This window comes from Ursus americanus, chromosome X, assembly GCF_024610735.1.
Source record: "Ursus americanus isolate L20-20 chromosome X, mUrsAme1.1.p, whole genome shotgun sequence".
NCBI lineage: Eukaryota > Metazoa > Chordata > Mammalia > Carnivora > Ursidae > Ursus > Ursus americanus.
The window spans coordinates 77,289,012-77,361,100 of NC_142164.1; the positions used below are offsets into that span (position 1 = coordinate 77,289,012).

At 41.8% G+C, this 72,089-nt stretch overlaps 1 protein-coding gene across 4 annotated transcripts; it reads right to left on the reverse strand.

Annotated features, from left to right (window-relative positions):
- Nucleotides 1–22,590: 22,590 nt before the first annotated feature.
- On the reverse strand, nt 22,591–50,576 carry GNL3L (G protein nucleolar 3 like). Of its 4 annotated transcripts, none has more exons than XR_006779380.2 (16): nt 50,420–50,576; nt 48,173–48,238; nt 42,018–42,058; nt 40,984–41,091; nt 40,109–40,225; nt 39,253–39,336; nt 38,953–39,088; nt 37,922–38,025; nt 34,696–34,840; nt 32,512–32,599; nt 31,816–31,990; nt 31,587–31,729; nt 31,132–31,268; nt 29,128–29,255; nt 24,413–24,708; nt 22,591–22,928 (listed from the first exon to the last, which is right to left on the reverse strand). XR_006779380.2 is itself a non-coding variant. In XM_045796243.2 (16 exons), the coding sequence occupies exons 2-16, from the start codon at nt 48,189–48,191 to the stop codon at nt 22,846–22,848; spliced, it is 1,728 nt and encodes a 575-aa protein (XP_045652199.1). In that variant the 5' UTR covers nt 48,192–48,238; nt 50,420–50,576; the 3' UTR covers nt 22,591–22,845. The 4 variants fall into 4 exon arrangements, 3 of the variants coding, with proteins under 3 accessions (XP_045652199.1, XP_045652200.1, XP_045652201.1); XM_045796243.2 differs by having other exon boundaries at nt 24,489–24,708; XM_045796244.2 differs by having other exon boundaries at nt 24,489–24,708; nt 48,173–48,310; nt 50,420–50,557.
- Nucleotides 50,577–72,089: the final 21,513 nt, after the last annotated feature.

The following is a 72,089-nucleotide window of genomic DNA, read 5'->3' on the forward strand; positions in this document are numbered from 1 at the left end:
ATAAGATCAATAAGCCACTGGCAAGACTTATTCAAAAGAATAGAGAAAGGACCCAAATTAATAAAACTATGAATGAAAGGGGAGACATCATGACCAACACCAATGAAATAGGAAGGATCATTAGAAACTTTTATCAACAACTATATGACAATAAATTAAACAATCTGGGAGAAATGGATGCCTTCCTGGAAACGTATAAACTACCAAGACTGAAACAGGAAGAAATTGATTATATAAACAGATTAATTATGAAGAGATTGAAGCAGTGATCAAAAACCTCCCCAAAAACAAGTGTCCAGGGCCTGACAGTTTTCCCGGGGAATTCTACCAAACAGTCAGAGAAGAAATAATACCTATTCTCCTGAAGCTGTTTCAAAAAAGAAACAGAAGGAAAAATACCAAACTAAAACTATGAGGCCAGTATTATCTTGATCCCCAAATAAGGCAAAGACCCCATCAAAAAGGAGAATTATAGATCCATATCCCTGATGAATATGGATGCCAAAATTCTCAATAACATCCTGACTAATAGGATCCAACAGTACATTAAGAGGATAATCCATTGGAGGGAGGAGTTAAGATGGCAGAGGAGTAGGGGTCCCCTTTTTCAGCTGGTCCCCTGAGTCAAGCTGGATATGTACCAGACCATCCTGAACACCCATGGAATCAGCCTGAGACACAGGAAGATACATCTGGACCTCTACAAACAAACATTTCCAGTGCAGACTATTGAGGTAAGAAGTGGGGAGCCGTGTATCTGCACACATATATCCGAAAATAAATGGAAGCAGGAGGGAGCTGCCACGCTTGGGCGCTGGGAAGCCATAACCACCTGCACTGGGGAGCGGGCCGGACTCATGGACCGGCACTGGCGAGAGAGCAGACTGAGACCGTGAGCTGGGAACGCGCATGCGACCAGACTGAAAACCGGAGCTCTGGAGCACTCCATGGAACCAGACTGATGCTGGGAGCTCGGGAGCGTACGCACGACCAGACTGAAAGCCGGTGCTCTGTAGTGCACGTTAACCAAACTGAAACAGAGAGCTCGGGAGCACGGGGGAACAGGTGGCGACTGGCGGTGTTAGGAACACAAAGGACAGAGACGTGCTGGCCCTGGAAGTGAGCGCTAGGACACCGGCTGCAGGGTGCACAACCCAGGACGCTGCAGGGATTTTTGCAGCACCAACAGAAACAGAGTTAAAGAGGCCAAGAGAGCTCAGTGAAGAGCGGACTGCGATCTCTCTGTTCTGGGACAGAGGCTAGGATTCGTCCACTGCTGCTCTGACTCTCAGAACAGCCACAGAGGGGCGCCTGGGTGGCTCAGTTGTTCAGCGTCTGCCTTCAGGCTCAGGGCATGATCCCGGCATTCTGGGATCAAGCCCCACGTCAGGCTCCCCTGCTGGGAGCCTGCTTCTTCCTCTCCCACTCCCCCTGCTTGTGTTCCCTCTCTCACTGGCTGTCTCTCTCTGTGTCAAATAAATAAATAAAATCTTAAAAAAAAAAAAAAGGAATAGACACAGAAAACTGCCAGGAAAAGCTGCCAGAGAACAAAAGCCCAGAAATACCAGCTCACAATGCGCCAATCCCCATCCCCCCTTGCAAGGGACAGGGAGACTCTACCCAAACAGGGTTGTATGAATATCAGTGCGGCAGACCCTCCCCCAGAAGGCAGGCTGAAAAATCAAGAAGCCCACATCCCTAATATCCCTATAAAACAAGTGTACACTCCCTGGGTCCTGGTCAATAATTTGGGCTCAGGCAACCCCGCAACCTCTCCTCATCAGAAGGAGGACAAGGACATATCCCCCCCAGTGAAGAAAAGATAATGAGTCTCTGGCCTCTGCCACAGAACTGATGGATATGGATATAACCAAATTATCAGAAATGGAGTTCAGAGTAACAATGGTCAAGATGATGTGTAGACCTGAAAAAAGTATTAACGAAAATATTGACAAGAATATAGAATATTGAAGGGCGGAAATGAGAGCAAATCTGGCAGAAATTAAAAATGCTATGAATTAAAAGTAGTCAAAACTAGATGCTCTGACAGCCAGGGTAAATGAGGCAGAAGAACAAATTAGTGAATTGGAGGATGGGATGGTAGAAGAGAAAGTTAAAACAGAAATTTGGCTCAAAAAAAACCAAACTCAAGAATGTAAGTTACGGGAGATTACTGACTCAACGACACGTTCCAATGTCAGAATCATCAGCATCCCCGAGGGGGTGGAGAAAAACAGAGGTCTAGAAGAGATATTTGAACAAATTGTAGCTGAAAACTTCCCTAATCTAGCAAAGGAAACAAGCATTCCTGTCCAAGAGGCAGAGAGGACCCCTCCCAAGTTCAACCACAACAAACCTACTCCAAGTCACATCATAGTGCATTTCGCAAATATTAGATCCAAGGATACAATATTGAAAGCAGCCAGCGCAAGGAAATTTCTCACGTATGGAGGTAAAAATATCAGAACTATGTCAGACCTGACTACACAGACCTGGAAAGAGAGAAAGGGCTGGTGGGACATTTTTAAAGCTCTATCTGAGAAAAACATGCAGCCAAGGATCCTTTACCCAGCAAGGCTGTCATTCAGAATTGATGGAGAGATAAGGATCTTCCAAGATTGCCAGACAGAGACCAATTTCGTAACCACAAAACCAGCCCTACAGGAGATATTAAGGGGGGTTCTATAAAAGTAAAAAGGCCCCAAGAGTGATAGAGAACAAAAAGTCACAATCTATAGAAACAATGACTTTACAGGCAACATGACATCATTAAAATCAAATCTCTTAATAATCACTCTCGATGTGAATGGCCTAAATGCTCCCATAAACGCCACAGGGTTGCAGTTTGGATAAAAAGACATGAACCATCCATTTGCTATCTACAAGAGACTCACCTTGAACCTAAGACACAGCCAGACTGAAAGTGAAGGGATGGAAAACCATTTTTCATGCCAATGTACCTCAAAAGAAAGCTGGGGTAGCAATTCTCATATAAGACAGATTGGATTTTAAACTAAGGAGTATAGTTAGAGATACAGAGGGGCACTATATTATTCTTAAAGGATGTATCCAACAAGTGGATATGACAATTATAAATATATATGCCCCCAACAGGGGAGCAGCAAGATACACAAGCCAATTCTTAAGCAGAATAAAGAGACATATAGTTAAAATTCATTAGTAGTAGGTGACCTCAACACTCCACTATCAGCAATAGAAAGAGCACCTAAATAGAAAATCAACAAAGAAGCAAGAGCTTTGAATGCCATACTCGACGAGTTGGATCTCATAGATATATATAGAACACTACACCCCAGAACCAAAGAATACTCATTCTATTCTAATGCCCATGGAACATTCTCAAGAACAGACTATGTTCTGGGTCACAAAACAGGTCTCAACTGATACCAAAAGACTTAAATTATTCCCTGCATATTCTCAGACCACAATGCTTTGAAATTGGAACTCAACCACAAGGAAAAATTTGGAAGAAACTCAAACACTTGAGGACTAAGAACCATCCTGCTCAAGAATGATTCGATAAACCAGGAAAAAATAAATCAATTTAAACAATTTATGGAGACCAACAAGAATGAAAACACAACGGTCCAAAACCTATGGGATACTGCAAAGGCAGTCCTAAGGGGAAAATACATAGCCATCCAAGCCTCACACAAAAGAATAGAAAAATCTAAAATGCAGTTCTTATATTCTCACCTCAAGAAGCTGGAACAGCAACAGAGGAGCAGGCCTAATCCACACACAAGAAAGCAGTTGATCAAGAGTAGAGCATAGATCAATGAATTAGAAACCAGGAGCACAGTACAGCAGATCAACAGAACTAGAAGCTGTTTCTTTGAAAGAATGAATAAAATTGACAAACCACTGGCAATACTTATCCAAAAGAATGGAGAAAGGACCCAAATTAATAAAATTATGAATGAAAATGGAGAGGTCACAACCAACACCAATGAAATTGGAAGGATTATTAGAAACTTTTATCAACAGCTTTATGACAAAAAATTAAGCAATCTGGAAGAGATGGAGGAATTCCTGGAAACCTATAAACTATCAAGACTGAAACAGGAAGAAATTGATTTTTTATACAGACAGAGTAATTATGAAGAGATTGAAGCAGTGATCAAAAACCTTCCAATAAAAAAATGCCAGTACCAGATGGTTTCCCCAGGGAATTCTACCAAACATTCAAAGAAGAACTAATACCTATTCTCCTAAAGCTATTTCAAAAAATAGAAACAAGGGAAAGCTACCAAACTCATTCTATGAGGCCAATATTACCTTGATCCCCAAACCAGGCAAAGACCCCATCAAAAAGGAGAATTACAGACCGATTTCCCTAATGAATATGGATGCCAAAATTCTCAACAATATCCTTGCTAATAGAATCCAACAGTACATTAAAAGGATTATCCATCATGACCAAGTGGGATTCATCCCTGGGATGCAAGGGTGGTTCAACATTCACAAATCTATCAGTGTCATAGATTTTATCAACAAGAAAAATGTCAAAAGTCATATGATTCTCTCAATAGATGGAGAAAAAGCATTTGACAAAATACAGCATCCTCCCCTGATTAAAACCCTTCAGAGTGTAGGGATAGAGCATACATTCCTCAATCTCATAAAAACCATCTATGAAGCCTACAGCAAATATCATTCTCAATCGGGAAAAGCTGGAAGCCTTTCCTTTAAGATCAGGAACATGACAAGGATGCCCACTCTCGACACTATTATTCAACATAATACTAGAAGTCCGTGCAACAGCAATCAGACAACAAAAAGGGATAAGAGGTATCCAAATCGGCAAATAAGAAGTCAAACTGTCTCTCTTCGCAGATGACATGATACTCTATATGGAAAACCCAAAAGAATCCACACCCAAACTACTAGAAGTTATAGAGCAATTCAGTAATGTGGCGGAATACAAAATCAATGCTCAGAAATCAGTTGCATTTCTATACACGAACAATGAGACTGAAGAAAGAGAAATTAGGGAATCCATTCCATTTAAAATAGCAGCAAAAATCATATGTTATCTCATTATTAACCAGAGATGTAAAGGATCTATATTCTAGAAACTACAAATCACTCTTGAAAGACATTGAAGAAGACACAAAAAGATAGAAAAATATTCCATGCTCATTGATCGGAAGAATTAACATAGTTAAAATGTCTATGCTACCCAGAAAAATCTAAACTTTCAATGCTATCTTGATCAAAATACCAATGACATTTTTCAAAGAACTGGAACAAATAGCCCTTAAATTGGTGTGGAACCAGAAAAGGCCCCGTATCGCTAAGGAATTGTTGAAAAGGAAAACCAAAGCTGGGGGCATCACGTCGCCAGATTTCAAGTTGTACTACAAAGCTGTGATCACAAAGACAGCATGGTACTGGCACAAAAACAGACACATAGACCAATGGAACAGAATAGAGAACCCAGAAATGGACCCTCGGCTCTTTGGGCAACTAATCTTTGATAAAGCAGGAAAAAACATCCAGTGGAAAAAAGACAGTCTCTTCAATAAATGGTGCTGGGAAAATTGGACAGCTACATGCAAAAGAATGAAACTTGATCACTCTCTCACACCATACACAAAGATAAACTCCAAATGGATGAAAGACCTCGATGTGAGACAGGAATCCATCAAAATCCTAGAGGAGGGCATAGGCAGCAACCTCTACAACATGGCCACAGCAACTTTTTTCATGACACATCTCCAAAGGAAAGAGAAACAAAGGAAAAAATGAACTTGTGGGACTTCATCAAGATTAAAAGCTTCTGCACAGCCAAGGAAACAGTCAAAAAACTAAGAGGCAGCCCATGGAATGGGAGAAGATATTTGCAAATGACACTACATTAAAAGACTGGTATCTAAGATCTACAAAGAACTTCTCAAACTCAATACACACACAAAAAATAAACAAATCATAAAATGGGCAGAAGATATGAACAGACACTTTTCCAATGAAGACATACAAATGGCTAACAGACACATGAAAACATGTTCAACATCATTAGCCATCAGGAAAATTCAAATCAAAAACACCTTGAGATACTACCTTACACCAGTTAGAATGGCAAAAATTAACAAGGCAGGAAACAACAAATGTTGGAGAGGACGTGGAGAAAGGGGAACCCTCCTACATTGTTGGTGGGAATGCAAGTTGTTACAGCCACTTTGGAAAACAGTGTTGGAGGTCCCTTAAAAAGTTAAAAATTGAGCTACCCTATTATCCAGCAATTGCACCCTGGGTATTTACCCCTACGATACAGACGTAGTGAAGAAAAGGGCCTTATGCACCCCAATGTTCATAGCAGCATTGTCCACAATAGGTTAATTGTGGAAGGAGTCGAGATGCCCTTCAACAGGTGACTGGATTAAGAACATGTGGTCCATATATACAAGGGAATGTTACTCAGCCATCAGAGAGAATGATTATCCAACATTTGCAGCAACATGGACAGGACTGGAAGAGATAATGCTAAGTGAAATAAGTCAAGCAGAGAAAGACAATTATCATATGGTTTCACTCATTTATGGAACATAAGAAATAGCAGGAAGATGGATAGGAGAAGGAAGGGAAGAATGAAGGGAGGGTAAAAAGAAGGTGGAATGAACCATGAGACTACGGACTCTGGGAAACAACCTGAGGGCTTCAGAGGGGAGGGGGTGGGGGAATGAGATAGGCTGGTGATATGTATTAAGGAGGGCACGTATTGCATGGTGCACTGGGTGTTATACGCAAACAATGAATCATGGAACACTACATCAAAAACTAAGGATGTACTGTATGGTGACTAACATAACATATTAAAAAATTATTATAAAAAAAAAAAAAGAAATGCTCGGTCACAGTCTAGGTGAGCACGGAGTGCAGCTGGAGACCAGGGATACAAGAGGGATTGACTGCGTTTCTCTGAGTGCTCACTGAAGAGTGAGTCCCTGAGCTTTTGGCTTTCAGGCCAAAGATTGGGAGGCCGCCATTTTCATTCTCATCTTCTAAACCTGCACAGAAAGCCTTCAACGAACAAAAGCCGTGTAGAGCAAACCAGCGCAAATTATTTAGCCTGGTCCCCTGGCAAGGGAAGTACACTCCTGCTTGGGGCAAAGTACTTGAAATCAGTGCAACAGGCCCCTTCCCTAGAAGACAAGCAACAACATCCAGCCAAGACAAGTTTACCAATCAATGAGAACTACAAAACTCCAGCACTGGGGGAATATATCACATAGAACTTTATTTTCCATGATTCCTTCGATTTTCAACTGTAATTTTATAAATTTTCTTTAATTTTTTCCTTTTTTAATTTTTATTATAATATATTTTTTTAATTTTCTATTATGTTATGTCAGTCACCATACAGTACATCCTTAGTTTTTGATGTAGTGTTCCATGATTCATTGTTTGCATATAACACCCAGTGCTCCGTGCAATATGTGCCCTCCTTAATATCCATCGCCGGCCTATGCTGATCCCCCACTCCCCTCCACTCTGAAGCCCTCAGTTTGTTTCCCAGACTCCATAGTGATTATGGACTCAGGCATCAGCATTTGTTAAAGTTTTTCTGTAATTCCAAGGTTGAGAACCACTGCCATAGGAGGTGGTTTATCTTAACCTTTGATTACTGCCCATACTAGTCAAATGGAGATAATGTGTATATGTAAGTGTCTCGATTTAACTTGGGTAAAGAACAGGTATTTTTATGTATTTATTCTGTGCTTGGCATAATGCAAGCATTACTGCATATGTAAGGCAATTAGTCTCCCCTTTTTTGCAAACTAGGAAATTGAGGTTCCAAAATAATTTATATAAACAGAAAATGTGTTACAAAAATGACAGTATATCATAATAGACATTAATGATAATAAAAGAAGCTAACATTTATATAATGTTTACTTATCATAAACAAGGCCCTGGGCTATATCTTATATGTATATTGCTTCATTTAATATAACAATGTTATATTGTTTTAAGGTGTTAGCACTATTGTAATTCCCATTATACAGTTGAGTAAAAAGAAGCTTAGGAAAGTTAATTATGTTCTGTAAACTTACAAGTGCTAGAGCTGGAATTTGAACTAGGTGGTATAACCCTAGAGCCCACATTCTCCCCCCCCCACCCGCCGCCTAGAGCCAACATTCTTTTTTTTAATGTTTTTTTATTATATTGTGTTAGTCACCATACAGTACATCCATGGGCTTTGATGTAAAGTTTGATGATTCATTAGTTTCGTATAAAACCCAGTGCACCATGCAATACGTGCCCTCCTTACTACCCATCACCAGCCTATCCCATTCCCCCATCCCCCTCCCCTCTGAAGCCCTCAGTTTGTTTCTCAGATTCCTTAGTCTCTCATGCTTCATTCCCCCTTCTGATTACCCCCCTGTCTTTATCGCTTTCTTCTCCTACCGATCTTCCTAGTCTTATGCTCCATAGATGAGAGAAACCATATAATTGTCTTTCTCTGCTTGACTTATTTCATTCGGCATTATCTCCTCCAGTGCTGTCCATGTTGCAGCCAATGTTGAGAAATCGTTCTTTTTGATAGCTGAGTAATATTCCATTGTATATATGGACCACATCTTCTTGATCCAGTCCTTCTGCTGGATCATAGGGTAGCTCAATTTTTAACTTTTTAAGGGACCTCCACACTGTTTTCCAGAGTGGCTGTACCAACTTGCATTCCCACAAACAATGTAAGAGGGATCCCCTTTCTCCACATCTTCTCCAACATTTGTTGTTTCCTGCCTTGTTAATTTTTGCCATTCTAACTGGCGTAAGGTGGTATCTCAGTGTGGTTTTGATTTGAATTTCCCTGATGGCTAATGATGTTGAACATGTTTTCATGTGTCTGTTAGCCATTTGTATGTCTTCATTGGAAAAGTGTCTATTCATATCTTCTGCCCATTTTATGATTTGTTTATTTGTTTCTTGTGTATTGAGTTTCCTTTTTTAACCAATTTCTGATTTTATCAACTACTTTTTAAAGTCTTCTTTAAATTTCATTTTAAAGTTATGTCTCATCCCGTCATTGCATTTAATCATATTTTTGTACATAAGTTTTTCTTTCTTTAAAATTTTCAGATGCAGTTTCTTCTAACAGACCAAAATACACCAAAACCTTTTGTATGCCTCTGTTCTAATTACCCATCTGCTTATATTCTTTTTTTTCTATTTTCTTAAAGGCTTTTTTTAATTTTTTATGTTATGTTAGTCACCATACAGTACATTCTAAGTTTTTGATGTACTGTTCCATGCTTCATTGTTTGCATATAACACCCAGTGCACCAAGCAATACATGCCCTCCTTAATACCCATCGCCAGCCTATCCCAATCCCCCACCCCCCTCCCTTCTGAAGACCTCAGTTTGTTTCCCAGTGTCCACAGTCTCTCATGGTTCATTCCGCCTTCCGTTTACCCCCCCTTTCTTCTTCCCTTTCTTCTCCTACTGATCTTCCTACTTCTTATTTTTCATAAATGAGTGAAACCATATGATAATTGTCTTTCTCTGCTTGACTTACTTCGCTTAGCATTATCTTCTCCAGTCCTGTTCATGTTGCAGCAAATGTTGAGAAATCGTTCTTTTTGATGGCTGAGTAATATTCCATTGTATATATGGACCTCATCTTCTTAATCCAGTCATCTGTTGAAGGGCATCGCGGCTCCTTCAGGCTTACCGATCTTACTTATTCTTTCAAAGAATCAGCTTCTAGTTCTGTTGATCTGCTCTACTGTACTCCTGGTTTCTTTATTTTATTTTATTTTATTGCACTTTTTAAATTTTTTTTAATTTTATTTTTTTAAAATAATTTTTTGTTATGTTCAGTTAGTCACCATATAGTATATCCTTAGTTTTTGATGTAATGTTCCATGATTCATTATTTGGTATAATACTCAGTGTACCATGCAATAACTCCCCACCTTAATACCCATCATTGGCCTATCCAATCCCCACCTCCCTCCCCTCTGAAACCCTCAGTTTGTTTCCCAGAGTCCATAGTCTCTCGTGGTTTATTCCCCCTTCTGATTACCCCCCCTTTCTTCTTCCCTTTCTTCTCCTACCAATCTTCCTAGTTCTTATGTTCCAAGAATGAGTGAAACCATATGATAATTGTCTTTCTCTGCTTGACTTATTTCACTTAGCATAATCTCCTCCAGTCCCATCCACGTTGCTGTAAATGTTGGGTATTCGTTCTTTCTGATGGCTGAGTAATATTCCATTGTATATATGGATTTCCAAGGTGGCTGTACCAACTTGCATTCCCACCAAGTGTATAAGAGGGATCCCCTTTCTCCTATTCCTCTCCAACATTTGTTGTTTCCTGACTTGTCAACTTTTGTCATTCTAACTGGCATAAGGTGGTATCTCAATGTGCTTTTGATTTGAATTTCCCCGATGGCTAATGATGTTAAACCTTTATTCATGTGTCTGTTAGCCATTTGTAGGTCTTCGTTGGAAAAGTGTCTTTTTTATATTCTACCCATTTTTTTATTTTAATGTTTTTGTATTACAATATGTTAGTCACCATACAGTACATCCCCGGTTTCCGATGTAAGGCTCGATGATTCATTAGTTGTGTATAACACCCAGTGCACCATGCAATACGTGCCCTCCTTACTACCCATCACCGGTCTATCCCATTCCCCCACCCCCCTCCCCTCTGAAGTCCTCAGTTTGTTTCTCAGTCCATAGAATTTTTGCCATTCTAACTGGCATAAGGTGGTATCTTAGTGTGGTTTTGATTTGAATTTCCCTGACGGCTAGTGATTTTGAACATTTTTTCATGTGTCTGTTAGCCATTTGTATGTCTTCATTGGAAAAGTGTCTGTTCATATCTTCTCATTTTATGATTTGTTTCTTTCTCGCATATTGAGTTTGAGAAGTTTTTTTTTTTTAAAGATTTTATTTATTTATTCGACAGAGATAGAGACAGCCAGCGAGAGAGGGAACACAAGCAGGGGGAGTGGGAGAGGAAGAAGCAGGCTCATAGTGGAGGAGCCTGATGTGGGGCTCGATCCCGGAACGCCGGGATCACGCCCTGAGCCGAAGGCAGACGCTTAACCGCTGTGCCACCCAGGCGCCCCTGAGTTTGAGAAGTTCTTTGTAGATCTTGGATACCAGTCTTTTATCTGTAGCATCATTTGCAATGATGCTATTTGCATATATTCTCCCATTCCGTGGGCTGCCTCTTAGTTTTTTTGACTGTTTCCTTGGCTGTGCAGAAGCTTTTTATCTTTTTTTAAAAAAGATTTAGTTATTATTTTGACAGAGAGAGGCAGCGAGAGAGGGAACACAAGCAGGGGGAGTGGGAGAGGAAGAAGCAGGCTCGCCGCGGAGAAGGCTGATGTGGGGCTCAATCCCAGAACACTGGGATCACGCACTGAGCCGAAGGCAGACGCTTAACGACTGAGCCACCCAGGTGCCCCAGAAGATTTTTATCTTGATGAAGTCCCACAAGTTCATTTAATCTTTCGTTTCTCTTGCCTTTGAAGATGTGTCATGAAAAACGTTGCTGTGGCCGATGTCAAAGCGGTTGCAGCCTATGTTCTCCTCTAGGATTTTGATGGATTCCTGTCTCACATCAAGGTCTTTCATCCATTTGGAATTTATCTTTCTGTATGGTGTGAGAGAGTGGTCAAGTTTCATTCTTTTGCATGTAGCTGTCCAATTTTCCCAGCACCATTTATTGAAGAGACTGTCTTTTTTCCACCAGATGTTTTTTCCTGCTTTATCAAAGATTAGTTGCCCAAAGAGCCTAGGGTCCATTTCTGGGTTCTCTATTCTGTTCCATTGGTCTATGTGTCTGTTTTGTGCCAGTACCATGCTGTCTTGGTGAGCACAGCTTTGTAGTACAACTTGAAATCTGGCAACATGATGCCCTCAGGTTTGTTTTTCCTTTTTAACACTCCTTGGCGGTTCAGGGCCTTTTCTGGTTCCACACCAATTTAAGGGCTGTTTGTTCCTGTTCTTTGAAAAATGTCATTGGTATTTTGATCGGGATGGCATTGAACATGTAGATTGCTCTGGGTAGCATAGGCATTTTAATTATGTTTATTCTTCTGATCCATGAGCATGAAATATTTTTCCATCTTTTTGTGTCTTCTTCAATGTCTTTCAAGAGTGATTTGTAGTTTCTAGAATATAGCTCCTTTATGTCTTTGGTTAAGTTAATTCTATGATAATGTATGATTTTTAGTGCTGTTGTACATGGAATGGATTCCCTAATTTCTCTTTCTTCAGTCTCATTGTTCGTGTATAGAAATGCACCTGATTTCTGAGCATTGATTTTGTATCCCGCCACATTACTGAATTGCTCCATAAGTTCTAGTAGTTTGGGTGTGGATTCTTGTGGGTTTTCCATATAGAGTATCATGTCATCTGTGAAGAGAGACAGTTTGACTTCTTCTTTGCTGATTTGGATAACGTTTATCCCTTTTTGTTGTCTGATTGCTGTTGCAAGGACTTCTAGTACTGTTGAATAATAATGGTGAGAATGGGCATCCTTGTCGTCTTCCTGATCTTAAGGATAAGGCTTTCAGCATTTGCCCATTGGGAATGATATTTGTCATAGGCTTTTCATAGATGGTTTTTATGAAATTGAGGAATGTACCCTCTAATCCTACACTCTGAAGGGTTTAAATCAGGAAAGGATGCTATATTGTGTCAAATGCTTTTTCTGCATGAATTGAGAGGATCATATGGTTCTTGACTCCTTGTTTGTTGATATGACCTCTCACATTGATCGATTTGCGAATGTTGAACCACCCTTGCATCCCAGGGATGAATTCCACTTGGTCATGATAGATAATCCTTTTAATGTACTGTTGGATCCTATTAGCTAGGATCTTGTTGAGAAGCTTAGCGTCCATATTCATCAGGGATATCGGTCTGTAATTCTCATTTTTGATGGGGTCTTTGCCTGGTTTGGGGATCAAGGTAATACCTCATAGAATGAGTTTGGTAGTTTTCCTTCTGTTTCTACTTTTTGAAACAGCTTCAGGAGAATAGGTATTATTTCTTCTTTGTATGTTTGATAGAATTCCCCGGGGTATCTGTCAGGCCCTGGACTCTTTATTTTTGGGGAGATTTTTGATCACTGCTTCAATCTGTTCATAATTAATCGATCTGTGTAAATAATCAATTTCTTCCTGTTTCACTCCTGGTAGCTTAGAGGTTTCCAGGAAGGCATCCATTTCTTCCAGTTTGTTTAATTTATTGGCATAAACTGTTGATAAAAGTTTCTAATGATCCTTACTATTTCATTGGTGTTGGTTGTGATCTGTCCCCTTTCATTCATAATTTTATTAATTTGGGTCCTTTCTATATTCTTTTGAATAAGTCTTGCCAGTGGCTTATCGGTCTTATTTATTCTTTCAAAGAAACAGCTTCTAGTTCTGTTGATCTGCTCTACTGTGTTCCTGGTTTCTAATTCATTGATCTCTGCTCTAATCTTGATCAACTACCTTCTTGTGCATGGGTTAGGCCTGTTCTTCTGTTCCAGCTCCAGCTTCTTGAAGTGAGAATATAAAAACTGCATTTTAGATTTTTCTATTCTTTTGAGTGAGTCTTGGATGGCTATGTATTTTCCCCTTAGGACTGCCTTTGCAGTGTCCCATAGGTTTTGGACCATTGTGTTTTCATTCTCGTTGGTCTCCATAGATTGTTTAAACTGATTCTTAATTTCCTGGTTTACCCAATCATTCTTGAGCAGGATGGTTCTTAGTTTCCAAGTGTTTGAGCTTCTTCCAAATTTTTCCTTGTGATTGAGTTCCAGTTTCAAAACATTGTGGTCCTAGAATATGCAGGGAATAATCTCAGTCTTTTGGTATCGGTTAAGACCTGTTTTGTGACCCAGTATATGGTCTATTCTGGAGAAAGTTCCATGCGCATTCGGAAAGAAAGATTATTCTGTTTTTCTGTGGTATATTGTTCTGATATATCTATGAGGTCCATCTGGGACTGTGTGTCGTTCAAAGCTCTACTTTCTTTGTTGATTTTCTGCTTAGGTGATCTATCTATTGCTGATAGTGGAGTTTTTTCTTTAGTTTATAATCTACGCTGTCTGCTATGAGAATTGCTACCCTAGCTTTCTTTTGAGGTCCATTGGCATGAAAAATGGTTTCCTATCCCTTCACTTTCAGTCTGGATGTACCTTTAGGTTCAAGAGGAGTCTCTTGTAGACAGCAAATGGATGGGTCATGTCTTTTATCCAATCTGCAACGCTGTTACATTTATGGGAGCATTTAGGCCATATACATTGAGAGTGATTACTGAGAGATATGATTTTAATGATGTCATGTTGCCTGTGAAGTCTTTGTTTCTATAGATTGTAAATTTCTGTTCTGTATCACTCTTCGGGCCTTTTTACTTTTATAGAACCCCCCCTTAATATCTCATGTAGGGCTGTTTTGGTGGTTACTAATTCGGTCATTTTCTGCTGATCCTGAAAGGTTCTTGTCTCTCCATCATTTCTGAATGACAGCCTTGCTGGATAAAGGATCCTTGACTGCATGTTCTTCTCATATAGAGCTTTGAAAATACCCTTCCAACCCTTCCTGCCCTGCCAGGTCTCTGTAGACAGGTCTGACATTGTTCTGATATTTTTACCTCTGTACGTAAGGATTTCCTTCCCCCTGGCCACTTTCAATACTTTATCCTTGGATCTAATATTTGCAAATTGCACTATGACGTGACGTGGTGTAGATCTGTGGTCATTGACCTTGGAAGGGGTCCTCTCTGCCTCTTGGACATGAAAACTTGTTTCTTTGCCAGATTAGGGAAGTTCTCAGCTAAATTTGTTCAAATACCTCTTCTAGAACTTGCTCTTTCTTCACCCCCTCAGGGATGCCAATGATTCTGACATTGGAACGTTTCATTGAGTCAGTAATCTCCCATAACCTACATTCTTGAGATTGGATTTTTTAAAAATATTTTTTATTATATTATGTTAGTCACCATACAGTACATCCCTGGTTTTTGACATAAAGTTCGATGATTCATTAGTTGCGTATAACACCCTGTGCACCAATGCAATACGTGCCCTCCCTACCACCCATCACCAGCCTATCCCATTCCCCCACCCCCTCCCCTCTGAAGCCCTCAGGTTGTTTCTCAGAGTCCATAGTCTCTCGTGCTTCATTCCCCCTTCTGATTACCCCCCCTTTCTTTATCCCTTTCGAGCCAAGTTTCTGTTTTAACTTTCTCTTCTACCATCCCATCCTCTAATTCACTAATTCATTCTTCTGCCTCATTTACCCTGGCCGTCAGAGCATCTAGTTTAGACTGCAATTGATTCATAGCATTTTTAATTTCTTCCAGATTCACTCTCATTTCCACCCTTAGAGATTCTATATTCTTGTTAATATTTTCGTTAATATTTTTTCCATCTTGACCATTGTTACTCTGAACTCCATTTCTGACAATTTGGTTATATCCATATCCATCACTTCTGTGGCAGAGGCCACAGTCTCTGTCTCCTTTCTTTGCTGAGGGTTTCTCCTCCTCATCATTCTGATGAGGAGAGGTTGCGGGGATCCCCAGAGCCCAAATTATTGACCAGGACCCAGGCAGTGTGCACTTGTTTTATAGGGACCTTTGGGTTGTTGGCTTCTTCATTTTTTGCCTGCCTTCTGGGGGAAAGGCCTGCTGCGCTGCTACTCAGGCAACACTGTTTGGGTAGAGTTGCCCAGTCCCCTGCGAGAGGGGATGGGGATGGGCACAATGCGAGTTGGTATTTCTGGGCTTTTGTTCCGTGGAGGCTTTCCCTGGCGGTTTTCTGTGAGTCTTCTGAGTGTCAGAGCAGCAGTGGCCGTATCCTAGCCTCTGTCTCAGAACAGAGAGATCACAGGCCACTCTCCACTGAGCTCTCTTGGCCACTTTAACTCTGTTTCTGTCAGTGCTACTAAAACCCCTGCAGTGTCCCGGGTTGTGTGCCCCACAGCCACTCTCCCAGCCCTCACTTCCAGGGCCAGCAGTTCTCTGTCCTTTGTGCTTCTAACACCGCCAGCCACCCCCGGTTCCTGTGCGCGCTCCCGTGCTCCCTGTTTCAGTGTGGTTCATGTGTGCTCCGGAGTGCTGGTTTTCATTCTGGTCTAGTGCACGCTCCCAAGATCCCGGTATCAGTTCAGTTCCAGTGAGCATTTTGGAGCTCCGGTTTTCAGTCAGGTCCGCACGCCCCTGAGACCCCAGTTTCAGTCTAGTTTGAGTGTGCACTCCGGAGCTCCGGTTTTCAGTTTGGTCCCACGGGCATTCCCAGGCTCATGGTCTAAGTCTGCTTTCTCGCAGGTGTTGGTCTGGGAGTACAGCTGCCTCTTCAGTGCAGGTGGCTACTGCTTCCCAGCTCCTGATCGCAGTGGCTCCCTCCTCCTTCCTTTTATCTTCCGATATCTGTGTGCGGATTCACGACTCCCCGCTTTGTACCTCAATACTCAGATGTATCTTACTGTGTCTCAGGCTGATTCCATGGGTGTTCAGGATGGTCTGATAGATATCTAGCTCAACTCAGGGGACCAGGTGAGAAAGGGGTCCCCTACTCCTCCACCATCTCTTCTCTCTCTCCAAGAAGGTAGACACAGCACTGTCAAAGATTCCTTTCCCACTGATGGGAAGAGCCGCACCTGAGGGGCCACATGGCCAAGGTGTCAGAAAGAAAGGGCCAGGAGAGAGCCTCTGCCAACGTGCTGTCCTCCACAAGGTGCGACCCACGTTCCTGCCACCACCACCGCTGAACTCTCCTGGCCTGCAGGCGGGTGCAGCCAAGGAGGGGGACGAGGGCTGCAGTCTCCAGTGCTTGGACGAGGAAGGATGGCAGCGCCTGAGGGGGCCGGCTCCCGCTCTCGAGCCTCGCCTCACGGGGGCCCTGCTTCTCCACACAGGCTCGTGTTCTGCTGACTAATGGCCCCAGCGCGAGGCTCTGGAACAGCCGCCACTGTTGGCTACTCTTGGGCCTCATGTCCTGCGTGGCAGTGGCCACAGCCGCCGCTGCCACCACCTCCCTTTCTGGCACTGCAGACACAACCTAGACCGAGCCAGGTCTTTCTTCTCTTTAATCCTCCTTTCTTTGCTCCTCCTCAGCCTGCCTCCGCAGGGCTAGCTCTGGTGGCGGGAGGAAGGCTGGAAAGGACCGGAGGGGGTGAGCAGAATCCTAGCTAAAGCAGGAGCTGATCACTCGGAAGAAATAGAAAACTTGAACAGACCCATAATCAGCAAGGAAACTAAAGCAGTCATCAAAAATCTCCCAACAAACAGGAGTCCAGGGCTGGATGTCTTCCCAGGTAAATTTTAATAGACATTTAAAGAAGAATTAATACCTATTCTTCTGAAACTGTTTCAAAAAAATAGAAATAGAAGGAAAACTTCTAAACTCATTGTATGAGGCCAGGATCACCTTAATCCCAAAACCGGACAAAGTCCCCTCTAAAAAGGAGAATTACACACGAATATCCCTGCTGAACATGGATGCAAAAATTCTCACAAAGATACTAGCTAATGGGATCCAACATACATTAAAAGGATTATTCACCATGACCAAGTGGGATTTATTCCTGAGCTGCAAGGGTGGTTAAACAACAGCAATCAATATGATACACCACATTAATAAAAGAAAGGACAAGAACCATATGATCCTCTCAATAGATGCAGTAAAAGCATTTGACAAAGTACAGCATCCATTCTTGATAAAAATTCTCTGCCATGTAGTGATAGATGCAACAGACCTTAATAGCATTAAAACCATATGCAAAAGACCCAAAGCAAATATCCTCAACAGGGAAAAACTGAGAGCTTTTCTCCTAAGGTCAGGAACATGACAGGGATATCCTGTATCACCACTGTTGTTCAACACAGTACTGGAAGTCTTAACCTCAGCAATCAGACAACAAGAAGAAATAAAAGATATCCATACCAGCAAAGAAGTCAAACTTTCACTCTTCGCAGATGACATGTTACTCTACGTAGAAAACCCAAAAGACTCCACCCAAAAATTTCTAGAACTCATACAGGAATTCAGAAAAGTGGCAAGATATAAAATCAATCCACAGAAGTCAGCTGCATTTCTATACACTAACAATGAGGCAGAAGGAAGAGAAATCAAGGAATCGATCCCATTTACAACTGCACCAAAAACCATAAGATACCTAGGAATAAGCCTAACCAAAGAGGTAAAAGATCTGTACTCTGAAAATTATAGAACACTTCTAAAAGAAATTGAAGAAGACACAAAGCAATGGAAAAACATTCCATGCTCATGTATTCGAATAACAAATATTGTTAAGATGTCTACACTACCCAAAGCAATCTATACATTCAATGCACTCAATCAGAATAACATCAGCATTTTTCACAGAGCTGGAACAAACAATCCTAAAATTTGTATGGAACCAGAAAAGCTCCTGAATAGTCAAAGGAATGTGAAAAGAAAACTAAATCTGGAGGCCTCACAATTCCAGACTTCAAGCTCTATTACAAAGCTGTAGTCATCAAGACAGTAAGGTAGTGGTACAAAAACAGACACATAGATCAATGGAACACAATAGAGAACCCAGAAATGGACCCTCAACTCTATGGTCAACTTATCTTCATCAAAGCAGGAAAGAATTTCCAATGGAGAAAAGACAGTCTCTTCAACAAACAGTGTTGGGACAACTGGACAGTAGCATGCACGAGTATGAAATGATCAATTTCTTTTTTTTTTAAAGATTTTATTTATTTATTTATTTATTTATTTATTTATTTATTTATGTGACAGAGCAACAGCCAGCGAGAAAGGGAACACAGCAGGGGAGTGGGAGAGGAAGAAGCAGGCTCCCAGGAGAGGAGCCCGATGTGGGACTCGATCCCGGAATGCCGGGATCACACCCTGAGCCGAAGGCAGACGCTTAATGACTGCGCTACCCAGGCTCCCTGAAACGATCACTTTCTTACACCATACACAAAAATAGACTCAAAATGGATGGAAGACCTAAATGTGAGACAGGAACCCATCAATATCCTAGAGGAGAACACAGGCAGCAACCTCTGTGACCTCGGCCGCAACAACTTCTTGCTAGACATATCTCCAGAGGCAAGGGAAACAAAAGAAAAAATGAACTATTGGGACTTCATCAAGATAAAAAGCTTTTGCACAGCAAAGGAAACAGCAAAACTAAGAGGCAGCCCGTGGAATGGGAGTAGATATTTGCAAATGACATTACAGATAAAGGGCTGGTATCCAAGATCTATAAAGAACTTCTCAAACTCAACACCCAAAGAAAAAATAATCCAGTCAAGAAATGGGCAGAAGACATGAACAGGTATTACCCCCAAAAAAGACATACAAATAGCCAACTGACACATGAAAAAAATGCTCACCATCACTCGGCATCAGGAAAATACAAATCAAAACTACAATGAGATACCACCTCACACCAGTCAGAATGGCTAAAATTAACAAGTCAGGAAACAACAAATGTTGGTGAGGATGCAGAGAAAAGAGAATCCTCTTACAATTTTGGTGGGAATGCAAGCTGGTGCAGCCACTCTGGAAAACAGTATGGCAGTTCCTCAAAAAGTTGAAAATAGAGCTACCCTATGATCCAGGAATTAAACTATAGGTATTTACCCCAAAGATACAAATGTAGTGATCTGAAGGGGCACCTGTACCCCAATGTTCATAGCAGCAGTGTCCACAATAGCCAAAATTTGGAAGGAGCCCAGACATCCATCAACAGATGAATGGATGAAGAAGATGTGGTATATATATACAATGGAATACTACTCAGCCATCAGAAAAATGAAATCTTGCCATTTGCAATGACATGGATGGAACTAATGGGTAATATGCTAAGCGAAATAAGTCAGTCAGAGAAAGACAAATACCATATGGTTTTACTCATACGTGGAATTTAAGAAATCAAACAAATCAACATAGAGGAAGGGAAGGAAAAATAAAATTAAAAAAAAAAAAACAGAGAGGGAGGCAAACCATAAGAGACTCTTAACTATAGGAAACAAACAGGGTTGATGGAGGGGAGGTTGGTGGGGGGATGGGGTAATTGGGTGATGGGCATTAAAGAGGGCCTTTGAAGTAATAACTGGGTGTTATATGCAACTGGTGAATCATTAAATTCTACCTCTGAAACTAACCATATGGTATATGTTTATTAAATTGAATTTAAATCTTTAAAAATATTTTAAATGAGGGTGTGGCTCCTGGGTGGCACTGTATTTTGATTGTCCAACTCTTGGTTTCAGGTCGGGTCAAGATCTCTCAATCTCATGACCTTGAGATCAAGACCCATGTTGGGCTCTGTGCTCAGCGTGAATTCTGCTTAAGATTCTCTCTCCCCCTCCCTCTGCCCTCCCTCCCCCAATTCATGTGCTCTCTCCCTCTGAAATAAATCTCTTTTAAACATGAGCAGAAAGACTCAAGAAACACCTTTTTTAAAAAGTTGTGGTGGGGCACCTGAGTGGCTCAGTCAGGTGCCTGACTCTTGGTTTCGGCTTGGGTTATGATCTTGGAATCATGAGATGGAGCACCACGTCAGGTGTCAACGCTTATTGGCGAGTTTGCTTAACATTCTCTCCCCCTCCCTCTCCCCCCTCCAGCTCTATATAAAATAAATAAATCTTTTTAAAAAATAATTAAAATGTTGTGGTACATTGTAGAGAATTTGGAGTCTCACATTCTTATCCTGACATGACTACTTTAGTTCTTCTGTTTAAGCCAAATTGTGTTCCCATGTTTTCTTTTAAGTAATCTCCATGTCCGATATGGGGCTTGAATTCACCAGGAGAGCAAGTTGCATACTCTACTGACTGAGCCAGACAGACACCCTCCCATGCTCTTTCTTACTCAAGATACCTCTTACGCCTAGTAGTTAACCAGTATCTCTTAGGAGCACTGGAAAACATTTTAAATGTTCGACTATGAAATGCCATGTAAGTTGTAAAATGGACTTACCTTTCTTAGTATCCAATTTTTCATTATAACATCATTTACCTACCATGAGAGTTTGATAAGATAGTGTGAAATAAGTTGGACCCCATCCAAAGGGACTTGAAGTGGAATTTTAGCAAAACCGTAGTTTTTTAAAAAACTGAAAAAATAATGTATTTAAAGGGCTTGATAATAGAGGCTGGCACACAGGAGGTGCTTAATCAATGTTAAGGAGACAATACAATACAGAGGAAAGAACGTGCACACAGCTTTTATCACACCTGGGTTCCAATCCTGGTACCAACACTTAATATGTTTTGGGTATGTCGTAACAGCTTCCTGAGCCTGTTTATCTTTCATATGGGGAGACTAATCCCTTACTGGCAGAGCTGTATTGAGGGTTAAAGTAGCTAACAGGTTTTCAGGGTTTGGTGCAATTTTCTCTTCTTTGGCTGCCCCAGAATGCAGGAGTGGGCTGCACATCCCACCAATCAGCCTGCAGCCCAGTACTCCAGTGCATCATGTGGTTCTGCTCTTAGAATTTGCATAGGTAAATTAGGGGGTGACAGCATGAGGCAAGACTAAGATGTAGCTACGAGTCCAAAGACGATGTGGAAGTTTGGGGTAAGGGGAAAAGACAAGTGATCGAACAGCCACTCCCTTCAAGTATGTTCCATTTCAGGCAGATTGCTGGGACAGAGGTCATGTGCACAACCCAAACAAACACTGGTAAAGTAAGAAGATTGTGTTCCTGCTGCCATCTACTCCAGTCCCTTCATAAGGGTCCCTTGACACTATCTTTGTCTGATGGCATAGGCCCCCCCGAGGTAGCTAACTATATTTAAGGGAGTATAATGACTTCAGCCAGTGCACCCCCAATACAGCAGCTCCCTTGAGGCAGGCTGTGAATAAATGGTACCAGAACCCTTTTGAATCATGGAATTCAAACACTGGTGCTGGATGAGTAGTAGTCATGGAAGGGTGGGACCCAGCCAGAATGCCTCAGTCCAAGGGATTCCTCCAACCCAGTGAGCCCAGAAATGCCCCCAAGGGGGCGCCTGGGTGGCTCAGTTGGTTAAGCAACTGCGTTTGGTTCAGGTCATGATCCTGGAGTCCCAGGATGGAGTCCTGCATTGAGCTCCCTGCTCAGCAGGGAGTCTGCTTCTCCCTCTGCCCCTCCTTCTCATGCTTTCTAATAATTTAAAAAAAAAAAAAGGAAAAAAAAATGCCCCAAGGTATGGTTTGCCCCAAACACATCTAGCCACCCTACCAACAGGCACCTTGTTTTCCCTACATGCAAACAAGGTGGTGCTTACCACACTTCAGCAACCAGCCAGGCCTATGTTCTTTTCTTCCCTCTATCCCAGCCCCAGACCCTTCTAGAGACAAGGCTCATTACTGTTTCCCCTTATCATCACTGCCATCCAGGTGAGGATCTGTAGACTTGGTGGAAGATGCACAGCCCATCACAGGAATGTCTTGCCACTGAGATCTGTTGCAGACTGATAAAGAAATCATCGCCCTCCCAGGGACCCCCAGGTCTACCAGCAGTCTCGCCACTAGTTGTACATTTAGCTGTTCAAGACGGTTTTGTGAGAGTTACTCCTCCAACCAGACCAACCTACAGGATGAGGGATAAATTGTTAGCATCAAGGATATGACAGTAATTTTATTTCTCTTGTAAAACAGAGTAGGGGTTAAATAAAGGGTATGGGGTTCGCTAGTTCCAGTGACTTGGGACTCTTTTTTCTTGGAAGAATGGAAGGGAGAGTGAGAAGGGGCATGGTGGGTGAGGAGTTCTTTTAATATGCAGGTACTTCAGGGAGAAGCACACCATTTCATCTGTATTCCCCCATCCCACTAGAACTGGTGCTTGGAGGGACAAGGGGGTGGTGAGATTAGTCGATCAGTCACCACCACTGTCATCAGCGTTGCCAGAGAGGTCGAGGACAGACATCATGGAATCAGATAACTTGCTGGCGAGTTTATCTGCAGATGAAGAAATACAGGCAGTCACTTGGTGGCTGGCTTGCCAACAGGACACCTGCAGGAGCTGGCGTAGATCTTGGTCTACATCAGACTCCCAAACTGGCTCACTTGCCCCCAACACTAAACAAAACAATTGGGCGGAGGGTGTTGGCAGCCAGTATGCAATCTCACAGGCACACCCATTTGTCTATCTCTGAAATGATCACCCCAATATAGCTTCTATCTCAGAGTATCAGACTCAACTGGGCTCCAAGTATTTTTATCCCTTCCTAGTATCCCAACAGCAATTTTCTTTTACTGTGTTGAGCTTAGTACTCAGCCATTACCTTCAAAGTTCTCACAGCAAAGGGGCAGCATGGAAGTAGAGGCTTTAAGCCTGAATGCTCACCTCCCATCCTCCAGCCATACCCTGCTCTTCTTCAGGATTCCCCTCAGCCATCATCTCCTCCAGGAAGCCTTCTTTGATCACCCCTACCCCACCACCATCCGGGTTAGGTTCACCAGGCTGAGTTAAGGTTTCCTCACTCTGCCTTCTGTGTCTGTGAATACTGTGTTGCCAACATCTGTTTTCTTATTTCCTCCTCACTCCTTTATAAGACCAGGAGTTCAAGAGCAATACATCTCTGGATTCCCAGCACTCAGTGTGAAACCAGGCCAAGAGCAAAGAATTGGGCTTATGGGGTCAATCAATTCCAGGTTTACATTTTGGCTCCATTAAATACTAGTTGTTTCACCTTGAGTGTGTCATTTAATGTCTCTGGGCCTCAGTTTCCTCACTTACCAAATGGGGATAAGACTTGCAATGAGTTGGTAAAGATTAGTATAGCATGAAGACCTAAATCAGCCAACCACACAACAGACCACCATTAAAATGAAGGAGGAAGTTCTTTTGTGAACTGCCATTAAATGGAAACGTGATGTGGCAAAACTGTGTGTTCAGGTGACTAGTGTTTGCACAGAAACAGAGAACAAAAAATATATAGATATTTGCCTGTCTATCTATCTCAGGCATGAGATAGAAGAAATTAACTGGTCATTCTGTGAGGAGGCCTAGATGACTGGGAAACTGGAAGGAGAGAAACATGTCACTCTATATCCCTTTGTACGTTCTGAATTTTGAGTATATTGCCTATGGATAAAGTAAACATTACATATAACCTGTAAGCTTCCTAACACAGAGAAACCAGCTAAGAAATAAATGGTGGCTATTGGACACACAGACTAGGCCAATGGCTCTCCAAGTGTGGTGCCCAGAAGAGCAAATCAGCATCAACCAGGAACACAAATAATCAGGCCCTATGGCCAACATACTCAATCAGAAACTCTGGGGGTGGGTCCCAGAAATCTGTGTTTTAACAAGCCTTCCAGGCAATTCTCATAATAAGGTGAAGTCTAAGAACCACTGTGCTAGTAGATGAGCCTCCTAACCCATCTCTGCCCCTTAACCAGGGATAGCTGGACACTGGGCACATGGAAATGCTCACTCAGGAGTTCCTAAGTAGGGCCTAAGTGGGTTCTTTTTGGAGCATGGGGACGTGGGGTATGGTCAGGTGCCCCCACCGGTACGCTTCTGCATCTTCTTCTTATTCTTCAAGGCAGATGCAAGAGCCTGGCCCTGCTGCAGGGGGTCTGTCTCCATGATCCTCTGCAGCACTGGGCGGCGGTCCACAGGGCAGACATCCACCGTGCTACTGTTCATGGGGTAGTGGTCCACATTACGTTTAGCCCACCCCATCTGATGTCGGTTCGGATTGGTGCAATACCCAGTGAGATTTCCAATCTGGAGAGAGAGAGAGAGGACAACAGTGAGATCTGGGCCCCTAGAATACCGCCGAAGACTTCTGCAGAGGAGACAGGGACAGGTTTGGTTAAGAACAGGAAGTCTGAAGCCAAGCAGAACTAAGCTCCAAGTCCGGCTCCATCACAAACGAGAAGGTGCTTAGTTAATTTCTCAGCTGCAGTTGGCTCATCTGTCAAATGGGGTAGACAATGGGTAGCTTGCATAGCTTTCACAAGAATAAAAAAGCAGAGTTACTTGATCAATGACAATTGGTATTATGATTCTTTCCTCAAGAGCCTACAAAGTCATATTCAATTTAACAAGTATTTTCTGATGTCTATTCTGTGCCCAGCTCCATGTGGGGAAATGCTGAGAAATGAGTAGGGTGCAGTCCCATCTTTGAGAAGCAACTGGTCTAAAAGAGGATATAACCAACCCACACCACAAGCCAAGTCAGAGTGTGTTAAGTGCCCACCAGAAAGAAACAGCATAAGTGGCAGAGGTTGTGGAGAAGGCAGTGAACAATATGCTTCTATTGATGGGAAGGTCATTCTTGACCGTGAACAATGGAAAAGCAAAGATTCATCCCTGGGATGCAAGGGTGGTTCGACATTCACAAATCTATCAGTGTGATAGATTATATCAACAAGAAAAAAGCCAAAAATCATATGATTCTCTCAGTAGATGCAGAAAAAGCATTTGACAAAATACAGCATCCTTTACTGATTAAAACCCTTCAGAGTGCAGGGATACAGGGTACATTCCTCCATCTCATAAAAACCATCTATGAAAAGCCTACAGCAAATATCATTCTCAATGGGGAAAAGCTGGAAGCCTTTCCCTTAAGATCAGGAACATGACAAGGATGCCCCTCTCGCCATTATTATTCAACAGAGTACTAGAAGTGTTTGCAACAGCAATCAGACAACAAAAAGGGATAAAAGGTATCCAAATTGGCACAGAAGAAGTCAAACTGTCTCTTCACAGATGACATGATACTCTATATGGAAAACCCAAAAGAATCCACTCCCCAACTACTAGAAGTTATAGAGCAATTCAGCAATGAAGCGGGATACAAAATCAATGCTCAGAAATCAGCTGCATTTCTGTACATGAACAATGAGACTGAAGAAAGAGAAATTAGGGAATCCATCCCATTTACAATAGCACCAAAAATCATACATTATCTTGGAATTAACCAGAGACGTAAAGGATCTATATTCTAGAAATTACAAATCACTCTTGAAAGACATTGAAGAAGACACAAAAAGATGGAAAAATATTCCATGTTCATGGATCGGAAGAATTACCATAGTTAAAATGTCTACGCTACCCAGAGTAATCTACACTTTCAATGCTATCCCAATCAAAATACCAATGACATTTTTCAAAGAACTGGAACAAACAGCCCTTGAATTTGTGTGGAACCAGAAAAGGCCCTGAATCGCCAAGGAATTGTTGAAAAGGAAAAACAAAGCTGGGGGCATCACAATGCTGGATTTCAAGCTGTACTACAAAGCTGTGATCACAAAGACAGCATGGTACTGGCACAAATACAGACACATAGACCAATGGAACAGAATAGAGAACCCAGAAATGGACCCTCGGCTCTTTGGGCAACTAATCTTTGACAAAGCAGGAAAAAACATCCAGTGGAAAAAAGACAGTCTCTTCAATAAATGGTGCTGGGAAAATTGGTCAGCTACATGCAAAAGAATGAAACTTGACCACTCTGTCACACCGTACACAAAGATAAACTCCAAATGGATGAAAGACCTCGACGTGAGACAGGAATCCATCAAAATCCTAGAGGAGAGCATAGGCAGCAACCTCTACGACATGGCCACAGCAACCTTTTTCATGACACATCTCCAAAGGCAAGAGAAACAAAGGAAAAAATGAACTTGTGGGACTTCATCAAGATCAAAAGCTTCTGCACAGCCAAGGAAACAGTCAAAAAAACTAAGAGGCAGCCCATGGAATGGGACAATATATTTGCAAATGATGCTACAGATAAAAGACTGGTATCCAAGATCTACAAAGAACTCCTCAAACTCAATACGTGAGAAACAAATAATCAAATCAAAAAATGGGCAGAAGATATGAACAGACACTTTCCCAATGAAGACATACAAATGGCTAACAGACACATGAAAACATGTTCAACATCATTAGCCATCAGGGAAATTCAAATCAAAACCACACTGAGATACCACCTTATACCAGTTAAAATGGCAAAAATTGACAAGGCAAGAAACAACAATTGTTGGAGAGGATGTGGAGAAAGGGGATCCCTCCTACATTGTTGGTGGGAATGCAAGTTGGTACAGCCACTCTGGAAAACAGTGTAGAGGTCCCTTAAAAAGTTAAAAATTGAGCTACCCTATGATCCAGCAATTACACTACTGGGTATTTACCCCAAAGATACAGACGTAGTGAAGAGAAGGGCCATATGCACCCCAATGTTCATAGCAGCATTGTCCACAATAGCTAAATCATGGAAGGAGCCGAGATGCCCTTCAACAGATGACTGGATTAAGAAGATGGGGTCCAGATATACAATGGAATATTACTCAGCTATCAAAAAGAACGATTTCTCAACATTTGCTGCAACATGGACAGCACTGAAGGAGATAATGCTGAGTGAAATAAGTCAAGCAGAGAAAGACAATTATCATATGGTTTCTCTCATCTATGGAACATAAGAACTAGGAAGATCAGTAGGAGAAGAAAGGGATAAAGAAAGGGGGTAATCAGAAGGGGGAATGAAGCATGAGAGACTATGGACTCTGAGAAACGAACTGAGGGCCTCAGAGGGGAGGGGGTGGGGGAATGGGATAGGCTGGTGATGGGTAGTAAGGAGGGCACGTATTGCATGGTGCACTGGGTGTTATATGCAACTAATAAATCATCGAACTTTACATCGAAAACCAGGGATGTACTGTATGGTGACTAACATAATATAATAAAAAAATATTATTATTAAAAAAAAAACCTTCCAGATACTACATAGCCATCAAAATAAAGGATGGCTCTTTAAGCAATCATGTGGAACAATCTACAAGATGAATTTATAAGTGAAACAAGCAAAATGCAAAATACAAATAGTGTGTTATTATTTGAATTAAAATAGATCTCTGTATCTGCATGTATGTATATATGCATGTACATAAAGATGGAATAGCTATGAAAAGGACATTCACGTCTGCTAATAGTGACTGCCTCCAAGGAGGGGACAGGTAACTGGGAGACACTTGCAAGAGAGAAACTTACTTTTCACTGTATACCCTTAAGTACCTTTTAAATATTATACCACATACACATACTACCTAGTCAAAAAGTAAATAAAAGGGAAAAATATTTTAAATAAACAAAATGGGGAAAAATAGAAAACCCTTTGACAGAAAAGAATAACTGATTTTCAGTGTTTTCCTAATACCCATGGTTTAGGTCTAACTCAAGGACTGCTATGCTCTGATTCCAGATTCATTTTTCCTTGCTTCCATTCTCATTTCAACCACCCCACACTAACATTTCCCCAAAACACCACCCTCTCTCCTCTTTGTGCCACGGCATAAGCACTGGCTGAGCTCCTAGCCACGGGCTGCTGCCCCCCTTGTCTAGAGAATTCCTCAGCCTCCAAGAAGTGGCGCAAGGATCAAGGCCTTCAGGAAGACTTCCCTGACCCACAAGTAGTATACAAGTTAGAGCCGTCGGATTCATGCTTTCCCAAGCTCTGCCCCCACCCCTAGTCTGTGTACCTCCCATAACAGTGCAGAGGTCTGTATGTGAAACCCACTAAACTCTGGCCTCCCGAAGGGCAGAGATAGGGAGACTGGCTGAAGAAGCTGAAAAAGCCTCCAGGAATCACAGGCATGGCATATTGACTCGATCATATAGGTACTGGGGAGCCCTAACAGGGGAGGTGACATGGTCAGACTGGGCCATTAGAAATCATGGGACATATGTCCAGGTGAGAAAGTGTTAGAAGCTTAGACTAGGGTTATAGAAATGGTAGGGACTGAAAGAAGCTGATAGCTTCTCAAGAGACTTTGAGGGAAAAGCCATAGGACTTGCTGACTGACTGTCTGGGATATTGGATGCTAGTTGGAGGGAAGAGTCAGGGGTACCCAGGTTTGCAACTTGAACAACTGAGTGGCTGAACGGGGATACCTGTTTTCTAGGCTGCAGCCAGGCTGGAAAAGCTGCTTGAGAAAGCATGCCTCCTCCTTGGACCTGCCATTGCCTGGTAAAGGATACACACCACCTGATGCCCAGGGGGCCCACAGGGAGTGAATGAATGACCTACATTTCCCCACCATTATAGACAGACCTTGTGGGAGCCAGGCAGAAGGGACCAACCACTCCCCAGAGCCCTGGGTAGAGAAGAAGGTTACCATGAAGAAAGGGGACAAGTACCTTATACACAGTGGTTTTATTTTCCATGGCATCTGCTATTTTCATCATCGGAGAATGTAGCCACTTGATCTCCATTTCGAGCGGGTCCATGTCACCCAACAGTTCATCTGCTTCTCCAGTGGCCAAGCCTTTAACACAACCAACACCACTGTCAGGGCCCTAGCTCCCCCCTGCTGCCAGGCCCCTCCACCCATTTAGGACTCAGTGGAAAGGATATGTGGACACTGCCCAAGGGAGTTGGGAAGGAAGGCTCTTTCATTCCTGATGGGAGGCCACATGACAAAGGATTAAAGGCATGGGTTTTGCAGTAGGGCATTTGCCTGCTGGGAGCTGGTCTTGGAGCCTTAGCTTCCTCATCTGGAAAATGAGAACACCACAGCCTATGACATGGGGCTGCTGTCACAGCAGAGGATACCTGAAATGCACTGGCCTGAGACACTGCTCAGTAAGTGGCAGCCACTGGGCTTCCTTCCTCAGGACCAGGCCTCTCTCCCCCTCCCTCTGGCCCCTTGCCTAGAGTTGCCCTCCACTGCAAACCATTAATGTTCCCATTACCCTGGGCCCACACTATCCTCCCACCTACTTCTATAATCTACCCCCATCCCCTTCCTCTAATTCCTAGTCACTCTTCAAGATACAATATTAGGGCTAACTCCCCTAGGAAACCCTCACCATTAACCTCTTCCTCTCCTCAATTTCCCAGACCTCAATCTTCTGCCAAAGCACATTCTCAGTGATGGAGCCCCGCTTGCCCTCACATGCAGCCAGGGTCAAGTATCATAGGAATGTGAGCTCCAATTCCTCCCAACTACCCACTTGGTAGAAGAGGGAAGTAAAGTTCAGAAAGAGAACTGACTCGCCAGAAGCCACATGGGGAATAAACTCTGAAGCAAGCAAGTCCCCTTGTTCTCATCTATAATCTAAGGACACTAAAAGGCCCAGAGAAGGAAAGCTAGTGGCCCTCAAGAGAAACAGAGAAACCAGAAGCCAGGCCAGCCAGGATTTTCCCACTGCCCAAGTGTCCACAGACAGGCCTAGAGAGCACTGGGCCCCTTTCCAAGGTGGGGGAGGAGCCATAAGCCAAGGCTACAGATGGAAGTACTTGAAGAGAACAAATCTCCTACAGGAGTTTCTCAAAGCACACCTCTGTACCCCAGCAAACAATCATCTTCATAACAACTAATATTCACCAAGCATGTCCTCTAAGGCAGCACTGCTGTGAGTGTTTTTACATATTAAATAAGTCTTCATGACCATCTTACTGGGTGAGTACTACTATTCCCATTTTACAGATTGACGTCTCCATTGAGACATGGAGAAATGAAGTAACTTATGCAGCATCACAGAGCTAACAAGAAACAAAACGTGAATTTGACTCTAGCCAGTCCATTCTTCTAACCACTTAGCTACTCCGAGCTGGGACAGTCCTTAGACCACAGGGCAGAAGAGTTGCTTTAAATGCCACCTCTGCCTGCCACTGACCATGCACATGCACCATTCAGGAAATACCAGCTTTCTGTGACTCAGATGCCTCCCCGCCGGAGCTCCAGTGGCACAATCAGTTAGCACACGGTACTTATACAGATGCCTCCCTGCCAATGGGGGTGAGAACAAAAATCTAGGACTAGACATGCAGTAGCTGAGGCAAAGCCTAGGGCAACATGATGGAAGGGGTTTTGGAGAGGACTGTCTTAGTCCACTCCAGGTCCCAGGAGATGGGGAAAGGACCCTCGTATTTCCTGAGCGCCTCACTGTGTACACAGTACTTTGCTGGCTTTTTTTCCTATCTACCAATACCCCACAACCACCCCCATGGCCCAGATTAGAATTCTCCACCTTGTGGGAGAAAGCATTAAGCTTAGAGTTGGTTAAATAATTTTCCTGAACCCAGAATAGGGCCAGGGCAGGGGAAGATCAAACATGGGATTTGTTATTGGGTCTGTGTGGCTCCCACCCAGGGCAAGACAAAGTACTAGGCAGGCCAGTCCACTTGCCCCTACTTACATTCCATGGTGTCTTCATTGGCCTGCTCGGTATCCTCAATATCAAAGACTTCGGTCATCTCCTTAATGATCTCAGCACTGAGATGGGCAGGCAGAGTGTGGGTGGCAGGTGGGAGTGTATAGAAGCTAATCTTCCCACTGCATTGGGAGATGGGAGGAAATTGGTGATGTCATTAAGAGAACAAATGACCAATCAAAGAGAGGATGAGTTCCCAAGTCAGAAACAATGAAGGAACACCAAGAAAACCCACAGTAGCTCCCGAACAACAAGAGGTTGAGTTGCTAGATAGTCACTGGCCATAAATTCCTGATGGGGACATGACCTAGTGCCTTGGCCTTCCCCTGCCCTGAGAAACAGGCTGTCAGGCTGCCCCACCACTGCAATAAACACAGATGCACCCCTTTGTGGAACCTGACTCTCAGTAGGTCCACCCTTACCCCTAGCCCTCTCCTCACCTCACCCAGTCAGCCAGAACAGCTTTGGCTGCCTGCTCCTGACTGTATATGCCTCCCTTCTTCTTCTTCCCCAAGCGGTGAGCCACCGCAGTCAAAAAGTGCTCAGTGGTCTGGAACCCAGAGATGCCATAATAGTTGGAAATCTGGTGAAGAGAGAAAGAAAAGAAATCATAAGGAAAACTGAAGGGCCCTTGGAGTAGGTCAGGGCATAAGCAAGAGCTTTCTGTACCTCCTCCAGGTTACAGCGTTGCAGGATGGTCTCTACCGGGGTCACGGGGTCTGCCAACTTCTGCACATGGACGCAGTTGCGCAGGATGGTGCCCACCTCTGAGTTCGGTCCTGGGACAATGCCTGGGGCATCCAGCAGCCTGATGAACTTGTCCAGATAGACCTCCTGCATGAACCTAGGACAAGAAGAGGAGATAAGAGAGAATGCAAGACACTGATAAGCTGGGATGTATCTGGTATCCCCTAGGCCCCAGGCACACAGCTGGGACAGGGGTGAGGGACAGAAAGCATACAGATGAAGATGAAGAGATGTGGGGCTGGGGGCTCTGGGGCCTACACACCTGAGACTAATTCTAGTCTAGTCCCTGCCAAGGGGACTGAGCTGCAGGGCTGTGGGTAAGCTTCTGACTCTCTGAGCCTCTGCTGCTTCATCTAGGAAGTGGAGTTGCTTATCTGTAGCCCAATCTTGCATGGCTGCTAAGAGACTTCAAGGAGCTAAGTGGGGAAGCACCCAGCTCTGTGCCTGGCCCGCACCTAGGATGTACCAGGTGAATGAGGGTGTTAGTGAGACTCCTGTGCCTAGGGAAGAATCAGAGGCTGGGCCAAGATAAGGAAAAGGGCAAGAGCTGAAGTCATGAGAAATGGCGGAATGGTAGGGTCAAGGAGCTGTGGAGTGGGGGAGCAGGCAGGCGCTTACTTGGTGACGCCAGGAACGGCTCCCACACTGCATGCACGGCTGCGCTTCAGGCTGTTGATCAGGCTGCTCTTCCCAACATTAGGAAGACCTACAAAGGAGCGGCAGATGGCTGAGGGCAGGAAGGACCCTCAGGAACATTTGGGCCGGCATGTATGTGGGCGGCCCAGGCAGGAACAATGACCAAGCTACAGGGAGGCCAAAACCAGAGCCTGGCCTCCTGCCTTCCCAACCCAGGCCCTGACCAAGCCCTAACATGGCCTAACCTTTCCTCCATTTGTGAGCATGATGGGTAGACATGTCGCTCTCTCTAGATATGACACTCCCTCCCACTTACAACCAGCCTGGAAAAGGTGCTCAATGCAAAGCCTCTGTAACACGATCCAACAGAGGGCAGACATTAGGAAATTTCTGTGAAACAGAGAACCAGCTGTCCTGGTGTAAAATTCACCTGGTGGCAGGTGGAAGAGCCCTCTCCAGATGTCAGTCTCTCTGAGCAGCTGGTCTGCCTGTGGTGCATGTTTTCTGTTCAAGCATCTGTGAGCACCTCTAGGCCTGTGGATGTCTTTGTGTGCTACCCCCCTCACCAGGTCTCTTGTTCTCACCATTCTCCTTCTCTGTGTGCCAGAATTTATGCAAAGACTGTCCTCTTTGTTTTTAAAGATTTTATTTATTTATTTGAGAAAGAGAGCACTAGTGGGGGAGAGGGGGCAGAGGGGGAGAGAGAGAAGCAAACTCCCCACTGAGCAGGGAGCCTGATGTAGGCCTCGATCCCAGGACCCTGAGATCTTGACCTGAGCTGAATGCAGATGCTTAACCAACTAAGCCACCCAGGTGACCCCACAGACAACTCTCTTATGGATGTACCTGTGTGTGTGAGCCCCTCATGTGTGGAAGTCTCTGTACATCAGTCTCTGTGTGGAGGGAACCAGTGTATATGGGCACACGTGTCTCTTGTGCCTCTACTCGCTTGCGGGGAGCAGAGCTGGGTTGAGTATGGGGGAAGGGTCTGCATGTGTGTTGCCTCTGGGTCTGGCCATGTCTGCGCAAGTACGGATCCATATATGTATTTGTGGATCCACATGTATTCGCAGGTCTGTGTGTTTTCCTCCATGTCTACCTCTTTGTTCCTGGCCCCTTCCATGTGCACCTCTCTCTCTGAATCTGTCTATCTCTGTGTCTGCCTGTCTCTCTCATTGTTTTTTCTTTTCTGAAGATTTTATTTATTTATTTATTTATTTATTTATTTATTATCTATCTATCTATCTATCTATCTATCTATCTATCCCCTCTGCACAAGCAGGGGGAGCAGGCAGAGGGAGAACCAGGCTCCCCGCTGAGCAAGGAGCCCGATGCAGAACTCGATCCCAGGACCCTGGGATCATGACCTGAGCTAAAGGCAGATGCTTATCCCACTAAGCCACCCAGGCGTCCCTCTCTCGTTGTTTCTTTGGTACGCGTGTCTGCCTCTTTACATGCATAAAGTATCTAGCCCTCTTGTGTCTCTCTCTGTAGGTCTTCATAGTCCTTCTGGTATCTTTTTGTGATCATTATCCCCCTCTCTCGGCACACCTCTGTCATTTAAATCCATCTTTCCTTTCCACTCCCCACCAATCCCATCATTTCCCAGTTCTTTTTCTATGTCTTCAGGCCTGTATATCTATACCTTTTTCTTAGCGTCCAGCTCTCTCCAATGTCTCTTTTGGCTTCACTTCCTCTCCCTGACAGTCTATCTCTGCTTCTCTCAATTTCCCTTTTCTCTCCCCCATCATCCTTCCCTCAGTGCCCTGGGTTCCAGATAGGCCCAGGTTTGGGTATCAGCTCTATCTCATCTCACACAGGGCTGATCCCCACAAGTCCCTTTCCCTTCTCTGGGCCTCAGTGTTCTTATCTGTCAAAGATATGTTCACTCCTCCTCACCACCACCCACAGCTCTGGTAGGATGAGATGGCACCAAATCCAAGCATAACCCTGTGTATTTGATCCACGATTCTAATACTCAATGCATGGTGGTGATTCTCAGTACACCTTCCTATGTCCATCAGTACATATTACAAATCATAAAACTGTTCCTGAATTGCTCCTCTCTTCCCGGAGGGGTAACACAAAGCTCCCAGAATCCTTTGCCCAGTGAAACCCCTGCCCAAGGAAGGAGCCTGGGCCCCGTGACCTCCCCACAGGTCTTACCCACAACACCCACACGGATATGGGTGCGCACTTCACCAAGGCGGCAATAGTTCCCCAAAACCCTCATGAGGTTTTCAGCTCCAAAGCAGGCTTTGCTTTTCAGCAGTGACTCAGAGGCCTGATCCACTGGCACAGTGCAGCGATTCTGGAAAACGAGGGGTTATTACAGAAGAGGCATCAGGTAGGAAATGCAGTCTGAGTCCAGATTTCCAACTTTCAGTGAAACGTTCAGGGCCACCTCCCTATGATCACCAAGATCCCCAAGACTGAAGCAGAGGGCTTCTCACACAGGCCCTGAATACCTGTCATTTCCCTGCTTGCACAAGGCCTGTTTTTCCACTGTCATTGCGTCTTCACTCTTCTCTGTCCCTGCCTCTCTCTAGACACATGTATCTCTTGCCTACCTCAGCAGGGAAAGGATGGCACCCTGGCCTCTAGTCAGCCCAGGTTTGAGTTCCAGCTCTGTCTCTCACAGGTGTGTGTGCATCAAATCCTGCTTCCCTTCCCTGGGTCTCAGCGCCCTCATCTACAAAATGGGGACACTGCCCTCCCTGCCTGTGGTGGGAAGACAGTGCCTGGCCCATTGCCTACCTTCCCTTAATTCCTCAGACAAAACGGCCATTCCAGCTTCCATCTCCTTACTCCTCTGATGCCACCTCCTCCGCCCAGAATGCCCTTCCACCTCTTCCTCTTTCCTTACTTACCCACCACAGCATTGCAAAACAGGAATTAAGCTAAATATCCATCAGTAAGAAACAGGTTAAGGAAATATATCCTTAAAGTGGAGTACAAATGAAAGAGAGCTGTTAGAAAAGAATGCTCACCTGTAAAGTCTTTGTTTCTATAGATTGTGACTTTCTGTTCTGTATCACTCTTGGGGCCTTTTTACTTTTATAGAACCCCCCTTAATATCTCCTGTAGGGTTGGTTTTGTGGTTACGAAACTGGTCAATGACTGGCGATTCTGGCAGGTCTTTATCTCTCCAGCAATTCTGAATGACAGCCTTGCTGGATAAAGGATCCTTGGCTGCATGTTTTTCTCTGAAAGAGCTTTAAAAATGCCCCCCCCAACCCTTTTTCTCATTCCAGGTCTGTGTAGACAGGTCTGACGTAATTCTGATGCCTTTGCCTTGGTACGTGAGAAATTTCTTTGCCCTGGCCACTTTCAATACTGTATCCCTGGATCTAATATTTGCGAATCGCACTGTGACGTGACGTGGCGTAGGTTTGTCGTGGTTGAACTTGGGAGGGGTCCTCTCTGCCTCTTAGACATGAATGCTTCTTTCCTTTGCTAGATTAGGGAAGTTTTCAGCTACAATTTGTTCAAATATCTCTTCTAGACCTCTGTTTTTCTCCACCCCCTCAGGGATGCCGATGATTCTGACATTGGAATGTTTCATTGAGTCAGTGATCTCCCATAACCTACATTCTTGAGATTAGATTTTTTTGAGCCAAGTTTCTATTTTAGCTTTCTCTTCTACTAAACCATCCTCCTAATTCGCCGATACGTTCTTCTGCCTCATTCACCCCGACCGTCAGAGCATCTAGTTTTGACTGCATTTGATTCATAGAATTTTTAATTTCTGCCAGATTCACTCTCATTTCCGCCCTTAGAGATTCTCTATTCTCGTTAGTATTTTCGTTAATATTTTTTTCAAGTCTACACATCATCTTGACCATTGTTACTCTGAACTCCATTTCTGATAATTTGGTTATATCCATATCCATTAGTTCCGTGGCAGAGGCCACAGACTCATTGTCTTTTCTTTGCTGGGGGGGTGATTTCTCCTTCTCATCATTCTGATGAGCAGAGGTTGCGGGGTTGTCCAGAGCCCAAATTATTGACCAGGACCCAAGGAGTGTGCACTTGTTTTATAGGGATCTTAGGGATGTGGGCTTCTTGATTTTTCAGCCTGCCTTCTGGGGTGATGGGTAGTAAGGAGGGCATGTATTGCATGGTGCACTGGGTATTATACGCAACTAATGAATCATCGAACTTTACATCAAAAACCAGGGATGCACTGTATGGTGAATAACATAATAAAAATATTATTATGAAAAAAAATAAATATATTTTAAAAAAAGATTTCACCAGCAGTATGCGAAGGGTCAAAAAAAATAAAAAAATAAAAATAAAATAAAATATAGACTTGCCACGTTAAAAAAAAAAAAAAAAAGAAAAGGATGCTCACCACATTTTTTCCATCAAGGCCAAAAATTAGAAATGAGGTATCAGGTTCTCCCAAATGAATAAAGACTAAAATGTTTAATGATATCAAGTGTTGGAAAGGATGTAGGGAAATAAGCCCTCCCACACATTCATCTACCTCAGTGGCAAGAAGATAAATTGGTACAGCCACTGGAAGGGAGGCAATTTGTCAGTGTCTAGGAAAATATAAAATACATAGCCACTCCACCTCTCAGTATCCAACCTATATAAACACTTGCCCACCAGCCAAGATAACATATGCAAGGGTATGTGTTAAAGTACTGCTTATAATGATTAAAAACTGGAAACTAATTTTATTTAGTATCAAGAAAGTACATCTGTATAAAAAAAAATTGCCATGGGGGGAAAAAAAAGCAAGCCCCAGGACGACACACAGGACATTCCCAAACACTTCTTTCTCTCTATATATACATCGACATATATATAAAGCACAGAAAAATATCTGAAAGGATACACACCAAGCTAACAATGGTGGTTACATCTGGGTATGGACAAAGGAGATGAGATTTAAGGGTACTGGTAAAAGGGTATTTAAGCCATCTGTAATTCCTTTTATTTTTTCTACTTTATTTTTTCATAAATAATTAAGTTCTACACCTGGTGCAAAATCGAAAATATGTCCCCCAACACCTAGTTTCTCTCCTCAGAAGCAACCAATGTTTCTGTAATACTTAAATATTTTACAACTAAAATGTATTTTTGTGTTAGTGATACAATTAGAAAGTAGTGTGATTTGTGTTAAAGAGAAAAATGAAGACATACGTTTTTAAAAGCTAACAAATAGTTAACTATATTTTCCAAATTTTCTATGGACAGTTATGTATTACCCTTATATCTGGAAAAAAAAAACCTTTCCAAAAAGCTAAAATGTAAGAAGGAATGAGGTGAAATGAATATTAAAAGGTCATTTAGTAAGGCAAAAAGCTCAGAGTTGAAGGCCCAAAGGGTTGGAGGCCCCAGTCCAAGTCATGATCCTCCAACCCTGGCCCCAGCTTACCAGGTTTTTGACCTGATGCTGTGTGCTGGCCTTGAAAGCCACAGTTGGCAGCTCATTCCGAAGGTAATTCAGCCACTTCTCTACAACCTCTTTGGGGACCAGGTCTGGGGAAAATAGAAACAGATAGGACTAATAAGGAGAACATCACTTCAATGGCTCACTCTAAAGATATATCCACCCACACCCAAGGCTAGGCCCGCCTCCTGCCAACAGGTGTCTCCCTGGCCCTATCAGTACCTATCCAGCTCCCAGGTTAGAATTAGAAAGGGAAGTCTAGTCTAGGGGACCAGCTGGCCCTCCCTGAGGGGACCTCTCTCCCTTGGGGAAAATGGGCAAATTAGCTGTTTGGTCCCAGATGCCTTCCTTCAAGCCAGGCTTCCTAAAGATTATGTTTCCCATTCTCTCTGTGGATCATTCTAGGTTGGGCCAAATGTCAAGAATAACTCCAACAAGAATATAGCTACCACTTGTGGAGTATTAATCATGCATACACCAAGCACTTTATCATTAATTCTCACAACAACCCTGTGAGATTGGGACAGTCACAGCCCATTCTACAGCTACAGAAACGCAAGCTCTCAGGTGACAAGACTTGTCCAAGATCCTAGAGAAAATTGACAATACAACTGGGATAAGATCCAGGCCTCAGTGACTCCTGAGCCCATGTGCTCTTCTGCCCTAGTCTTTGGGTTCCAGCTTGGGGCAGACAGGAACTCTCTGGGGTTGGCCAATAGGGCTCAAAATGGCAAGAACAAAGGACTGAAAGTCAGACAGGCTTGGACCCCATCCCCAACTTCTGCTATACCATGTATGTGTGTGTGTGTGTGTGTGTGTGTGTGTGTGTGTGTGTGTGTCTAAAGAAGTGATTTTACCTCTCAGATTCCTGGCTTTAAACACTGAACACGAATTCCTACCTCATACAACTGTTATAACTACCACTGAGTTGCTGAGTCTCAGGGTCTGGTCTGAGCTAGTCTTTCAAAAAGGTCTGGCCCCTGCCCTGCCTTACCCAATTCTGCCCCAATACCCACCAATCTTGTTTAAGACCAGGACCAGCTTCTTGTTGCCTTCTGCCTGCAGGACAGCCTCCTCCATTTGGAAGCAGCGGCAGCCCAATGGGTCCCTGGCATCCAGGACTTCCAAAATCACATCAGAGTATTCCACCACCTGCAGAGCAAAGGACAGGTGATGAAGGCAGGGAAAGGACTGGGTATGAATCACACAGGCCCATAAAAGAAAAGGTCTCCATCTCGGTCAGGAAAAACATAAATGGAGAGATGGGATGGGATTGGTGCCCTCCCTAAAGAGCCTTAAGAAATGGGTCCCCAAACCTTACGGAACTCCTTGTAATAAGCCTTCCTTGTCGCCTCATCATCCAACTGAGGAAACATATTTAATTCCTGCAAAACTTCTTCCTAAGGGAAAAAAAGAAAGAATAGTTCAGGGAGGAAAGAGGGAGTAAAAGTCAGGGCTCTGGAAACCATGACAGGCTGGGGGAGCCATGGGGGTCCCAACACACGAAGAGTAACTTTGACCAGCCAATAAAGCTGGGAACTGGAAGAATGGATAGAACCACATGACACATGTGTGTGCCTATGTTTAAGTATGTGTTCAAGCACCAGCTAGGGATCTGAGTGTGCACCTGTGTGTGTTAAGGAAGGAATGTGAGAGGGAGGTATAAGTGAGAAAAAAAACCAATGTGGGAACATGGGATGGGGGAGGCAAAATACACACTTTATGTTAGAAAAGGAACTCTGAGCTGGAAAGTGAATATTCTGTGAAATGAGAATATATGCTGGAAGGGCAATAAGAAGTCCAAGAAGGAAGCTGGCATCCCCCTCACATACCCTCTTCTGTCAACCTTCCCTCACACTTATTCCTTCTCCCCCTGTTCCCTGGTCATAGGTCCCCCTTCCCCTACTCCCAACCCTGTCTTTGGGGCCCAGGTCAGGAGAGGACCTATCCAGGGTTGTCCAGTCACAGATAAGGCTCAAAATGGCCCTCTGCTTCCCTCTCATACCTCCCTCCCTCCATCCCCACTGTTTCCCATCTTCTCTGCACTGATTTCCTAAGTCCCCCTGCAACAATCTCACATCCTTGCTCTTTCCCTTTCACAGAACGATGGCAATAGATGCTTCTGAGCAAACCCAAATGAGTCTGAACCAGAAGCAAAAGCTGTTCTCTCACCTTATGCTCAAATTCCTCCTGGCGTTGCAGGACATCCTGACAGTAGCTCTCAATGGTCCTGCGTCTGTGTCTCTCTTGCTCCCGGGCAGCCTGCTGCTTCTCCCTCATCTCCTCAACCTAACAAGGGAACACACAGCAGGACTATAGCTGACTAGGCCTGTAACCTAAGGAAGGGATGGGAGACTTACAGTAACAGGGAGCGGGTGACAGGGAAGAAACAATGTTGACATGGCAGAGGTAGGAGGAGCAGGGATACAGGGAGAGAGCAAATATAGATAAGGGGTTTGAGAGAAAGGAAACAAGAGATGAAGGAAGAGAAAGTGTGGCAGAGAACAATAAAAAGAGGGCATGTGAAGCTGAGAGAGAATATGTTCTACGCAAAGGAAATCAATTAAGACCAGAGGGAGAAAGAGGACAAGGTCCTGGGATGCTCCATCATCTAAACAGCAGGAAAAGAAAGGAACAGCAAAAGAGACTGGGAAAGAGCAAGGAAGACATCCAGGAGAGTGAAATGACAAGAGAGTCAAAGCGAGAGTGCTTCAAAGAAAGCACGGTCTCAAATCCTGCCAATTCGGATGAGACGATGGAAGGAGAGTATCCATGAGTGTGATGTCACAGAAGGCACTAGTGAGGCTGACAGGAGTGGTTTGAGTGGAGCAGTGGGAACATAGCAGGGCAGCAATGGACTGGGAGGTGAGGGGGAGATAAGCAAACAGAGACATTAATTCAAGTATCAAAGTGACCACCTTCTCTTCTCTCTTCAGCAAACTGCCTCAACAATCCTAACAACTCTGGTCTTTGCCCTTCCAGTCACCACTTCTGTGGACCTGGCAGTCAGGCCAGGCCCTCTCCCTCCCCCAAGGTCAAGGGCTTACCCTCTTCTTCTTTAATTCAGCTTCCCGACTGGCATGATCATTGGAGTGAACAAACTGGGGAGCAGAGGCCACTTTGGAAGCTGCTTTCTTTCCATTCTGCTTTGCAGGCTGGTCACCACACAAAAGGAAACAAACAGCTAATGAACCCATGGAAATCACCCTTCCTGGAGGGTTAAAGCTGCTCAAAAGTGTAGTTGTAGGGAAAAGAGAGGAACAAGCAAAAAGAAGGGCTCTGCCCTTAGAGGGCTGCCCATCTGGCTAGAGAAGAGACCCTCCTTCTCCTAGGCAGGGACTGACTGAAGAACCCCAGGAGAGGTGGGGGAAATGGAAAAGTTTCCCAAGTAAAGGCCAAGGGAAATGCTAAAGCAGTTCTCAAAGTATGGTTCTTGGACCAGAGCAGCACCATCACCTGGGAACTGGTTAGAAATAGAAATTACAGGATACCACAACAGACCTACTGAATCAGAAGCTCAAGGGTGAGGCCCAGCAATCTGTGTACTAACCAGCCCTCCGGGTAATTACCCAGAATTACCCGGAGGGCTGGTTAAAGTTTGAGAACCTTAACCATGTTAAAATTTGAGGATCACTGCTCTGGCCTGTCTTACCTGTCTCCATCTTTCCTAGCAGGACCAGGAGCTGGAGCCAAAGATTGTTTTGGCCTCCCTCCTCATCTAGAGCAATAGGGACTTGGGAATCAGACAGACTCAAGTCCCAGCCATGCTACCTTGAACCTAGGAACTTTCTCACTGAGGCTCAGTTTCTTCATCTTAAAAATGGGATGATCCCTATACCAAGGTAATTCAAGCACAAAGCACCACATGGATTGTGGTGGAAACTTAATAAATGCTGCTGATTCTCTACTGCAGCCAACCAGGGAGGAAGCGAAAGCCAGATCCCTTGATTCCAATTTGCTGCTCTGTCTGGAACGACATAACATCTACTGGGGTTTGTAAACCTCTTCTAGAGCAAGGAACCTGTTCCTGACCTTACCCCCAACAATGGGTATACCTTACCTGAGGGTCAAGCCAACTTACCTTCTTGCAGCCTTTGGAACCTTTACCTGGTTTTTTATTTTCTACCAAAAAAAAAAAAAAGCCATTATCCACCTACCCAACATCTGTTTATACCTTAACCAAAGGCCACACTGAGAACCTAAGGAGGACTGAGATACCATGTCTGCTCAGGCCCAGGACAACAAAGACATGGAGATGACCTCCATAGGGTCAGAGGAAGTACTGGATAAAACGTTTGAGGCATTATTTCAACGCAGACTGAAACAACGCTTATGGGAATCCTGTAAAGAGAGTTACCTGAGTGCGTGCTTTTAACTCCTCTGTCTTCCCTAACTTCTGGCTGGGGGCAACTCAACAATTGCCACACCAAGCTCAAGTTGAGAGCTGATGGCATGGGAAGGTGATCTGAGGAGTCCCGGGTAGCTAAGCCTGGGCAGATGCCCTGAGCACACGGGGAGAGAACTGCTCCTTCCTGCTGACCCTGCTCAGGCCATTACTTCCAAAGGGACTTGCCTTATTTAGCCGAACTGTGGCCTCCTTTGGATACAAGGAGGAGAGAGCTCATCTTCAATCACATCTAAACAAAGCCCAAGAACTCAAGAGGCCTCACCCTCTTCACGAGAAGTCCCATCTGTCATACCCTTCACAGCTGGCCTCTTGGGGAAGAATGGCTGCCTTAATTCATACCACAGGCAAGGGGGCTAAAGGAATTCCTAGAGGGGGAGGTTCTGGAAGGTCAGGATATATACAAATATAGGAGCAGCTTGGAATTACCAGAGAACAGGCTCCCCAATCACATAAGGTGGTTCACACTGAAGCAGAGTTAATATAGGGAACAGAATTTAAATACTAATGCAAATACTTTAAGGAGATTCAAGAAGATACCTCAAAGGAACTGTGTGAGAAAAAAAATTCCCAAAACTTGATATTGAATAAAAATTCAATAGGTGTAGTGAAAAACGACACAGATGGCATTAACTAACCAAACTAATAAGCTGGAAGATCAAGAGAAGAGCTTGCTTAAAACAAAAATCTAAAGAAATGGGAATTATGAGTAAAAATATAAAGTGGAGAACAGGCCCAGAAGAGCTGATATCTAAATAACAGGAGTTCCTGAAAGAGAAAAGGGTACAAATGGAGAAGCAATTATTTTTTAAAATAACAGATGAAAATTCCTTAAACTGAAAACAGACTTGAGGTTTCAGATTAGAAAGGCTCACAGAACACCAAGATTAACAAAAAAAAGACATACCATAAGCATACCCTGATGAAAATTCTTAACTCTAAGGATAAAAAGAAAATCTTATAAACTTCGAAGCAGGAGTTTCCAACAAAGGCAAGAGTAGCAGACAGCCTTCTCAAATCAACTCTTAACATTTAAGACAGAATAACCATTACAAAGTTCTTTTTTAAAAAGATTTATTTATTTATTTGAGAGAGTGATGGAGTGAGCATGAGCAGGAGGGGCAGAGGAAGAAGGAGAGAGGATTTGAAACAGACTCCACACTGAACGCGGAGCCAGACGCAGGGCTCAATCTCACAACACTGAGATCATGACCTGAGCCGAAACCAAGAGCCTAATGCTTAACCGACTGCACCACCCAGGCGCCCCGTACCATTACAAAGTTCTGAAACAAGGAACTGTGTACCAAGCTAAATTCCTATACTTAACCAACAGATCACTTTTACACAAAGGTAAAAGGCATTTTCAGATGCGCAAAGATTAGCATCTGTGTTCTGGTAAAACTACAGTTGACCCTTGAACAACTTGAGTTTGAACTCCACAGATTCATTTATACAGATTTTTTTTTGATAGATATGTGTAGTACTGTAAATGTGTTTTCTCTTCCTTACGATTTTAATAACATTGTCTTTCCTCTAGCTTCCTTTATTGGAAAAATACGGTACATAGCACATCTAACAAAATATGTGTTAAGAGACTGTTTATGTTACTGGTAAGGCTTCCAGTCAGTGGTAGGCTATTAGTAGTCAAGTTTTTGGAGAATCAAAAAAGTTGTATGTGGATTCTTGACTACACTGGGGCTCGGGGCCCCTAACCTCCATGTTGTTCAAGGGTCAGTTGTACTTAAGGAAGTACAGCAGCAAAAATAAAAATTAACTCAGAATAAAGATCTCAAGCTAAAGGAAACAAATAATGATGGGCAGGAAATCTATTAAAACTTATCATTAAATTTTTAAAAATTACAATTAAATCTTTAAAAATGCTACTAATGTAGCTAAGAATTGTAATACGTACTTAGAAAAGATTTTTAAAAACCAGGAAGCATATCATAAGGAAATACCTCAGAACCAAAATACCAAATTATTTCAACAGAATCCTGGAATCAAGCAGTAGGGGTTGGAAAAGCAAAATCATGAAAGCATGATCTTACTTCGGAAGGGTAGGATAAAAATAAGTTATGACTTAACTTTGGTAAAGTGACAGAGACAAGTTTAATTATGTTTGATATAAACACGAATGCAACTACTAAAATAACTTTATAATCACTGGGGGACGCCTAGGTGGCTCAGTCAGTTAAGCGTCTGCCTTCAGCTTGGGTCATGATCCCAGGGTCCTGGGATCGAGTCCTGCACAGGGCTCCTTGATCAGCGGGGAGCCTGCTTCTCCCTTTGCCTGCTACACGCATGCTGTCTCTGACAAATAAATAAATAAATAAAATCTTTTTAAAAAACTTTATAAACACTGGAGGGGGATTTTTTTTTTGAACTTGAAAAGTAAATAAATAAGAGACTAAGAAGAAACAAAAAATTTAAATTAATTGGCAGAAATTAGACCAAACATATTATAAATATGAATGGATCAAATTTCCCTGTAACAGCAACAACAACAAAAAACAGACCTCAATACTCCTTTTCTCCCAAAGTACTCATGTTGCAATGAAAAGAAAGTGAGGTTGGGAATGAACCAGGACTGGCCATTTTACTCAACATTATTTCTATCTGCCTAACTTCCCTGGAAACTGAGGGCCTGTGCCAGAGGCAGGCACACAATAAAAAAAATAATCACTTGGTAAGGAGAAAACCCTCCTTGTACAGCTCCTCAATAACCTCCCCAGATTTAACCATTACCATTGCCATTTGGATCCAAGGTACTGCTGTGAACTCAGGTAGCTGTACAATGATGCACTCCCCCCACCTTCCACTGCAGTCATTCCAGTTAGTCTGATCATTACTTAGTTGCAATTTACCAATCACAGTCTGTGTTTTATGAGCACATGTAAAGTTTTTGTTTAATATTCACCATTTCTCCCACTCATGTAGATGTATATGATTGTTTTTTAACAGGTAATAGTCATATGGTTCCAAAATAAGAAGGTGTATTTTGAGAGGTCTTCCACACTTGTCCCTAGCCACTGTACTCTCCTCACTGCAACAAGAAACCACTTATTAGTGCAAACGCAAATATACGTAATCTTATTTCCCCCATTTTCTCCCATTAAAGATAACATAATATGTCCTCCTGTTGACAACTTGCTTTTTTCACTTAACAAATCCTGGAGATCTCTCCATCTAATAGTTCTTCCATATAATAGTCTTTCTATATAATCTTACCATACAATACTTCCTCATTCTATTTTAAACTGCCAGGGTTCTTGGGCACATGGGTGGCTCAGTCAGTTTAAGCATCTACCTTCGGCTTGGGTCATGATCCCAGGGACCTGGGGTCTCTGCTCAGCAGGGAGTCTGCTTCTCCCTCTCCCTCAGCCTGCCGCTCCCCTGGCTTGTGCGCTCTCTCTCTAATAAATAAAATCTTTATAAACTGCCAGTGTTCTTTTGTATGCATACACTCTACTTCATTTAACCAGCTAATTATTGTCTTTTTCATCACTATCAATAATTTTATTATCATCTGGTATCTGACATTCTTAAATAGAATATAATTAATTTTGTTCATTTTTCTTGTGTTACTTGAAAAAATGACTATTTGCTTTTGGTTTTCACATAACCAAAGTCTGATTCTTGTTGAAATTTTTTTATGATTATATAAAGTAAGTGTATTGAATTTTTTTTCACCAAGCCCACATAAGCAGGGCCACCATTCACACAGAGTATGGCGTCACTGGGTCGCACAAATCTTGTCTAGTCTATGTTGTCATTTTCTATGTGGACTACAGTAAGATATAGGCAGGAAGCACAGAACCAGACCTGCCCTAATGCCCTTGCCTTCCCTCTTATATGGGAGTGTCATATATCACATTTGTCTTCTCTCTCTAGGCTGTAAGCATAGTGGGAGGAGGAGGAGGAATTGAGTTAGGACTACTGAGACATTCTAGTGCCTGGCACACAGTAAGTACCAAATAGCTATGCCCAGTTATGCTGGGCCCTGGGGACAAAAATATAAACCAGATGTGGGTGAGAAGTTAACAGTGCAGTGGAGGAGACAGACCCAGTCATACAGTGTCAATAGCCCCAATTCCTGGGGGTACAGACCATGGAAACCAAGGGAGAAGCTTAATGGGAGAGATTCCTAGAGGAAATGATGTGTAAGTTCAAATCTGAAAAATGAGGAAGAATCATCCAGTTGAAGAATGAGGGAGAAAGGAAGAAAAGCATCTCGAAGCAGAAAGAACAGCAATTTGTCCCCACTGTCTGGCATTTACTGCTATTCATCTCAGATCGTCATTTAACTTTGCTGAGTCTGTTTCCTCAACTGTAAAATGGTAATGGGGGATAAGGGGAACACCACCTCCAAGGAAGTTGGGAAGACAACAATGATACCATACGTAGAAGACAGACTAAATGATCTTGTCCATACTGAGCAATATTTTGAGAGTTTTTAAAATTATTTTAGTATAGTTGACACAATGTTACAGTAGTTTCAGGTGTACAACAGTGATTCCACAAGACAAGTTTAAGTCTATGCATTATGCTCTGCTCACAAGTGTAGCCATCATCTGTCACCATACAATGCTACTACAACACCATTGACTCTACTCCCTATAGTGTACCTTTTAATCCCAAGACTTATTCATTCCATAACTGAAAGACTGTATCTCTCACTCCCCTTCACTCATTTTGCCCCATCCCCCCCATGCTATACTGAGCGATTTTTAAAAATAGAACTACCCGGGTTCCTGGGTGGCTCAGTTGGTTAAGTGTCTGCCTTTGGCTCAGGTTGTGATCCCAGGATCCTGGGATCGAGTCCCACATCAGGCTCCTTGCTCAGCTAGGAGCCTGCTTCTCCCTCTCCCTCTGCCTCTCCCCCTGCTTGCTCTTTCTCTCTCTCTGTCAAATAAATAAATAAAATCTTTTAAAAAAATAGAACTAACCTATGATCCAGTGATCACACTACTGGGTATTTACCCAAAAAATACAAAAACACTAATTCAAAGGGATGCATTTACCCCAATGTTTATAGCAGCATTATCTACAATAACCAAATTATGGAAACAGCCCAAGCTCTAGCTGTACCATGAGACACCTCCCCCACCTCCCCCATTGACTGATGGATGGATAAAGAAGATGTGGTGTATATATACAACAGAATATTACTCAACCATAAAAAAATGAAATCTTGCCATTTGCAATGACATGGATAGAGCTAGAGAGTATAATGCTAAGCAAAATAAGTCAGAGAAAGATAAATACCATATGATTTCACTCATATGTGGAATTTAAGAAACAAATGAGCAAAGTTAAAAGAGAGAGAGAGACAAACCAGGAAACAGACTCTTAACTATAGAGAACAAACTGATGGTTACCAGAGGGGAGGTGGGTGGGGGGAATGGGGGAAATAGGTGATGGGGATTAAGGAATGCACTTGTAATGAGCATTGGGTGATATATGAAGTGTTGAATCACTATATTATACACCTGAAACTAATATAACTTTGTATGTTAACTACACTGGAATTAAAATTTTAAAAAAAGAAATAATTTTTAAAAAGTTGCCATGAGGGGCGCCTGGGTGGCACAGCCTCTGCCTTTGGCTCAGGGTGTGATCCCAGCATTCTGGGATCGAGCCCCACATCAGGCTCCTCTGCTAGGAGCCTGCTTCTTCCTCTCCCACTCCCCCTGCTTGTGCTCCCTCTCTCACTGGCTGTCTCTCTCTCTGTCAAATAAATAAATAAAATCTTTAAAAAAAAAAGTTGCCATGAAATACTACAAATATTCATTAAAGCTTAGCATTGGGAGGGGGTGGTAAAAGAAACTCACTGTGTCTATGTTTCATCATGATGACTAGCTTGAAAGCAGGAAAGTTCAAATCTGCAGGCTTTCTTCCTGTCAGAATGGAAGAACCAATGTGAAGACAGAGGGGGGAACCACAATGCCACAAGCTCCCTTCCAAGTCCCCTATAGGCAAAATGAAATGTGAAAAGAACTTGATAAGGAAGCCCTAACAATTGGAGGAAGTAGAAGAGGCTATAATGGAGTTGGGGCCTGGTGTAGCTGTCTACACAGGGAAAGCAACATCACACTACCCAAAAGGAAGCTAAGTCTAATCCTCTCTTCCTCGGTGGAGTCAATGCCTCAATCTACCAGCTGAAGTCCTTGGTCCTCAATCCTCCACCCTGTAGTGTTATACACCCTAAGTACTAAACCTCTCTATGCTGAGGGAACAGGGTATACAAGGATGGCCTGTTTCTACCTATTAATAGATCCTCTTTTCCCAAGTAGGAAGTTCTTTATCTGATCTACCCTGGAAACAGGGGGAAAGACAGGTACCAGGAGTCTACCCCAGGGAAAAGGGACCTCAAAACAACGCTTTTAATCTGTGTTTATTAAACTGAGGCTAGGAGTCAGTGCAAAATCTTGGCAGTGGGGGGTGGGGGAGATGTATGCCTCTGGGTGTGGTTGGGGTCTGTTCCTTGGTGAATGGGGGTAAGGAGATGTCTTCTGTTGCTCTACTCTGGGGTGAAGAGGAACTGGGAAAACCAGCAGAGTGGCTGCGTGCATCTCTGCCACATGGGAGAGAGGTGCAGGTCTGTACATCTCTATGTTGGGGGGGGGTCCTGGGTCTCTTTACCCTGGGGAGGGCTGGGGTGAGGGGAAGATGATATGATTGTCTCCAGTACAAGGTGACATCAGTTGACACACTAACAAAGCGGGGGGTGGGGGGTTGCAGTTTTGCATGAATGGGGTCTGCACCTTGCCAGTTGTGGGCTATTCTGGACCCTTCCATGGGAGTGGGATGGGGAACAATCAGTTTATCTTTTATATGGGTTGAAGTCGCCAGTGTGCTAACACTGAACAGAATAGGATCTCTGGTTCTCCACATGGGGGTGGGGGGTAGGAACACAGCTATAAATTCAGTAGATCAGCCCTTACACTTTGCAGGGGGGGGGGCGGTTATCCTGGATGGAGAGAAAGACATTTGAGCTCCTCTACCTTGGGTAAGGGGGGAGCCCACATGCACAGAATGTAGGGTGATCAGTGATGTCACTGTCTCTCAACACTGCAGAGAGCGGGAGCTGCACCTCTCTGCTCCCTTGGTGTGGGGGGTGTCTCTCTTTTGCTACATTTGGTGATTCCAAATCTTTGGGGAAGGAGGAGCGGAGGGATGATCTCTGTTTACCTCAAAAGGAGAACAAATCTGAGCCCCTCTACCGCGGGGTTAAGGAAGGTCTGTTTCTCTTTGCTGCGGGACATTTCTGGGTCAGGGCTGTACAAATTCGGTAAACCAGCGCCTCCTTGTGGGGTGGAGCGAGGAGTCACGTCTGATTTTCCACAATGGTGACTCACTCTAGGCAAGGAGAGGAAAATCTGCGTGGTTCTCTATGGGCTAAGGCGGGTGCGAACCACTCGGAAGGGAGGCGATCTAACTTCGCTGCAGTAGCGGGGGCGGGGCTTCCGCAATTAGTTACTCGGGAAGTTACTTTTCCATCTCTGTATATTAAACGTTTCTAAGCTCCTCTGTACCCGCGGTCCGGCCGGGGTAGGCGGGAGTGTATGTCTGCGGAGGAGGTAATATATCAAAGTCTCTGTCCAAAGGGAAGAGTTGAGTCGAGGCGGATCTGTGTGCCTCAGCGCCAGTAAAGATCCGCGCCGCTCAGCCGGAGGGGGGGGGGGGGGACACTGGAAGGGCGGTGTGTCCCTATGACCGTGGGATCAATGTCGCCACACGGAGACGCCTGTCTACACTGGATAAGTGCAGAATGGAACCTCGCTATCCTGAAAGCAAGAGGGCACTCGATGCTTCTTCACAAAAATGGGGTCTGTGACTTTCTAGATGGGGTGGGGCCGTGCTCCTTCACCCAGAAAGAGTGCATTTAGGCACGTGCCCATTTGCAGAGCGATCCCTGTTCCTCGTCTGGGCCCTTCTACCGTGGATGAGAGCCCGTTCTCTACCTCACCATTCCAGAGTGGAGGACACCTCTAGTTTCCACCTCAAATACACGACCCTTACCGCGCGGCTGGCTGGGTGAACGCTCAGGACCAGAAAAGAGGAGAGTCGTCTCTTACCTCCACTTCCGGCGAGGACCAGACAGGAGAGAACTGCACCACGATAGGGTTGGTCTGGAGGCTGCGCTCGCGCCGCTAGGCTCGGGCTTCCGGACCCCAGCCTCGCCGCGCTGGTCCGCCCGCCTTACGCCCCCTGAGGGGCGGGGCTTTGGATTGACGGCTCGCGCCCGCCATCCCTACTCCGCAGGCGCGCTGGTCCCGCCTCCCCGCTGCCCTGTGATGTGAGGAAGAAGCCGAGAGGGGTTAGGCTGGTAGCGGCGGGTTGCCTAGTGTGGCGGTATAACCTACTTGTAAGCCAAGATCTTGTCTGCCGGCCTCTACCTGGGTCCAAATATGCGTGTTCCGGAATCATAGTGACCAAGCAATCACCATGACTGCATCAGACAAGGGTGGGGGTCAGTCCCTTTGTCTAGAAAAGATGGCGACGAGCAGGGTTTGAGAAAATGGCCGCTGGGTCACATGTGTTGCCGAGTGCTACCCACCTAAAAGTGACTTGGTTAGCTGTTCTCAACAACCTTCCTGGCTTGTAAGACTCCAGACAAACCCTGAGGCAGGCACTCCCAGCTCTTTCTAAAGAAGTTCAAATCCATGGTCAGGCCCAGGAGCTAAACAACTTCTCCCACCCATTTGCCCTCTTCCCCTCCTCCTCCCTCCTTCCCTGTGGCCCCAGAGCGGCAAATGAAGAAGGAAATGAATATATACCTCTGAAGTGGAAACAAATTAGGATTTCTTTAGAAACCATCTTGAGGAGCTCCTGACATGCCTGGGGAATGAGGTCTCCCTTTAAAAACAGTAAATATTTGTCTGAAAATGTCTTCTTATTAATAACTTAATTCCAGCCCCTTCTCTACCTAAAACTAAACTTTGCGGTAGGGCCCAGCCCCATTACCCCTATGGTATGTTCGGTCCTCCACTAAAAGAATATCCAAGCAGAAAATGACTCCCTCTGCCTACTCCTACCCCTTACACTACTCACTTCCCCTACATTGATGAAAGGCGTCTAATCTCTCACCTCTCACCATGGAGATACACAAAACTACTCGGGACTCCAAACCAGCCCTAACCACCTTCACCCTTCCCCCTGCATTAGCAAATTCTTCCTATTTCTTTAAAACCTAACTCTTACCACTTCTATGAACTTTCCCAGCTGAGTTAGAAACTCAGAACACCTTTCTGCACTTATCCCTTAATGCTATAATCATTTATGTGGATGCATCTCCACATCAATGGAGATACAGTCTCACCTCCTGAGACTAGGGGCCATATACCTTCAAGACCTCAACAACACCCAGCACCAGACTGGTACAAATCAGGCTTCAGCAAATATATGTGAAATGTGTGAGTTTATAGGCCTGCATCACAAATCAATGGGAAATGGACAGTTTAGTAGATAGCATTGGGAAATTTGGCTCACCATAAGGAGAGAAATAAAACTGGATCCCTTCTTATTTCCATATAAGATGGTGATGAGCATCTTTGTCACCTACAACTGGGGAAAGAGTTTTTCAACAGGTCCCAAATGTGCAAACTATAAGGGAAAAATGCGATAAATCTTTGATAAGAAAGAAAACTGGTGTTACTACTTTGGAAAACAATTAGGAAGTTATGGAGAATAGTTGAAGGTCGGCCCTGGGACCCAGCAATTCTACTGGTAAAGATGTATATAACCTCTGGACTTTAAGTCCTAGAGCAATTCTTATACATATGCACAAGGAGGCATGTGCAAGAATATTCATTGCATAGCTGTTTACAATAGAGAAAAAAAATCTGAACAATCTAAATGTTCAACAAGAGAATGAATACATACAACAGAATACTATACAACAGCGGAAAAAATGAAATTGAGTTGCATATATCAACCCAGACAAATTTCAAAACCACAGTGCTGAGATAAAATATAAATTGTAGAAGGATATATGAAATATGAGACATTTATGTAGATTTTTTTTTTAATTTAAGTAATCTCTACACCCAATGTGGGGCTTGAACTCATATGGCCCCAAGCTAAAGAGTCAGGTGCTCTACTGATTTAGCCAGCCAAGCACCCCTATATAGACTTTTTAAATCTAGAAAACAATGCATGAAGTTATTTATAGATTGTATAAATATATAAACAATATTTTTAAAACAGGGAATTAAATAGAAAATGCAGAATGGTGATTAGTTCTGGGGAAGAAAACAAAGGAACAGAATGAGAGAGAGATACACGGGACTTCAACTGTTTGTCTAATATTTTAGCTGGGTGGTAGGTACACAGGTGTGTGTTATATTATTCTCTATACTTATTTGTATGCCTGAAATATTTCATACTTTTTTTAAGAAAGACTATAAGAATCCATAACAAAATTAATGATGGTTAAATCTAGATCAGTGGTTCTCAGACTTTGGCCAGCGTCAGAGCCAGTGGGAGGGCTTGTCAGAACACTGATTGCTGGGCCCTATGCCCAGAGTTGTGTTTCAGTAAGTCTGGTAGGGACCAGGAATTTGAATTTCTAACAAGTTTCCAAGTGATGATGATGATGGTGATGATGATGATGATGATGATGAAGGAGGAGGAGGGGGGAGAGGGGGAGGGGGAGAAGAATCATCTGCAGCTGCTGCTAGTCCATATTTTGAGAACTACTGACAGAGAAAAGGAGATTATCAGTGAATTTTGTTGTCTTCATTATGCTTTTCTATATTTTCCACAGTCAATGAATATGAATTACTTTACAGAGAGATTTTTGTTGTTTTAAATTCACCTTAATCTCTACTTCAAACTTTTATTTCCCTCATCAGCATCCATTCTATGGTGTTTTATGCAGATCTTTTTGCTTATATGCGTTCATGCAAAATATGTATTGTTGTTTTAGGTGCATGTATTTCCTCAAAATTTTTATTTTTCACTTTTTCAAAATTCAGAACATTTGAAAGAATAGTACAATGAAAGCCCGTATACTCTTAATATTTTGCCAGACTTGCTCTACTTCTCTTTATATGTGTATATATACCTTTTTTTTTTGATGAACCATTTGAAAGTTTCAGGCAATGTAACACTTCACCCCTAAATACTTCAGCATACATCTACAAGAATAAGGACATTCTACACAACTATAATGCCATTATCATACTCAAGAAAATTTAACAATAATTCAATAATACCATTAAAGATACCCTATATTCTAATTTTCAAATTGTGCCCAAAACGTTTTTAGATCTGATCGTTTCTTGATCTCAGGATCTAATCAAGTTTTATGCATTACGTTTGGTTGTTGTACTGCTTTAACTTAATCTGGAATGCTACTCCTATATTTTGTGTGTGTTTTCTGTTACATTGATGTTTTTGAAAAGCCCAGGCAGTTTCCTTTAGAATGTCCCACACCTAGATTAATCTGCTCTTTCCACATGATTAGATTCAGGTTAAATGTTTTCACCAATAATAATTTACTTCATATTGTATAACTTCAGGAGGCACATACCATCAGGTTGTCCCACTATGGAAGATGCTTTATGTGTGCATTTTTATTTTATATAAATGGTATCTCGTTTCTTACTTTTTTCATCCAGGCTTGTGTTTTTAAAGTCTATCCATATAGCTGTGTATACATCCAATCCATTGTTTTTACCTGCTCATGCTAAGCACAGCCTGCCTTCACATTTTCCCTGAATATTCCCCCAATGATAGACAGCAAGATTGCTTCCAGCTTGCTGATACCACAAATAAAACTTTGATGAACATTTCTGTGCATGTCCCCTTATTGGCATGTATGAGAATTTCTTTTGGAACATACACTTAGGACCAAAATGATTGCATCATAAAGTGTGCATATACTTAGTTTGACTAAGAACACTAATACTGCTAGATGGTTCTCTGGGAGGGTTACACCATTCCACAGTTTTACCATCAGTGCACAAGGATTCCTGTGTCCCTATGTGCTCACTAACACTTGACATTTTCCAGTTTTCTAGTTTTTGCCAGTCCAACAATTATAAAGTAATATTTTGATTTAGGTTGCATTTCTCTGATTACTAATGAATTTTTCAGCATCACTTCATATGTGTGTTAAATGCCTCTTTTGTAAATTGCCTGCTTATATAGTTGGCCCATTTTTTCTTTTTTTTAAGATTTTATTTATTTATTTGACAGAGAGAGCCAGCAAGAGAGGGAACACAAGCAGGGGGAATGGGAGAGAGAAGCAGGCTTCCTGCTGAGCAGGGAGCCCCATGCGGGGCTCCATCCCAGAACGCTGGGATCATGACCTGAGCCGAAGGCAGACACTTAATGACTGAGCCACCCAGGTGCCCTGAGCCCATTTTTTCCAGTGAGTTTCCTATCTTTCCTATTGATTTGCTAGAGTTCCTTATGTAGTCTAGCTACTAGTTCCCTGTCAGTTTCAGACATTGCAAATATTCTCTCCCTATTTTAACTTTGCCCATGTTAGCCTTTTTTGAATAGAAATCGTTGTTTTAAATGCAACCAAATCCATCAAATTTTTGCTCTATGGTTTCTGGTTTGGGGGTTTTATTTAAAAACTAGTTCCCTCCTCCCAGATCACAAAAGTATTCTATTTTTTCTATTAATTTTATAGTTTTATCTTTCACCTTCAGGTTTTAATCCATCTAGAATCCACTCTCATATGTAGTGATGCAATTTTATTTTTTCTATACACAGTGAGCCACAATTCCCATCATTAAACACCAAACAATCCTTACCTTTTCATTGATTTGCTGTGCCACCTTTGTCACATATTATGAAACACACACGCACCAGTCTGTTTCAGTTTTTGCACTAATACTGCCTTGCTTTTGATATTTTGTAGTATAACATTTGATAGGGTAAGTACCTCCGCTTTAGTCTTCTTTTAGTATTGTCTTAGCTATATCTCCACATAAATTTTAAAAAGAGTTCATCAAGCTCTTCAGAGTTTATCAACTGGAATTTTTATTCAGATCACACTAAATTTATAGATTAATTTGAGAGAGTTGACATCATCAAAATATTAACTCATCTTATCCAAGAACATGGAACATCTCATTTGTTGAATTCACCTTCTATGTCCTTTATTAAAAGTTTTAAGTTTTTTCTTTGGAATTGTGTATTTTTACTAATTTAATTCCTAGATGCTTTGTAGTTTTTGTTACTATTGTGAATATTTTATATTTATTTCTTTTTGAATAGATAATACACATACATTTTGAATATCAAAACCAAAAAAAATTATACTTTGAAAAGTGTCGCTCTTGTCCATTCCACCCAATTGCCACTATACACACCCACAGCAGTTACCACATTTTTTTAAAATGTGTTTCTTATTGAAATATAATTAACATGCAGTGTTATATTAGTTTCAGGTATAATCATTCAACAACTGTATACATTACTCAGTGTTCATCAAGATAAGTGTGCCCCTAATCCCCTTCATCTATTTCACCCCGCCACCTCCCCTCTGGCAACCTCCAATTCGTTCTCTGTATTTAAGAGTCTGGTATGTGGTTTTTGTTTTTGTTTTTTGTCTTTTTTTCCTTTGCTCATTTGTTTTGTTTCTTAAACTTCACATGTGAATGAAATCATATGGTATTGTCTTTCTTTGACTTATTTCACTTAACATTATACCCTTTGGTCCATCCATGTTGTTGCAAATGGCAAGATCGCATTCTTTTTTATGGTTGCATAATATTCCATTATATACAGAATATTTCATATTTAATATTTTTTCTTGTACTTAAGTTTATTTTCAACAATCAAGACAGACTCTATGAATGACAACAGGTTCAAAAAACCCAACATTTTAACATTCTTTTTAAGAAACAAAACATACACACTGATCTCTATCTGGCATGTTTGTACAGTCAACTTAGTACACAGATACTGACTTCAAGCTTCTTTCCACCTGAAGAATTGCTTTCTTTTAAGTTCAACAAAGAACATTATGAAATAAGAATGGGGGGCGCCTGGGTGGCACAGCGGTTAAGCGCCTGCCTTCGGCTCAAGACGTGATCCTGGCATTATGGGATCGAGCCCCACATCAGGCTCCTCCGCTGGGAGCCTGCTTCTTCCTCTCCCGCTCCCCCTGCTTGTGTTCCTTCTCTCACTGGCTGTCTCTCTCTGAAATAAGAATGCTACAAAAAAGGGACAGCAAAGACTGTAAGGAAGGAAGGAAAGAAGTAGAAGGAAGGAAGGAAGGAAGTAGAGAATACCTCCTTAATTTTGATTTTTGTGTATTGTTTCCTTAATGTATCAAATAGACAACCCAGTAACTGAACAGTCCAACTCCCCTAGAAGAAGGAAAGAGAAAATTTAAAAAGACATGATGGACGTATGTAGGTACATTACGGTCAATCTTCCTCTTCAGAATGTTCTGTTAACCAGATTCTACTGAAAAGTATCACATCACTGAAACATCCCTACATTCAAAGGCTATTTGGAAAGAAGTTTTATACACACACACACACACACACACACACACACACACACACACACACACTGTTTGATATAGATATAGACCACATCTTCTTTATCCATTCATCTACTGATGGATGCTTGGGTTGCTTCCATATTTGGCTGTTATAAATAATGCTGCAATAAACATAGGGGTACAGGTATCTTTTCAAATTAGTGTTTTCATTTTCTTTGGGTAAATACCCAGTAGTGGAATTACTGGATCATATAATTCTATTTTTAATTTTTGAAGGAATATCTATGCTATTTTCCACAGTGGCTGCACCAATTTCATTCCCACCAATACTGTACGAGGATTCCTTTTCCTCCACATCCTCTCCAACACTTATTATTTCTTGTCTTTTTGATAATAGCCATTCTGACATGTGTGAGGTGATATCTCACTGTGGTTTTGATTTGCAGTTCCTGATGATTAGTGATGTTGAGAATCTTTTCATAGGTCTGTTGGCCACCTGTATGTCTTCTTTGGAAAAATGTCTATTCAGGCCCTCTGCCCATTTTTTAATTGTATTGTTTTTCTTCTTGGTGTTGAGTTGTATAAGTTCTTTATATATTTTGGATATCAACCCTTATCAAAATATCATTTGCAAATATCATCTACCATTCAGTAGGTTGCCTTTTCATTTTATTGATGGTTTCCTTTGTCATGCAAAAGCTTTTTATTTTGGCATAATCCCAATAGTTTAATTTTACTTTTGTTTTCCTTATCTAGAAAAATGTTTCTACAGCTGGCATCCAAGAAATTACTGCCTATGTTTTCTTCTAGGAGTTTTATGGTTTCAGGTCTCACATTTAAGGCCTTAGTTCATTTTGAATTTATTTTTGTGTTTGGTGTAAGAAAGTGGTCCAATTTTATTCTTTTGCATATAGCCCTCCAGTTTTCCCAGCACCATTTGTTGAAGAGACTGTGTTTCCCCATTATATATTCTTGCCTCCTTTGTCATAGGTTAATTGACCATATAATCATGGGTTTATTTCTGGGCTCTCTATTCAGTTTCACTGATTTATGTGCCTGTTTTTTATGGCAGTACCATACTGTTTTGATTCACAGTTACCAGTTTTATTATTAGTTTATTTTTTATTCTTTCAGTGTTTCTTTATGCAGATACAAACAAACATAAATGTATCTTATTCCATCTCCCCCTTTCTTACACATGTATATCCTGTTATACATGTTGCTTATTTCTCTTAATAATATATCCTGATGGTCTTTCCATATCAGAGCATTAGCGTTTCCTATACATAGAAAGTCACTGTATGGAAGTGTATAGAGTTACTTACTCAAAGTGTTACATTATGTGGATATATAATAGGTTGTTGTTGTTGTTTTTTTTTTTTTTTTGATGACTGCAGTCCCCTATTGTGGATACTTGGGATGTTTTTAGCCCTTTGGTATTACAAATGGTACCATAATGAATAGACATTTCATATATATGCAGATAATTCTGTAGGATAAATTCCAGTAATTATATTTGTAACTGGTAGATATTGCCAAAATTTCCCTCCATAGGTGTACAATTTTGCACTTACCATCCATGTATGAGTTTATCTGTTTTACCACAGGCTCACCCACAATGTGTATTGTTTTTTTTTGTTGTTGTTGTTGTTTTTAAAGATTTTATTTATTTATGTGACAGAGAGACAGCCAGCAGAGAGAGGGAACACAGCAGGGGGAGTGGGAGAGGAAGAAGCAGGCTCCCAGCGGAGGAGCCCAATGTGGGACTAGATCCCGGAACGCCGGGATCACGCCCTGAGCCAAAGGCAGATGCTTAACGACTGCGTCACCCAGGAGCCCCCACAACGTGTATTGTTAAAGACTTAGATTTTTTACAATGTGATAGGTAAGAAATAGTATCTCATGGTAGTTTTAATTTATATTTATCTTATTATGAGTGAGGCTGAGCATCTTTCATATGTTTAAGAGTCAATTTTATGTCTTTTTCTGTGAATTGTCTATATATATCCTGTATTTTTCTGCTGGATTATTGGTCTTTCCTTGATTTCTAGAATGTTGTTATATAATTAGAGAGATTAGACCTTTGTGAATTATATCGTTTGTCAGTGTTCTTCCTCAGTTTGTTATCCTTTTGACTTTGCTAATGGATTTTTTCCAGGCAAGTTTTATTTTATTTTATGTAAATAAATTTATCTATGTTTTCTTTTATGGGTTCTAGATTTTGAGTTGTTGTTGGTGACAGATTGCATTAATGACCCCAATTTTTCATGTGTCTATGTATCCACACCCTTTCATAGTGCCCTGCTATATTGACTCTGAGTGTGGCCATATAGCTTGCTTTAACCAACAGGATAGTAACAAACTTGATATAAGAAGAGACTCGAAAAAGCTCTTGTGTATTCTGTTTCCTCTCTTGGACCCCTTCCACTGCTACAAGAACATGCCCAAGCTAACCTTGGAAGTATGTGAGAGATGTGTAGAAATGAGCCTAGTCCTCCTAGTTAAGGCATCCTATAGTAGCCAATCTCTAGCCAAGCCATCAACTTAGAGCAGACACATGAGCTAGCCCAGCTGAGATCAACAGAGACTGATCCAGAATGTAGAACTTCCCAAATGACCCACAGACTCTAAGTTTTGGTACAGAAATATTAATTTTGTCTTTTTACAGAGCATTATTGTGTCAGTAGTCCCACACCATTGCTCTTCCTTTTTGGAGATATCCTGGCTATGCTTGCTTGTTAGTTTTCCATTTGAACTTTTTTTTTAAGATTTTATTTATTTATTTATTTATTTGGGGGGTAGGAGAGAGTGCATGTTTACATGCATGCGCCAGGGGAGAGGCAGAGGTGGAAGGAGATAGAATCTCAAGCAGACAGCTGCTGAGTACCAAGCCTGAAGCAGAGCTCGCTCTCACAACTCTGAGATTATGACCTGAGCTGAAACCAAGAGTCTGATGTTAAACCAGCTGAGACATCCAGGCGCCCCTCCATCTGAACTTTAATTCAGCTTATCTAGTTTCAGAAAAAGAGGAAAAAATGGTATTTTAAATGAGTTTATATTAAATTTATAAATTAATTTGACATCTTTTTAATTCTGAATCTTCTTCTTTAAGAACATGGGATGCCTTTCCATTTGTTCCTTCAGAGTGTTATAAATGTTTTCTCGTAAAGGTTTTGGAAATTTCTTATTAAGCTTGTTTCTAGGTATTTGTTATAGACTAAATGTTTGTGTGCCTCCAAAATTCAGATGTTGAAACCTAATCCCCACTGTGATGGTATTTGGAGGTAGGGCTTTTGGAAAGTGATTAAGTCATGATGTTGGAGCCCTCACGAGTGGAATTAGTGCCCTTATAGAAGAGGCCCCAATGAACACAGCTAGAAGGTGGCTATCTATGAACCAGGAAGCAGCCCTCAACAGAGATCAAATCTGTCTGCCTTGATCTTGGGCTTTTCGGCCTCAAGAATTGTGAGAAATAAATTTCTGTTGTTATAGGCCACCCAGTCTATGGTATTCTGTTATAGCAGCCACAATGAACTAAGACAGTATTTCACTTTTTCTGTTGCTATAATAAATGGAGCCTTCTCTTCCATATATCTTCTTTTTTAAAAAGGATTTTATTTATTTCTACACCCAACATGGGGCTCAAACTCACAACCCTAGATCAAGAGTTGCGTGCTCTACCAACTGAGCCAGCCAGGTGCCCCTCTTCTATACATCTTCTAGCTAAATGATTTCCATATATTAATTTTATATCCTGCTACCTTATCTTGTTTATAGTAGTTTTTCTGTTGATTTGCTTGGGTTTTCTGGCTATATAACCTTATCTACAAATAATGAAAGCTTTACCTCCTCAATTCCAATTTTATGCTTCTAATTTCTTTTTCTTTCTTAATTATAATGCTTGCTACCTCCAATACAATGTTAAATTATAGTGGAGAGAGTAGACATCTTTACCTGGTTTATGATTTTAGCATATAAATGCTGGTAGTGTTTCCTGGTTGAGTGAAAGGCTGGACTGCTGGATTTGGGGAGATATACACAAACACACACACCCATAATTAAATCATATCAAGGAAGAAACCCTATATTTCTCTTATTGAATTTTTTAAATAAAGAATGGATATTGAATTTTGCCAAATGATTCCTTGGCGTCTCTGAAAATGATGATATGATTTTTCTCTTTAGATTTAATAATATGTTAGATTATATTAATGGATTTTGTAATATTGAGTGATTCTTGCTTTCTTGGGATAAATCCCACACAGGCATGGATTCTGTTTGCTAATGTTTTATTTAGAATTTTGCATTGCTAAAAAAAAAGTATTTTGCGTTGCTATTCGTAAGTGAATATTGGTCTATATCATTTTCTTTTTCTTGTAAAATCTTTGTCAGTTCTTGGTATCAATATTATACTCACTTTATAGAAAGAATTTGAAAGTGTTCCTCCTTCATCTAGACTCAGGAAAATAAAAATAGCATTCAAATTACCTGCTTTTTAGTGTTAGTGGACTTCCCCTGTGAAAGCATCATAGTCTGGTACCACTGGGGAAAAGTACCTCTATATAGTTTTCTCTACTTCTTCCATGGAAATTGGCCTATATGGGTTTTTCTCTTTTAGAGTCAAATTAAAGTAAATTATATTTTCCTAGGATGTTTTCCATGTCTTCTAGGTATTTAAATAATTTGCATAGAGTTGGACAAGGAAGTCTTTTATGCTTAAAATGTCCTTACTATGGTTATGTCCAACTTTTCATCTCCTAATTTGTAAATTTGTACTTTCTCTTTTTTTCTTTTTCTTTTTTTTAGAGGGGGGGAGGGGCAGAGGGAGAGAGAGAATCTTAAGCAGGGTCCATGCCCAGCACAGAAACCAATGCAGGGCTCAATCTCATGACCCTGAGATCATGACTTGAGCCGAAACCAAGAGTCAGATGCTTAATCAACTGAGCCACCCAGGGGCCCCAGCTTTCTCCTTTTCTCAATTATGCTGTATAATGACATACATATTTCTATTTAACAGAATCAGCTCATCTATTTATTTATTAGTTCTACTGTTATATGTTTTCTAACTTCTTTATTTGAATTTTACTGTTAATTTTTTCCTTCCATTCTCCTTAACTTTATTTTCTTTCTCTAACTTTTTGAGCTGGATGCTTATTCATTTATTTTTTTCCCTGTTTTAAGTACAAGTATTTTAAGCCTATGAACTTTGCTTTATCTGTATCCATGGATTCTGATATGTAGTATTTTCATTATCATTATCTAGAAATTCAGCAGTTTTGATTTGAGTTTCCCATTTGACCCGAGTTGTTTGACAGAGAGATTTTACATATTCAGATGGAAGATCCATTTTACATTGATTTCCAGTTTTATTCAGTGTGATCAGCAAACATTGTATTAGTTCAATTTTTGGAATTTGTTGAGATTTTCTTCTTGGTCTAATATTGATTTTGTTATTTAGGATTTTTATACTCTTACTGTTTTTTTTTTGTTTGTTTGTTTGTTTGTTATTGGTGTTGTTGATTTGATCTGTCCTGGAATGAGAAAGGTGAGTTAAATTTTTCCTGTTTTTAGTGTGTTTCAATCTATTATCTATTTTTCCTTGTATCCCTTAATATCTAAGCTTTATGAAAGCTGCTATGTTATTTGGTACAAAAATAGTCATAACTTTATATGTTCATTGTAAATTATGGCCTTTTTGCCTCAATTAATGCTTTTTTATAGCAAACTTTCTATTTTGGAATAATTTTAGACTTTCAGAACAGTTGAAAAATTAGTGCAAAGTTTCCATACACCCTTCACCTAGTTGCCCCTCATGTTAGTATCCTGTATGACAGGGGCACCTGGGTGGCTCAGTCAGTTAAGCCTCTGACTCTTGATTTCAGCTCAGGTCGTGATCTCAGGGTCCTGAGATTGAGCTCCACGTTGGTCTCCAAGCTCGGCACAGAGTTTGCTTGTCTCTCTCCCTTTGCTCCTTTCCCCATTCTCTCTCTCTCTCAAATAAATAAATAAATAAAGTCTTTAAAAAATACCTTGTATGACATTTGTCAAAACTAAGTATTGGTACATTGCTATTAACTAAACTCCAGGCTTTATTCAGATTTCACCAATTTTCCCACTAATATTCCTTTTCTGTTCCAGAACCCAACCCAGAATCCCATATTGCATTTAGTCATCATACCTCCTCCAATCTGTAACACTTCCTCAATCAATCCTTGTTTTTCATGATCTTGACAGTCAGTTAATGCCTTTGGTTCTGAGTTCCTGATTTGTCTGATAATTAAGATTGCAACCCATGTTTTCTTTATTTGCATTTGACTGATATACCTTTTTCTTTTCTTGTATTTTTAACCTTTCTGAATCAATTTGTTTTAATTGATTTTTTTGAAAGATTTTATTTATTATTTAATTAATTATTTATTTATCTGAGAGAGAGAGAGTGCACACACACGAGAGGGGGAAAGAGCAGAGGGAGAGGGACAAGCAGACTCCACCTTGAGCACAGAGTCCATTGCAGGGCTCGATCCCAAGACCCCACCCAAGACCAATAACCCTAGCCGAAATCAGGAGTCTGACGCCCAACGAACTGACCCACCCAGTCACCTCTTAATTGATTTTCTTGAATACATCATTTGGGTTTTACTCAGTGATCCAATGGAGAAAATGTTTTTCTTTAAACAAATTAGTTAAGACCATTTATATTTATTGATAAAAAAGATGTTTGGTGTTAATATTGTCATATTATTTTAAGTTTTATTTTCTTTTTTACCTATACGTTTGTATATTAAAAGTATTTTATTATGTAGTTTGTTTTGTTTGGTATTTTAATAGTTACCTTTATATTTAGAAAAGTTTACATTTTGGCCTAGTGACTAATTTTAGGAATCTTATTTTTAATTACCTTTTTTCTACTTGTTTATTGCTAATGTAAAGAAATATTGTTCCTAGAAGAGAACACAGACAGTAATTTCACTGACGTCAGCCTTAGCAACATTTTTCTAGATATATCTCCTAAGGCAAGCAAAACCAAAGCAAAACTAAACTGTTGGGACTATACCAAAATAAAAGGCTTTTGCACAGAAAAGGAAACCATCAACAAAGCAAAAAGATGACCTACTGAATGGGAGAAGATATTTACAAATGATATATCTGATAAGGGGTTAATATTCAAATATATAAAGAACTTATACCAGACCTATGAAAAGATGCTCAACGTCACTCATCATCAGGGAAATGCAAATCAAAACCACAATGAGATATCATCTCACACCTGTCAGAATGGCTATATCAAAAAGACAAGAAATAACAAGTGTGGAGAGGATGTGGAGAAAAAAGAATCCTCATGCACTATTGGTGGGAATGCAAACTGGTACAGTCACTGTGGAAAACAGTGTAGAGGAATGCATCAAAATCCTAGAGGAGAACACAGGCAGCAACCTCTTTGACCTTGGCTACAGCAACTTCTTGCTAGACACATCTCTAAAGGCAAGGGAAACAAAAACAAAAATGAACTATTGGGACTTCATCAAGATAAAAAGCCTTTGCACAGCAAAGGAAATGGTCAACAAAACTAAGAGGCAACCTAGGGAATGGGAGAAGATATTTGCAAATGTCTTATCAGATAGAGGGCTAGTATCCAAAACCTATAAAGAACTTATGAAACGCAACATCCAAGAAACAAAAAATCCAATCAAGAAATGGGTAAAAGACATGAACTGACATTTCTCCAAAGAAGACATACAGGTGGTTAACAGACACATGAAAAAATGCTCCACATCACTGGGCATCAGGGAAAGACAAATCAAAACTACAATGAGATACCACCTCACAGCAGTCAGAATGGCTAAAATTAACAAGTCAGGAAACAACAGATGTTGGTGAGGATGTAGAGAAAGGGGAAACTTCTTACACTGTTGGTGGGAATGCAAGCTGGTGCAGTCACTCTGGAAAACAGTATGGAGGTTCCTCAGAAAGTTGAAAATAGAGCTACCCTATGACCCAGCAATTGCACTTCTAGGTATTTATCCAAAGGATACAAACATAGTGATTTGAAGGGGCACCTGCACCCCAATGTTCATAGTAGCAATGTCCACAATAGCCAAACTATGGAAGGAACCTAGATGTCCATCGACAGATGAATGGATAAAGAAGAAAAGAAGATGTGGTGTATGTGTGTGTGTGTGTGTGTGTGTGTGTGTGTATACACACACAATGGAATATTACTCAGCCATCAAAGAGTGGCTGGAACTAGAGGGTATTATGCTAAGTGAACTAAGTCACTCAGAAAAAGATAAATATCACATGATTTCACTCATATGTGAAACTTAAGAAACAAAACAGATGAACATAGGAGAAGGGAAGAAAAAAAGAAAATAAGATGAAAACAGAGATGGAGGCATATATGCAACTGATATATCACTAAACTCTACCTCTGAAACTAATATACTATATGTTAATTAAATTGATTTTAAATTAAAAAAATAAAAATACAAATGCCATATGATCCAGTGATTCTATGACTGGGTATTTACCCAAAGAAAGTGAAAACAATAATCCAAAAACATATATGCACCCCTATGTTTATTGCAGCATTATTTACAATAGCCAAGATATAGAAGCAACCTAAGTATCTATCAATAGGTGAATGCATAAGGAAGATGCAGTATATATACACAATGGAATATCACACAGCCACAAAAAAGGATAAGATTGTGTCGTTTGAGACAACATGGAATGACCTAGAGAGCTAAGTGAAATAAGTCAGATAAAGAGAAATACCATATGATTCCACTCATAAGTGGAATCTAAAAAATGAATAAACAAAAAGCAGAATCAGACCTATAAATACAGAGAAAAAAACTGATGGTTGCCAGAGGGGAAAGAGTTTGAGTGAGGCAAAATGGGTGAAGGGTAGAGGAGAATACTGTCTTCTAGTTATGGAATGAATAAGTCAGGGGAATAAAAGGCACAGCAGAAGGAATACAGCCAGGGTGCCTGGGTGGCTCAGTCTGTTGAGCATCTGATGCTTGATCTAGGTTCAGGTATTGATCTCATGGTCTTGAGTCAAGTCCCATGCTGGGCTCTGCAGTGGGCATGGAGCCTCCTTAAAAAAATAGAAAGAAAGGAAAAAGGAATATAGTCAATGATATTGTTATAGCGATGTAATGGGACAGAGGGTAGCTATCTATACTTGTGGTGAACGTACCATAATGTGTAAACTTGTCAAATCACTAAGCTGTACACCTGAAATTAATGTAACATTGTGTGTTAACTGCACTCAAATAAAAAAATGGGGGAAAAGAAATTCTATTGATTTTTATAAGTTGGTTTTGTACCTGGCCTCCTCACGAACTTTTTTTTTAGTTCTAATAGTGTGTCTGTTGAATCTCTTGGTTTTATTTCTTCTCTTCCAATCCTTATACAACTTACTCTTTTTCTCCCATTATAGCATTGACCAAGACTTCCAGTTCTATGTTAAACAGTAGTTGGTAAGAGTAAGCATCTAGTCTTATCCTCAGTCTTCAAGGAAATGCATCTTAAGTTTCTCCATTTAGTATAAAATATGTTGTAAGGTTTTGGTATGTAACCTTCACCAAGTTAAATTTGCCTTCTGGGGTGCCTGGCTGGCTAGGTTGGTAGAGCATGTGACTCTTGATCTCAGGGTCATGAGTTCAAGCCCCAGGTTGGGCATAGAACTTACTTAAAGAAAAAAAGAAATTTGCCTTCTATTCTTAGTTTTCATCGTAAGTGGGAATGTAATATACTTATTCTACATTAATTGAGATAATCATATGAGTATTCTCCTTTAGTCTATTAATGTGGCAAATTACATCAATAGATTTTCTGAAGTTGAATGAATTCTTTTTGCTTTCTTGGAATAAACTCAATCTGATTGTGATGTATTATTTAACATACTGTTGGGTGCAATTAGCTAATATTTTATTTAGGATCTGTGCATCTATATTCGCAATTGAAATGAGCCTATAATTTTCTTTTCTTTTATTATCCTTGCCTAGTTTTAGACTCAAGGTTTTGAAGATTGTACTAAACTAATTAAATGAGCTGGGCAGCTTTCCCTCTTTTTCTATTTTCTGGAATGACTTGTATAAGAAGAAAAGTAACTATTCCTTGTGAGTCTGGCACAATACACCTGTAAACGTATCTAGGCCTGGATTTGGGGGGAAAGAATGTTTTTGCATAGCATTTCAGTTTCATTAATAGTTAGTGGTCTATTCAAGTTCATTACTTCTTGCTATTCCATTTTTGTCATTTTATATTTTTCTAGGAATAAAATTTTACCTATATTTTCTAATTATTTCTGCCTAGTTCTTAATAGGTTTCTGGCTTGACTGCCTAGTGTCTTCATAGACAGGGGGTCACTGAAGGAGCAGCATGTCTGTCATTTGGGGCCAGAGGGAGTTTGGCTACCTTTGCACTTCCAGCAAAGCAATGGCTTTGTGTGATTCTCTGTTGCTTTGGAAATTTGTGATTGTATATGAATGTGTGCACTTTTATAAATGTGTTTGTTTACACATGATGCTCTAGTGTGTTTCTATTTATATGAAAATAGACCAAAAGAAAACAATTTTTCAAAGGGAAATTAGCTGGATGATTCTCTGTGTAGCTATTTTTCTGTGTCAATTTGTATGTGTCCCTGAGCCGTGAGGGGGTATTTCCATGGGTCTCTCAATGTCTTTGTGTATGTCTGCATCTCTGCCAGTGTTGATTCATTCTGTGTGTTTTTCAATGTCTCAGAGTATCTGCAGCTATGAGGGTTCGTGATTCTATGTGCATCTTTATGTCTCTGCACACATCTGTGTCTCTAAGTGTGTGTGTTGGGGGCGGATTCTGTATGCATCTCTGTGTTTCACTGTAGAAATATATGCATGGAGTGCACATGCTACGTGGCAAGTTCAGACTCTCCAAGTCTGGAAGAAACATTACAACAGGAAATGCTCTGGATTCCAGCTTCCGGATGGAATTTCACTCAGAAAAATACCCCTTCCTGGTCCTCCCAATAACTGCAGCATTCTTTGTATTTTTTCAAGAGGCTGGGTTGAGGGGGTTTATACTAACCTTGACCTCAGAGGCCTTGTCTTTCAGGAGGATTTGGCAGAGCCATGAAATTCCACACCCTGCCACTTTCCTCTTGCCAGGCCTACTTCTTCCTCCTAAAGCCTTTTATAGCTCCACATTATCTACCAGACCAATTCTGATCCAAATTGTCCAGAGAGTCCAGGGGAAAACATAGGGAGATGAGGAGAAAGAAACAGAATAAGATTTTTTAGAGTAAATAGATAAATAAAGATTTTATTTGCGAAGAGAGGAACAGATAAAGAAATGATAACAGGAGATAAAGAGACAGAGACAAAGAAATAGGGCCTGAAAGGAGGAGCAAATAGAAATTGGGATAAATAAATAAGGATGGGGACAGAAAGATATACAGAGAGATGGTGTGGGCAGGGTGGAGAAAGAAGGACAGAAATGAGGCAGGAATGTAGGGAGAGGGAGAGAGATAAGGTCAAAGAGGCAGCTATATTAAAGATGAGGACAGAGATGGTAACAGCCAGGTATATAGAAAGGGGGTGATTGGATTAGATAAACAAAGACAGAAAGAGATAGGGATGAAGATGAGTAGAGAGGTTGATGATGTAGCAGCTGACATTTTTGAGCATTTGTTATGTCTGAGGCATGGCCTTACAAACTGTGCATGTGTTAGTTCATTTAATGCTCACAGTAATTGTGAAGCAGGTACTGTTATCAACCCTATTTTACAGATGAGGACGCTGAGGCACAGCAAGCCAGAGGCATAACTAAGATTTGAATCCAAACAATCTAGCACCAGTGACTGTACTCCTGACTACTCTATCAGTGACAAAGAGAGACAGAGGAATGGGGAGCTAGGGACAAGATACAAACAGAAACAGATGAAACGCACATAGGGACAGGGAGATGGAGAGAAGAGACAGGCACATGAGGAGAGCAACCCAATAAAAGAGATGGTAAGAGATTGAAAAGGAGTGATAGAGAAATGAGGAGAGAATCATATAGGGAAACAAGGGCAAAAAGACCAACACAGAGGGGTAAGAGAGACAGAGACAAAGAGTATAAATGTTAGAGGGAGGAGAGGAGATGAAAGAATGGAACAGAAAGGTGAGAATAGAGAAAGATAGGTAGGGAAGAGAGACAGATGAATGCAGCAGTACAAACAGAAAGAGGAGGACTGGGAAACAACCAGACAGAAGTAGGGACAGAGCTATGGAGACAGAAAAGCAGACAGTAAAGAGGCCAAGGAGCCAAAGGAAACTGAAAGAGAAATAGAAAAGACAAATTCTGGAGCACACAGAAATTCAGAAACAGATAAGGTAGAGCAATGTGGTATTATATATATGAGAACAGAGACTCAGACCAAGATGAGAATCATAAGTTAGATAGGGACGAAATGGAGACACGGCAATCCCCAACATACACAATGTAAAAAGAATGGATCAAGAAGAGGAGAGAGATAGAGAGAGAACAGGAGAGACAGGAAAGAGAAACCACCAGAGAGATGTGAACAGAGAGACAAGAGAAAGTAAAACATAGACAGAGATGAGGGGTATCCGAGAGGTGGTCACAGGGATGGTGAACTTGGGGGGTCAGTAAAAAATAAGAAAGAGAAATAGAGACAAAGATAAAGTCATCTTGATCCAACAACTTACAAGTCTCTTGGATATATCAGGGCTGGCACTGGGCAGCGTGGTGCCCACTAGACTATAAGCTTAGGAAGGCAGGGCCCTGGCCTTTGTTATTCACTACTGTATCCTCTACCCACAATATAGTCCCAATCATATGGGGGACTACTGTTTGTTAAATATTAGGTCCCAGAAAATGTGCATGCATTGCATGGATTTTGTATTGAATCCTTACAACTCTGATGTAGTAGGTATTACCATCATTCCCAGTTTACAGATGGGGAAACTGAGACTCAGAGTGATGAGTAACTTGGCCAAGGTCACACAGAGGAACTAGGAGTGAAGCCCAAGCTGAGTCCAATGGCAAAAGTGTTTCACGAACCAAGGATTAGGATGAATCTTTCCCTGACCATGCACTTGAGGTGCAAACAAATTCTAGTCTGCCTGATTCCAAGGTCTACACATTTGACCACCATGACACACTGCTTCAGTGAAGGCTTGCTGACACTGAAGGAAGCCTGCTGAGCCAAGGTGCGCATGTCCTAACTCCTCACCCTCTGGAGCTCCCTCCATCCAGTGAAGAAGGCTAACCAGGCTAGCTCAGAAAGACTTGAAAAAGTCCTATGAGTGGCAGTAATAAAGTCCTGTGGAAGAACCCCAGCCTGGGGCAATCAGAGAATGCTTCCTGGAGAAGGAGGTAATTCAAAGAGGCCAGAGCCAGATTTACACAGAAGTTAGTGAAGGTTCAAGACCCCTTCTTTGCACAGGTCCCTTCTAAGGCCCTGCTTAACAATCACGGAAAAATCAAAGAGTACTAAGGATTTGTTATTTTCCAAGAAAATTGAAATGTCCTAACATCTTACAGCTCATATATGAAGGAAACCAAACAGAAGTTTTCCCAGATTTGGGGTACCTGGGTGGCTCAGTTGGTTAAACGTCTGCCTTTGGCTCAGGTCATGATCCCAGCCAGGGTCCCGGGATTGAGCCCCACATCGGGCTCTCTGCTCAGCAGGGGAGTCTGCTTCTCCCTCTTCTTCTGTCCCTGCTCATGTGCTCTCTCTCTCTCTCTCTCTCTCTCTCTCCCAAAGAAATAAATAAAATATTTTTTAAAAAAGAAGTTTTCCCAAATTTGACTAGTCCTAAAAATGAACATTATTGTGAAGCTGAAACTTTTCTAAACTATCAATAGAAAAAACAAATTTCTATTGACCACACTATCAAGAAAGTCTACTATTTTTATTCTTTCTGTAGAAAATAGCCTTACCTCATGCTTCAGTGACAAAATAGAACCCATTGGACATCAGAAATGGTTACTGGGCCCTCATCTTCCCACCGCCAAATCTCTAACCCTCCCAGTAACTGTGTTCACCTTGTCTTGATCCTACCAGTTACAATGAGGGGCCTGAGGACCTCTCCTCCTCTTGCCCCAGATCCCAACCCTTCCTTTCCCTTCCTCTTCTGCATCTTTGTCCTCTCCCTCTGTATTGGATCATTCCCAGCTGAGAACAAGCATAGTCTAGTATCTCCTATCTTTAAAAAAATCATTCTCTGACCCTTCTCCTACCATCACCTTATCTCTCTGGGCTCTGTTCCCATTCACAGCCAAGGTTCTCCATGGAATTGCCTATACACCTAGCTCCACTTCAGTGGGGGTGAGGGAAGTGTTCTGTTCCCTCTGATTTCAGGGAGGGTCCTCTAACAATTTATACTCTCACCAGCACTCTATACAATTATTACTGTTTGTTAGTTAATTTTATTTTTCATTATATACTTTATATATTTTAGAATCTACATATATAGACAATTTGAATAAATAATAAATATCTGTATACCCATCCCCTAGCTTCAAAACCAGATCATTTCCAATGACAAAAGCCCCTGGGTAACCCTCAGTCACATCTCTTTCCCCTCCCTGAGGTAACCACTGCTGAATTTTTCATTTTTCATTCTTTGCTTTTCTGTATAGTTTTATAACATATGACTGTATCCATATACTGCATAATTTTTCATGTTTTTCAACTTTATATAAACATATTCTTCTATGACTTTTTTGAATCAGCATTAGGTTTTCTGAGTTTCATCCATGTTGTATGTGTAGCTAGAGTTCAATCATTTTTTATTTCTTTATAATATTCCATTGTATAAATATGTCTGAATTTATTCATCCCATGCTTGTTTCCATTCCTTGCTGGTACTAACAGGCTTTGGTGAATATTCTTGTAGTGTCTCCCAGTACACATGTGCAAGGATTTCACTAGGGAAGCAATTCTCAAATTTTTTGATCTCAGGACTTCCTTTACATTCTTAAAAATCACTGCAAGATAAATAAATATATCTTTAAAAAAGGGCGGGCAAGGAGAGCCTGGGTGACTCAGTAGGTTAAGCGCCTGACTCTTGATTTTGGCTCAGGTCATGATCTCAGGGTTGTGAGATCAAGCCCCCACCCCACGCACAGGCTCCAAGTCTACCTGAAATTCTCTCTTTCCCTCTCTCTCTCTGCCCCTCCCCCCACTCTCAAGCAGTGTACGTATTCTCTCTCTCTCAAATAAATAAATAAATCTTTTTAAAAAAATCACTGCAAGACCTCAAAGAGCTTTCACGAAT

Coding starts and splice junctions, on each gene's coding strand:
- GNL3L (XM_045796243.2), bottom strand. Junction 39,089..39,252: donor ATTACAAGGAGTTCCGTAAG/GTTTGGGGACCC, acceptor TTTGCTCTGCAG/GTGGTGGAATACTCTGATGT. Junction 31,730..31,815: donor AACGCTGTAACCTGGAGGAG/GTACAGAAAGCT, acceptor TCTCTTCACCAG/ATTTCCAACTATTATGGCAT.